This window comes from Phyllobates terribilis, unplaced genomic scaffold (assembly GCF_046119375.1).
Source record: "Phyllobates terribilis strain yellow unplaced genomic scaffold, ASM4611937v1 Scaffold_2__4_contigs__length_985480577, whole genome shotgun sequence".
Taxonomy (NCBI): Eukaryota; Metazoa; Chordata; class Amphibia; order Anura; family Dendrobatidae; genus Phyllobates; species Phyllobates terribilis.
This window is the reverse complement of record NW_027362762.1, coordinates 208988815-209060903: the sequence shown is the minus strand read 5'-3', so window position 1 is coordinate 209060903 and position 72089 is coordinate 208988815.

The following is a 72089-nucleotide window of genomic DNA, read 5'->3' as shown; positions in this document are numbered from 1 at the left end:
TTGTTTTTTTTTCCAAAAGTTAAAAAAAAAATGATGACGATAGGACAGCTAGTGTTGAGCGCAAGTACTTGCTGCTTGAGTTTGCATTGTGTGCTCGGGTATGCTTGCGAAACAAGCGTGGCCGAGATGCAAGCATATCACTTGAGCACCCGCAATACTTTGTGCTTACCCAAGCACCCGATGCAAGCTCGAACAGCGAGCACTTGTGTAAAGCCATCACCGGTAGCCAAGACAGCGCCTGGAGCCGGGTTGGCGGCATTAGCCTGCGGAACTGGGACATTAGCTGATGACGAGGATGATGCAGAGTTAGCAGACTCTGCCTGGTCATTAAGTAGAGGATCAGACATTTTGGTGATAATGCTGGAACTGTCTCTTTAAGAATAATGCCGGTGCCGTAGCTTTAAGAAATGTACAATTATGAGGTATCACAGTCTCTAAGATGGAAGGCTCCCCCTTTTGAATAAACTGCTGTGAATGAGAACTTGAACTTGTCTGTATAACTTGGCAGAAAAGCAGAGGAACTGGTGCAGAGGAATAGTCATAGTGTGTGCAAAACAGGCAGGCAGTCCAACAGTGGGAAAGACAGAGATCACAGTTCTTTGCTCCACACACAAAAATATGGGCAGCAGCAGCACAGTATTTACCAGGAGACAGTCTTTAGCAGTATTCACTGGCAAGCAGTGGCGTACCGCCAATGGCGGCAGGCCACGCGACTGCTATGGGGCCCGAGAGCCAGGGGGCTCTATAGCAGTCGCCTGCACCGTGTACCTGCATCGCAGTTCCCGCCACCCTTGCATCGGACCCCCCCCTGCTCCTGCCCCCCTGATCCGCCGGCACTTCCTCAGGCATAGCGGCGCACTATGCGGCTGTGTATGGTAGTAATGACACGCAGGGGTGACACTGCACCTTTAATTGTGCTTGTATGTCGCCCCTGCCGCGTCATTACTAGCAGACACAGCCACACACAGCGCGGCTATGTCTGGGGAAGTGCAGCGCCGGAGTGAGGTCCTGGCTGTACAGATGCTGGGGGAGCGGCCCAGACCCAGACGGTGAGGGGACCCACCTGATGGTCCAGGGCCTTGATGGTGAGGGGACCACCCTGATGGTCCAGGGTCTTGATGGTGAGGGGACCACCCTGATGGTCCAGGGCCCCAATGGTGAGGGGCCCCCCTGATGGTCCAGGGCCCCAACAGCGAGGGGGCCCACCTGATGGTTCAGGGCCTCGACGGTGAGGGGGCCCCCCTGATGGTCCAGGGGACCCAATGGTGAGGGGGCCCCCTGATGTTCCAGGGCCCCGACAGCGAACAAGCCCCCCCTGATGGTCCAGGGCCATGTCTGTGATGGCCATCAGACATGCCGGCGGCCCTGCACAGCTGAACGGGAGACAGGCCGGGGGCAGGTAAGTGAGGCTTGTCCCCAATCCCCATTTTAAATATATTTTTAATGTCTCTTGTGTGTGTGTGCATGACTTAGTATATACACTGTGTTCCAAATTATTATGCAAATAATATTTTCTCAGATTTTCCCAAATTATCTATATGAATTGCAGTCATTGTAATTTTCCAGTCAAATAACTATTAGAGTACAATTGAAAGGTTTTTGTACAAACTGCCTATGATAACAGTATATTTTTTAAAAAATAAAAAACTCAAACTGCACTCAAAATGTATGTTCCAAATTATTATGCACAGCAGAGTTTTCAGCCTTTTCATTTTAATAAAGAACAAAAAAATGGTCATTTTTGAAATTATAAGCATTAGCAGGTTATTACAAACTGAAATCAAACAGTTTTCAACTCAAAACTTTATTCTAGGTGATGTTACATTTGCACATAGGACCGCTTGTTCGAAAGGAGCTTCTGAACTCTCTCGTCCATTGAATTTGTCAGGTTTTGGATGGTTTCTGCTTCCAATTGTTTTGCATGAGGACAGAATACCCTCCCAGAGCTGTTGCTTAGATGTGAACTGCCTCCCGCCATCATAGACACTCCTTTTGATGATGCTCCAGAGGTTCTCAATTGGGTTGAGGTCAGGGGAGCATGGGTGCCACACCATAAGTTTGTCCCCTTTTATGCCATAGCAGCCAGAGATGCAGATGTGTTATGTGCAGCATGAGACGGGGCATTATCATGCATGAAAATGATCTTGCTGCGGAATGCACGGTTCTTCTTCTTGAACCATGGAAGGAAGTGCTGTTTGAGAAACTCAACATACATTATGGAGTTCATCTTTACCCCTTCAGGGATCCTAAAAGGGCCGACAATCTCTCTCCCCATGATTCCAGCCCAAAACATTACTCCACCTCCTCCTTCTTAGCGCCGTAGCCGTGTTTGCATGGGGTGTCCATCAACCAGCCATCCTCCACTCCATCCATCTGGACCATTGAGATAATTTCATGCATGATAATGCCCCGTCTCATGCTGCACATAACACATCTGCATCTCGGGCTGCTATGGGCATAAAAGGGGACAAACTTATGGTGTGGCACCCATGCTTCCCTGACCTCAACCCAATTGAGAACCTCTGGAGCATCATCAAAAGGAGTGTCTATGATGGCGGGAGGCAGTTCACATCTAAGCAACAGCTCTGGGAGGGTATTCTGTCCTCATGCAAAACAATTAAAGCAGAAACCATCCAAAACCTGACAAATTCAATGGACGAGAGAGTTCAGAAGCTCCTTTCGAAAAAGGGGTCCTATGTGCAAATGTAACATCACCTAGAATAAAGTTTTGAGTTGAAATCTGTTTGATTTCAGTTTGTAATAACCTGCTAATGCTTAGAATTTCAAAAATGACCATTTTTTTGTTCTTTATTAAAATGAAAAGGTTGAAAACTCTGCTGTGCATAATAATTTGGAACATACATTTTGAGTGCAGTTTGAGTTTTTTATTTTTTAAAAAATATACTGTTATCATAGGCAGTTTGTACAAAAACCTTTCAATTGCACTCTAGTAGTTATTTGACTGGAAAATTACAATGACTGCAATTCATATAGGTAATTTGGGAAAATCTGAGAAAATATTATTTGCATAATAATTTGGAACACAGTGTATATTTATGTCTGTTTTATGTGTTTTTAAGAATGTGCTCAAATATGTGTGTATGTCTGTATGTGTACATATCTGTGTGTTTGTGTGTGTGCATGTCTGCGTACTGTGTGTGTGATCGCATGTCTGTGTACTGTGTATGCGATCGCATGTCTGCATACCATGTGTGTGATGGCATGTCTGCATACCGTGTGTTGTGTGATCGCATGACTGCGTACCGTGTGTGATTGCATGTCTGCATACTGTGTGTGTGATCGCATGTCTGCATACTGTGTGTGTGATCGCATGTCTGCGTACTGTGTGTGATCACATGTTTGCGTACCGTGTGTGATCACATTTCTGCGTACCCTGTGTGTGTGCCTGTCTGCGTACTGTGTGTGTGATCGCATGTCTGCATACTGTGAGTGATTGCATGTCTGCGTACCGTGTGTGTGTGATCGCACATCTGCGTACCGTGTGCGCACATGTCTGCATACTGTGTGCGTGCGCGCATGTCTGCATACTGTGTGCGCGCGCATGTCTGCATACTGTGTGTGTGACGCACCCCCTGGGCAGTGGGGATACCCGGAGCCGGGCCTCGTAGATGCTGGGGGTTGTAGTCACCGTGGCGGTGACCCGGTCCGTGACCGAGGGCGGTCAAACCAGGGTAGTCTATGTGTACTAATATCAATGTCCGACTACGCCACCTGTGGATTGCGGTTATTGGTAACCGCCGCTGCGGAGCAGTCCACTGAAGCTGGTGATATGCGCAGCAAGGTAGTATAGCTCCCCACAGGAAAAGTGTAGCTTCAGGGCAGCATGAATGGATGATGGTGGTGATAGTGCCTGGATCAGTAATAATGACACGGAGTCTTTGCAGTGCAGTCCTGGGGTCTTTACTGGTGACAAGTATATAGGCCCTGACGGGAGTACTTGCTAGGGATGAGGGCCTGGTCAGTCTGGGAGCAATCCTAGACGTCCCTTGGCCAGGTGGAGTTTTTGGGCTGCCGTTCTGTCTGTACTCTTTTGGCTATCTCGTTTATAGTCATGTTGTAGCCCACGTCCCTGAGTGTAACGTGCTGCTCACCCATATGGCTGGCGACTCGGATCCCGTGTATTCCTCACTCCTCTGTGGCGGTACTGGTCCTTTCGTGTGGCTGAGCCTCCGGGCTTCTGTTGGGCCAGGAGACCTGAAATCCCCTGCCCTGCGGTATCTGCTGCTGGGCTTGAAGGGTCCCACAGCCTCGGACTCCGGTGTCCGGTTCTCGGTGTGTACTCTGGCTAGGACAAGCTCTGCACAGCTCCAGTCCTCAGCGCCTTGCTCCTCAGTGTCCTATCAGACTCCTGACACTGAACTACACTAGACTTCACTGGTGAACCCCGCTTCCAGATTCAGTTATATAGGGCAGGATCCTCCCCTTTCTGGTCTGGAGCTGGAGGTGTTGCATGTCATGTGTCCCTGACCAGGAAACTCCTGTTTTGCTCCCAGACATGGTATTACTACCACTGTGGCAACCAGACCCTCTGGGGTGCCACATTCCCCCCTAGTAAATTTCAGTACTCCGGGACTGAATATAATTTGCAAAAATATAACAGATAACAATACATTAACAATACAAGGTACATTAGAATATTACAAACTTTACAGTCTTTATAGGTCACGGTATAATCCGCAACCAGGTGTCCATTCCACTGAAGATGTAGTTTGAGGGACCCATCCCAAACCCTCCCCAGAGGCCCTGGGGTGGCTACAGGGCATTGATGATCTGGATGTTGGACCACGTCTTCAGCCACCTCCACGAGTTTTTGTTCTGTGGTCTGGCACATAGGGGCACTTTACAGGTGCAACTATTTACAGGCAAAGTTTTTGGTTATCCATTGTCCATAACCTAAAAAGTCTCTGAAACCTGTTGGGTAACTGGAAAAACAGGTTAAATGCACACATAAAACATTTCAACATTACAGTTACACATTACACTTAAATTCTCCAACGAGCAGGAATTTGACCTCTGGTGCTTCTGTTAGACCTGCGTAACACACTGTCTGTGTTCCGCTCTGGTCCCCTTTCCCTACCCCTGGTGTAGTGGGCACTGTGTGATCTGCACTACTGGTATTTTGAGGTGTCACTGGTAGGTTGGGCAGCTTCCTACAGATCCTTTGGCTTACCGTGGGTACGACAGGCTCGCTACTAGCAGAGGGTAGATTCTCCTGGTCTGCTGATGAGGAATCTTCTGTCTCCGGGGCCAATGGTTCTTCCAACTCTACTGGGACTTCTACAGCTTCTTGAGGGGCTGATTGGAGAAATGTAAGGACTGGCACAACTATTGCATTATTTACTTGTGTCCATGACCGGGGAAATTCTCCAAGTACTGTGCTGACCATTTCTTCCACTTCCTCTGCGGGTTGAGGGATATCTTGGCCTTCTTCAGCATTCTGTAACTGCTCAGGACATTTCTTCAGGTGGTCTCTGGAAACTGTTGCTGTTGTCTCACCTCCGTCCTTACTTATGAGGCACACCTTGGTGTTATCATGACTTGATGGTAGAATGGTGTACGGCTCTTTTTCCCACAGGTCATCCAACTTGTGGAGTCGCCTCTTCCTCTTTAGGACTTGCTCTCCAGGTGACAGGGGAACAGCAGGTGCATGTTGATTGTAAGTCCTCTCTTGCCTTTCTCTTGCTTGAGACAGACTTCTTTGAACACTTTCCTGTACCTTACGGTATTGCTGTTGCCGCTCACTGTCCCAATCTGCATCCGGTGAGGCGTCCTCTGGCGTCAGAACTCCCATATCCTGGCCGATGGGCAGCTTACCAGGTCTCGCTCGCATCAGGTAAGCTGGCGTGCAATTGGTGGAATTCACTTGGATATGATTGTAGAGATCCACCAGGTCTGGCAACTTTTCTGGCCACAGGCTGCGTTCCTCCAGGGGCAATGTCTTCAGTAGGTCTATCACCACCTGGTTCATCTTTTCACACATCCCGTTGGTCTGGTGGTGATAAGGCGTTGTCCTGATCTTTTTGCAGCCATACAGGTTGCAGAACTTCTGGAATACTTCTGCCTCGAAGGCCGGACCTTGGTCAGTTAGCACTAGTGTTGAGCGAACATGCTCGACACTGCTCGGTACTCGCCCGAGCATCACGCTACTCGGGATGTTCGGCGAGCACCGAGCATTTCCGGGTTACTCGGGCGGGAGCTCGGGTCTCCGCCCTGCATGTTTGGCGCTCTTTACAGAGCCAATGAACATGCAGGGATTGCCAGCCAGTCACTGTAATGCTGCAGCCATGTTGGTTGTGGGCATTACAGTGATTGGCTGGCCGCACAGCGTCACCTCGAGTATTTAAAACCGGGCGCCGCCATCTTGGACACAGTCTCTCCGGATTAGACAGTGTAGGGACAGCGCTGCTGATTTAGGGAGAGATATAAACTGCGAAATAGTTAGTGTAGGGTCTGTAAAGGCTGCCAGAACAAACAAACAGTCCTTTTCAGGACTAATATCCATCCCAGACACCAGGCAGGCAGGCTGTATAGGAGACACAGTGGTTATACCAGCAAACGCTGCATTACAGTCCTGTGTGCTCCTGTTGCTCAAATTGCTGGACTTAGCACCAGGTGTCGGGGGCCAGGAAAAATCCTTTTTTTTCCATCTAAATCCTCCTTTTTTTTTCCTCCTTCACACTGTACAAATACCCGTCTTATTAACCTTTTGGTGTGTCCCCCCTCCCCCCCCCCCAAAAAAAAGCGAGTCTCTGATTTTTCAGACACAAATATAACTGTTGAAAATAGTCTGTTGTAGGCTAGAGAAACAGAAGTGTTGTTTTGCACTTCCACGGGTCAAACCTCTGTATTATCCATTTTGGGCCATTTGTATCTAAAAAAAAAACTGTTTGACTGTGTCGCTCACTGTTCAGCCGCAAATATCTCTATTTAAAAAAGTGTGGTATACCTCAGTAAACAATAACTGTGGTTTTGCCATCCCACGGTAAAAAATCTCTATTATTCAGCTTTTGGTAGTTTTTTCCGTAAAGAAAAACAGTAGTGTCTCCTGACTGTTGTGACACAAAAATATATCTGTTGAAAATAGTCTTGTGTAGGCCCGACATCCCAGTGTGGTTTCGCAGTTCCACGGGTCAAATCGCTGTACTATCCAGTTTTGGGCCTTTGGTATCTAAAAAAAAAGCAGTTTGAGTGTGTCGCTCACTGTTCAGCCGCAAATATCTCTAATTAAAAAAGTGTGGTATACCCCAGTAAACAATAACTGTGGTTTTGCCATCCCACGGTAAAAAATCTCTATTATTCAGCTTTTGGTAGTTTTTTCCGTAAAGAAAAACAGTAGTGTCTCCTGACTGTTGTGACACAAAAATATATCTGTTGAAAGTAGTCCTGTGTAGGCCCGACATCCCAGTGTGGTTTCGCAGTTCCACGGGTCAAATCGCTGTACTATCCAGTTTTGGGCCTTTGGTATCTAAAAAAAAAGCAGTTTGAGTGTGTCGCTCACTGTTCAGCCGCAAATATCTCTATTTAAAAAAGTGTGGTATACCCCAGTAAACAATAACTGTGGTTTTCCTCTTCCACGGTTCTAATCTACTCTTTATTACTCTTTTTCCATTGATAGTGCAAGTGTAAGCTATTTTACTTCATTTACAATGGGCAAGGCGCGTGGCAAGGGACGTGGAAGTGGACGTTCTGGTGATGGTTCGTGCAGAGGACGGGGCCGTGGCCAAGGTGAAAATGTGCCACAACCAACAGCCACATCTTCTCACTCCCACTTCTTGACCGAATTACTAGGGAAGCACAGAACAACACCAGTACTGAGAACTGATCAGTGTGAACAGGTTATTAATTGGATAGCAGACAATACTTCCAGTTACCTGGGCACCACCACCTCCGGTCTGTCTTCCACACGGTCAACTCTTAGTAGCCGTGAGTCTCGACCGCATACTCCTCCTCACCCTGATGCTCCTTCCTCCCACCATGCCGAGTGTCGTCAGACAGCAAGTGATCCCACACTTGGACACTGTGAAGAGCTGTTCACTGGTCCATTTCCATATTTGGGCCCCTCGTCTGATATGCTTGAAGTGGTGGAAGAGGAGATCCCATGTTGCGATGCCCAAATATTTGAACAGCCACGGCCACAGGAAGTCGACGTTGGCAATCTGTCACAAGAGGTGGACGATGACGAGACACAATTGCCAGGAAGTGAGGAGGAGGATTGTGGTGCACAAGTGGAAGAGAAGGAGGTGGTGGATGATCTAGTAAGTGACCCAACGTGGAAGGAGGACATGCAGAGTGAGGCCAGCAGCACACAGGGGGAGGGAGGCAGAGAACCCCAACAGGCAGGAAGAAGCAGTGTGGTGGCCGCAGACAGAAGGCAGGCAACCGTTCCCCGTAACACCAACACGAGGGACGTTGCCAGTACAAGCGGTAGGTCTTCCAGAGTCTGGAATTTTTTTAAAGACTCTGCTGATAACCCCAAAAAGGCCATATGTTCCACCTGCCATGCCAGCATCAGCAGGGGTGACAAAACTACCAGCCTGACCACCACCAGCATGATCAGGCACATGGCAGCAAAGCACCCGACTTTGTGGGGCGAAACCCAGGGTCCACGACCAGTGTCAGCGGGTGTCACCACTGCTTCTTCCACTGTTGTGCGTGCAATAGAACCCCCTGTTGTGTGTGCAAGGCAATCCCCTGTCCATACTGCAAGTAAAGATGCCCCCTCCTCTCAGTCTTCACTTGTTATGGCAGTTTCTCAAGAAACAGCATCAACGTCCACGTCCACGTCCCACCGCAGCGTTCAATTGTCCATATCCCAGACCTTTGAACGAAAGCGCAAATTCGCAGCTAAAGCCCCACAGGCCACAGTCCTAAATTCGCACATTTCACGACTGCTTGCATTGGAAATGCTGCCTTTTAGGCTGGTGGAGACGGAATCCTTCCACAATCTTATGGCGGTGGCCGTCCCTCGGTACTCGGTCCCCAGCCGACACTATTTTGCCCGGTGTGCCATCCCCGCACTACACAAGCACGTGTCCCAAAGCATCTGCCGTGCCCTCAACAACGCAGTTACTGGGAGAGTCCACCTGACAACGGACACGTGGACAAGTGCTTGTGGCCAGGGATGGTACATCTCTCTGACGGCACACTGGGTAAACATAGTGGAAGCCGGGACCCAGTCGGACCTTGGGACGGAACACATCCTCCCCACACCGAGGATTGCGGGCCCTATGTCAGTCAGAGTTGCCCCCACAGTGTACAGCTCCTGCGCATCCTCCTCCTCCTCATGTTCAGCCTCCTTCTCAGATATCACCACATCAGTTACAAGCTGGAAGCATTGCAGTACTGCCTCCGCCAAGCGGCAACAGGCTGTGCTGAAACTCATAAGCTTAGGTGATAAACCTCACATTGCTTGTGAGTTGTGGACAGCTGTGAAAGAGCAGGCAGATCTGTGGCTGAGACCGCTGAACCTACATCCCGGCATGGTCGTGTGTGACAATGGCCGTAACCTGGTGGCGGCTCTGAGGCGAGGTGAGATCACACACGTACCATGCCTGGCTCATGTGCTTAACCTCGTGGTTCAGCGGTTTCTCAAATCGTACCTCGAGTTGCCAGATCTGCTCGTGAAAGTACGCCGCCTGTCAGCTCATTTTCGCAAGTCGGCTACAGCTTCCGCCGCCCTTGCTGTGCTGCAGCAGCGTTTGCAGCTTCCGGCACACTGACTGGTGTGTGATGTCCCCACACGTTGGAACTCTACCCTCCACATGTTGCAAAGGATTTGTGAGCAGAAGAGAGCAGTTGTGGAGTACCAGCTGCAACAAGGCCGTCGATATTCAGGTCAGACTCCACACATAAGACCTCAGGAGTGGACCTCGATGTCTGACATATGTACCATCCTGACAAACTTTGAGGAGGCCACCAAGATGGTGAGTGGCGATAACGCCATCATTAGTGTCAGCATCCCACTTGTCTGTCTTTTGCAACGCTCTCTGCAGAGAATTAAAGAGGAGGCTTTGCAGCCAGAGTATGATGAGATGGATCAAGAAGCCGTAGCGGGCGATTACACACAGCCCAGCCTCATCTCATCCCAACGTGCATTGGGGGACAATGAGGGAGAGGAGGAGGAGGAGGAAGAACAGGAGCTGCTATCATGCGTTGTAGACGGTAGTACCTGTACAAGTGTCATACCGTCGGTTCAGCGTGGGTGGCCTGAGGACAGGGGTGAGGAGGAAGAGGAGGAAGAGGAGGAGGAGGAGAGCATGGTCAGTCGTCATCTTGGTGAGGACACGGAAATCTTGCCCGTTACCAGTCTGGCACGCATGGCTGACTTTATGTTACGCTGCCTTAACCGTGAAACTCGCGTTGTCAAAATGTTGGGTGACAGTTATTACTGGTTGGTGACACTTGTAGACCCCCGCTACAAGGAGAACTTTCACTCTCTTATTCCTGAGGTGGAGAGGTCTACAAAAATGGGGCAATACCAGAAGGCCCTTGCTGCAGAACTCTTAAAAAAATTCCCATCTGAACACGCTAGCGGCAGAGGTCACAGTTCGTTGCCCAACCAAGGCGTACAGGCGAGAGAGATGCAACTCCAATCCAGCAGAGGTAGGGGAACACTGTCAATGTTCTGGGACAGTTTTCTGACACCCGCCCAGCTTACAGGCCCTGAGGCGCGGGGTACTCTCACAAGGAGTGGAAACCTTGCCGATCGTACCAGCATCCTCCGTGATTCCTCTGTGCCTTTTAATTATTGGGTATCCAAGCTGGACACTTGGAATGAACTCGCTCTGTACGCCTTGGAGGTCCTGGCCTGCCCTGCCTCTTGCGTGTTATCGGATCGTGTTTTTAGTGCCGCTGGGGGAATTATAACTGATAAGCGCACTCGCCTGTCAACTGACAATGCTGACAAGCTGACCCTTATCAAAATGAACAAGGGCTGGATTGGGCCAGACTTCTCATCACCACCAAATGACAGCAGAGTAACATAAAGTCAAATCCACTGTGTTATTTCGGGAGATGTATTCACATGCACCGCTTCACACCCACACATGGGTATACGCTTCCTCGTTTCAGCTGTTTAATCTTTTTCTCCTTATCCTCAGCCTCCACCACCACTATACCACCAGGGTGCCAGCTTTGCAAGGTCCTCCGTCCTAATTTTTGGCAGCTTTTGCTGGGAAAGCATAAGCAAATACCATGGGACACCCACTCCCCAATAATGGGACTTATGTTTGTAATATGCTGTACTGCATGGCTCTTGTAAGGGGCATTGCAAGTTGCTCCGTCCTAATTTTTGGCAGCTTTTGCTTGCAAGGCATAAGCAAATACTATGGGACACCCACTCCCCAATAATGGGACTTATGTTTGTAATATGCTGTACTGCATGGCTCTTGTAAGGGGCATTGCAAGTTGCTCCGTCCTAATTTTTGGCAGCTTTTGGTGGGAAAGCATAAGCAAATACCATGGGACACCCACTCCCCAATAATGGGACTTATGTTTGCAATATGCTGTGCTGCATGGCTCTTGTAAGGGGCATTGCAAGTTGCTCCGTCCTAATTTTTGGAAGCTTTTGCTTGCAAGGCATAAGCAAATACTATGGGACACCCACTCCCCAATAATGGGACTTATGTTTGTAATATGCTGTACTGCATGTGACGCGCCCCCTGGGCCGTGTGTACACGTGTGTGGGATACCCGGTGCCGGGTCTCTGGGGTCTGTAGTCTCCGTGGCGGTGACCCTGTCCCATGGCTCAGGCTGGTCAAACCAGTGGCAGTCTTTCTTAGGTTTTGAGGTTAATTGTCCGACTGCGCCACCCGTGGATTTTGGTCAGGGAGTACCACCGCTGCGAGGCAGACCGCTGAGGCTGGTGTTGTATGCGCAGCATAGAATGGGATAACTCCCCTCGGGAGGAGTATAGCCTCAGGGCAGTGAGTGTGGATGATGGGGGTGATGGTGCACGAGCGCAGCAGGAACGACTCAGAGTCTTTGCAGTGCAGTTCAGGGTCTTTACTGATGATTATAAGGTAGACCCTCCCGGGAGTACTGGCTAGCATAAGAGGCCTGGTCAGTCTGTGAGCAAGCAGGAGTTCCCCTGGCCAGGTGGAGTTGTAGGCCTCCCCGTCTGTCTGCACTCTTCCTGGCTACCTAGCTGTAAGCGGGTAGAAGTAGCCCACGTCCCTGAGTGTACCGTGTAGTGCTCACCCGTATGGCTGGTGACTTGGGGCCTTCTGTTAGCCTCCGCTCCACGACAGCGGTGCTGGTCCCTTGCTTGTGACTGAGCCTCCGGGCTTCTATGGCCAGAGGACCTGAAATCCCCTGCCAGCTGGTTTCTGCTGCTGGATATATAAGTCCTCACAGCTTCGGACTCCTGTGTCCGGTTCCTATTGTCTTCTGCCAGGGCGAGCTCTGCTCAGCTTCCAGCCCCTGGTCTTTAGCTCCTAGCTCCTACAGAGCTCCTTGCTGTTACTTTCCCTTGCTCTCACTCTGACTCTGACTGTTCTCTGACTCACTCAACCCCACCCCAGATCCAGTTTATAAGGGCAGAATTCTCCCCTCCCAGGACTGGGGCAGGAGGATGTTGCATGTTTAAGGGATCCTGACCATTAAACCTCCCACTTGCTCTCCGACGTAATATCTCTATTACTGTGGTGACCAGACCCCTGGGGTGCCACACATGGCTCTTGTAAGGGGCATTGCAGTTCCTCATAATTTTTGGAAAGCCTTCCATTCACTGCTTAGGCCAACAGTGCACGGGAGACCCAGTTGTTATAAATTGAAAAAAAGGTTTAGTTAACGCCCTCTGACCTCCATGTCATTTCCAAGGGGCATTGGAGTGGCTCAAAATTTTTGGTAGGCATTGCACTCACTGTATGCCCTATAACTGTGTAGCCGAACCGCTCCTTTTGTTACAGAAACATATCCTACAAGACATATCTGGTTGACTGGCCTGATATTGATGTGAATGGTCCCTGTTCCTCCTGCTCTTTCTCCTTTGCCACCACCTCATCCATCATTTATCACCTGAAGCTTTGTTTTAACGGGAGTCATAGAACTGGGATAGTAGCAGGAAAACATCCAGCAATCCTCGGAGGAGGTAGGATATGCGCCAAAACGCGGACCACCTCAGGCCTAGCCGCTACTACATACATGCGCTTGCATTCCAAGAAAACAAAGCAGATGCTAACTTCTATCATCATCATCATGCTCCTCACCTAGGCACTCTCAACTCCCCTGATGGAGAAGCCAGGGCCCACCGGAGGAGTCTGGTTCTCTGGTGGGCTCGTCCAATGCTGCCCTAAAGCAGGCCAGGCTAAGAAAAGTGTGGAGGAAGGTGACAGGAGAAATCAGGGCGGCTGGGGACCGAGTATGGACACCTGGCCGCCACCTGGCGGCTGGGGACCGAGCGTGGACACCCGGCCGCCGGGCGGCTGGGGACAGAGTATTGATACCTCGCTGCTGAAGCGGCCATGAGGTAGTGGCCAGCTTCGGCCTCCTCCAAACTAAAAGGCCCCATTTCAAGTGAAAGCTAGCAGTATGGTATTGCAGCCTGCGGGTGGGTGGGTGGTTGGCTGCATATTTTCGCTTGCATTGCAAGGAATGGGGGAGGTACAATTGAACACTGCCCTGGGACAAGGACTTGCACGGGGATAGTTGCAAGTCTGCATCTTCTGATGCGGCAAGGATCACTTCTGATGGGCACACTTTTAGACAGTGACCTGGGGGTCAGAGATGCTTCCAGGCGTCTTCCCCATGCTGATCCTTTGTCTTTTCAGCACTGTATGCATGTGTCGCACAGCACATGGCCAGATAAGGTTGTAAAATGTTAAAATGACATTTCCCGGTGAAAGCATTTGTCACGGTTGAAAGCAATACAAAAGTGCAAAAACGCATGAAAAATGCTACTTGTGAACATAGCCCAAGGCGTGGAGGAGTATTTTGTTTTTGGTTATTTATTTTACCTTATACACAAGTTTTTACCCTGGAAAGGAAATTCCTTAACATATTTCACAGGAAAACCGTTTCAGTTTCGTTTTTGAACGTTTTATTGTGAGCCAGCAAAAGTGGCTTAATACCTCTGACCACGTTGTTGACAGCAGTGACCTGGGGGTCAGAAATGCTTCCAGGGGCAATCCCCATGCTGCCCCCATGTCTTTTTAGCACTGTCACTATCGTTTTGGGCACTTTTTAGGCTTTCTACAGACTGCCGGGGGTGCTGCCGCAAAAATGCTCGGGTCTCTCATAGACTAACATTGGGCTCGTTGCTCGGGTCGAGCACCCGAGTATCACGGTAAGCTCGGCCCGAGCTTCGAGCACCCGAGCATTTTAGTGATTGCTCAACACTATCAGTCGTCATCTTGGTGAGGACACGGAAGTCTTGCCCGTTACCAGTCTGGCACCCATGGCTGACTTTATGTTACGCTGTCTTAACCGTGACCCTCGCATTGTCAAAATGTTGGGTGACAGTCATTACTGGTTGATGACACTTTTAGACCCCCTCTACAAGGAGAACTTTCACTCTCTTATTCCTGAGTTGGAGACGTCTACAAAAATGGGGCAGTACCAGAAGGCCCTTGCTGCAGAACTATTAAAAAAATTCCCATCTGAACACGGTAGCGGCAGAGGTCACAGTTCGCTGCCCAACTAAGGCATACAGGCGAGAGAGACGCAACTCCAATCCAGCAGAGGCAGGGGAACACTGTCAATGTTCTAGGACAGTTTTCTGAGACCTGCCCAGCTTACAGGCCCTGAGGCGCAGGGTACTCTCACAAGGAGTGGAAAGTTTCAAAAGATGGTGAGGGAGTACCAGCGTCCTCCGTGATTCCTCTGTGCCTTTTAATTATTGGGTATCCAAGCTGGACACTTGGAATGAACTCACTCTGTACGCCTTGGAGGTCCTGGCCTGCCCTGCCGCTAGCGTGTTATCGGAGCGTGTTTTTAGTGCCGCTGGGGGAATTATAACTGATAAGCACACTCGCCTGTCAACTGACAATGCTGACAAGCTGACCCTTATCAAAATGAACAAGGGCTGGATTGGGCCAGACTTCTCATCACCACCAAATGACAGCAGAGTAACATAAAGTCAAATCCACTGTGTTATTTCGGGAGGTGTATTCCCATGCATCGCTTCACACCCACACATGGGTATACGCTTCCTCATTTCGGCTGTTTTTTGCTCTTCTCCTTATCCTCAGCCTCCACGACCACTATACCACCAGGGTGACCGTGGTCCATGTTGCCAGCATTGCAAGTTCCTCTGTCCTAATTTTTGGCAGCTTTTGCTTGGAAGGCATAGGCAAAGACTATGGGAGACCCACTCCCCAATAATGGGAATAATGTTTTTAACCCCTTAAGCCCCGCGGGTGGTTTGCACGTTAATGACCGGGCCAATTTTTACAATTCTGACCACTGTCACTTTATGAGGTAATTACTCTGGAACGCTTCAAGGGATCCCCCTGATTCTGAGACTGTTTTTTCGTGACATATTGTACTTCATGATTGTGGAAAAATTTCTTCGATATCACTTGCGTTTATTTGTGAAAAAAATGGAAATTTGGCGAAAATTTTGAAAATTTTGCAATTTTCAAAATTTGAATTTTTAAGCCCTGAAATCAGAGCGATATGTCACACAAAAGAGTTAATAAATAACATTTCCCACATGTCTACTTTACATCAGCACAATTTTGGAACCAAAATTTTTTTTTGTTAGGGAGCTATAAGGGTTAAAAGTTGACCAGCGATTTCTCATTTTTCCAACAAAATTTACAAAACCATTTTTTTAGGGATCACATCACATTTGAAGTCACTTTGAGAGGTCTTTATGACAGAAAATACCCAAAAGTGACATCATTCTAAAAACTGCACCCCTCATGGTGCTCAAAACCACATTCAAGAACTTTATTAACCCTTCAGGTGCTTCACAGGAATTTTTTGAATGTGGAAGAAAAAAATGAATATTTAACTTTTTTCACAAAAATGTTACTTTAGACCCAATTTTTTTTATTTTCACAGGGGTAACAAGAAAAAATGGACCCCAAAATTTGTTGAGCAATTTTCCCTGGGCACGTAGATACCCAATATTTGGGGAAAAAATACTGTTTGGGCGCACGGCAGGGCTCGGAAGGGAAGGAGCGCCATTTGACTTTTTGATTGTAAAATTTGCTTGAATAATTAGCGGACGCCATGTTGTGTTTGGAGAGCCCATGTGTGCCCAAACTTTGGAGCTCCCCCACAAGTGACCCCATTTTGGAAACTAGACCCCCCAAGGCACCTTTCTAGATGCATAGTGAGCACTTGGAACCCCCAGGTGCTTCACAAATTGATTCGTAACAATGAAAAAGTGAAAAAAAAAACACTTTTTAATTTTTATGAATCAATTTGTGAAGCACCTGGGGGTTCCAACTGCTCACTATGCATCTAGATAGGTGCCTTGCGGGGTCTAGTTTCCAAAATGGGGTCACTTGTGGGGGAGCTCCAATGTTTGGGCACACAGGGACTCTCTAAATGCAACATGGTATCCGCTAACAAATTGAATGGAAAATCGGCTCAAATTGTTAGCGGACACCACATTGCGTTTGGAGAGCCCCTCTGTGCCCAAACTTTGGAGCTCCCCCACAAGTGACCCCATTTTGGAAACTAGACCCCGCAATGCACCTTTCTAGATGCATAGTGAGCACTTGGAACCCCCAGATGCTTCACAAATTGATTCGTAATAATGAAAAAGTGAAAAAAAAAACACTTTTTCATTTTTACGAATCAATTTGTGAAGCACCTAGGGGTTCCAAGTGCTCACTATGCATCTAGATAGGTGCCTTGGGGGGTCTAGTTTCCAAAATGGGGTCACTTGTGGGGGAGCTCCAATGTTTGGGCACACAGGGACTCTCTAAATGCAACATGGTATCCGCTAACAAATTGAATGGAAAATCGGCTCAAATTGTTAGCGGACGCCACATTGCGTTTGGAGAGCCCCTCTGTGCCCAAACTTTGGAGCTCCCCCACAAGTGACCCCATTTTGGAAACTAGACCCCTCAAGGCACCTTTCTAGATGCATAGTGAGCACTTGGAACCCCCAGGTGCTTCACAAATTGATTCGTAATAATGAAAAAGTGAAAAAAATAAACACTTTTTCATTTTTATGAATCAATTTGTGAAGCACCTGGGGTTCCAAGTGCTCACTATGCATCTAGATAGGTGCCTTGGGGGGTCTAGTTTCCAAAATGGGGTCACTTGTGGGGGAGCTCCAAAGTTTGGGCACACAGGGACTCTCCAAATGCAACATGATATCCGCTAACAATTTGAGCCGACAATTTGTTAGCGGATATCATGTTGCATTTGGAGAGTCCCTGTGTGCCCAAACATTGGAGCTCCCCCACAAGTGACCCCATTTTGGAAACTAGACCCCCCAAGGCACCTATCTAGATTCATAGTGAGCACTTGGAACCCCAGGTGCTTCACAAATTGATTCATAAAAATGAAAAAGTGTTTTTTTTTTCACTTTTTCATTTTTACGAATCAATTTGTGAAGCACCTGGGGGTTCCAAGTGCTCACTATGCATCTAGAAAGGTGCCTTGGGGGGTCTAGTTTCCAAAATGGGGTCACTTGTGGGGGAGCTCCAAAGTTTGGGCACAGAGGGGCTCTCCAAACGCAATGTGGTGTCCGCTAACAATTTGAGCCGATTTTCCATTCAATTTGTTAGCGGATACCATGTTGCATTTAGAGAGTCCCTGTGTGCCCAAACATTGGAGCTCCCCCACAAGTGACCCCATTTTGGAAACTAGACCCCCCAAGGCACCTATCTAGATTCATAGTGAGCACTTGGAACCCCAGGTGCTTCACAAATTGATTCATAAAAATGAAAAAGTGTTTTATTTTCACTTTTTCATTTTTACGAATCAATTTGTGAAGCACCTGGGGGTTCTAAGTGCTCACTATGCATCTAGATAGGTGCCTTGGGGGGTCTAGTTTCCAAAATGGGGTCACTTGTGGGGGAGCTCCAATGTTTGGGCACACAGGGGCTCTCCAAACGCAACATGGCGTCCGCTAACAATTTGAGCCGATTTTCCATTCAATTTGTTAGCGGACACCATGTCGCGTTTGGAGAGCCCGTGATGTGCATAAACAGTGGAGCTCCCCCACAAGTGTCCCCATTTTGGAAACTATACCCCTCAAGGATTTTATTAAGGTGTATAGTGAACATTTTGAACCCAGAGGTACGGCACATTATTTGTTTACATTAGGTCATCATATTGAATAAGTTGTCATTATTCTTGAGCGCAAGTGCTCGCTACTTGAGTTTGCATCGGGTACTCAGGTATGCACCATGTACAGCGTGTGCTCGAGTGACATGCTCGAGTCCCTGCTCCGCATGTTTCACGGTTATTAGACACCCAAAAAAAAACATGCGGGGATCGCTCGTGCATGGCAGGCAATCCCCGTAAAGTTTTTTGGCCGCGAAGCATATGGGGCAGAGACTCAAGCATGTCACTCAAATACCCACGATACTCAATGCATACCAGAGCACCCGATGCAAACTCAAGTAGCGAGCACTTGCTCTCAACACTAGTCGCCATATCGTCATCTTTTTTTCTTACTTTTGAAAAAAATCCCAACCCCAGCCCTAACCCTAGCACAACCCTAGCCCCAGCACAACCCTAGCCCCAGCACAACCCTAGCCCCAGCACAACCCTAGCCCTAGCACAACCCTAGCCCCAAACCCAGCCCTAACCCTAGCCCAATCCTAACCCAAGAGTTTATTTTTGACGCCGTTCCTTGTGCGGTATAAGTGATTAGACGACTTTATTCTTCGGGTCGGTGTGATTACAGCAATGCCAGAATCATATGGGGTTTTTATGACTGACAGCTGTCACACACTAATAGACGCATTTTTTGTAAAATCTAGTTTTTGCATCGCCATATTTTGAGAGCTATAATTTTTCCAGATTTTGGCAGACAGTCATGTGACAGCTCGTTTTTTTCGGGATGACTTGACGTTGTTATTGGTGCCATTTTCAGGCACGTGACATTTTTTGATCGCTTTCTATTCCGATTTTTGGGAGGCAGAATAAACAAAAACCAACAATTCAGGAATTGTTTTTTTTTTTTTTTTATTCTGTTCCGCGTGTGGTAAAATTGATGAGGCAGCTTTACTCTTCGGGTCAGTATGTTTACAGCGGTACCACATTTGTATCATTTTTCTATGTTTTGGCGCTTATACACAATAAAAGCTATTTTATAGAAAAAAATATTTTTTAGTATCGCTTTATTCTGAGAGCTATAACTTTTTTATTTTTCGGCTGATGGAGCTATATGGCAGCTTGTTTTTTGCGGGACGAGATGACATTTTCAGCGGTATCATTTTTATTTATATGCGTCTTTTTGATCGCGTGTTATTCCACTTTTTGTTTGGCGGTATGGTGATAAAGCATTGTTTTTTGCTTGTTTTTTTTTTTTTTTTTTTTTTACCGTGTTCACTGAAGGGGTTAACTAGTGGGACAGTTTTATAGGTCAGGTTGTTCCGGACGCGGCGATACCAAATATGTGTACTTTTATTGTTTTTTTTTAATTTTTTTTATAATAATATTTATTGATGGGTACATTATATTTTTATTTTTGGTGTATTATTTTTTTTATTTTTTTATAATATTTTTGCACATTTTTTTTTTTTTTTTTTTCACTTTCACACAGTTTATCCACTTTATTACTTTGTCCCACTCTGGGACTTTCACTTTTTTTTTCTGATCGCCTGCATGGCACAGGAATGGAGCACCATCCCTATGCCATGAAGGCTGTCAGAAGTGCACAGTGTGAAGATTGCTTGGAGATGCACTGCGCATGTCCAAGCAATCTTCCTGCTCTCTGGTGACCCGGATGTTGTCATGACGACATCGGGTCGTCATGGCAACACCCGAGAAGCCTTTGCAGACTGCGCTGGAAGCCGGAAGAGGAGGTGAGCATCGCCGATCACCTCCCCTTGCCCCCGCAATGCCGCGATCGACTTCGATCGACTTCGATCGCAGCATCGCGGGGGTTAATGTGCTGGGAGCAGTGCGTGACCGCTCCCTGCACATAGTACCGGGTGTCAGCTGTGACAATCAGCTGACACCCGGCGGCGATCGCGCCCGCACAGCCTGTGTGCACGCGCGATCGCGATGACGTACTAATACGGGTCTGGCTCTTAAGTCCCAGGGCACAGACGCGTATTAGTACGTCAGATGTTATTAAGGGGTTAATATGCTGTACTGCATGGCTCTTGTAAGGGGCATTAAAATCGTCTTGTTAAGCTACTGTGACCTCCACGTCTCTTCCAAGGGTCGTTAATATTGTCTTTTTATTCCACTGCAACCTCCACCACTCTTCCAAGGGGCATTAAAAGCGTCTTGTTAAGCTACTGTGACCTCCACGTCTCTTCCACAGGGCGTTGATATTGTCTTTTTATTCCACTGTAACCTCCACCACTCTTCCAAGGGGCATTTATATTGTCTTTTTATTCCACTGCGACCTCCACCACTCTTCCAAGGAGCATTAAAACCGTCTTGTTAAGCTACTGTGACCTCCACGTCTCTTCCACGGGGCATTGATATTGTCTTTTTATTCCACTGTAACCTCCACCACTCTTCCAAGGGGCATTAAAACTGTCTTGTTAAACCACTCTGAACTCCACGTCTCTTCCAAGGGGCATTAAAACCATCTTGTTAAGCTACTGTGACCTCCACATCTCTTCCAAGGGGCATTAAAATTGTCTTGTTAAACCACTCTGAACTCCACGTCTCTTCTAAGGGGCATTAAAACCGTCTTGTTAAATCACTCTGAACTCCACAGCTCTTCCAAGGGGCATTGACATGTTGTTTTTAATTACCTCTAACCTCCACGACTCTTGCAACGGGCATTGCATTTCCTCCTAATTTTTGTCAGCTTTTGCTTTTCAATGCATAGGCGAACACTAAGGGAGACCCACTCCCCAATAATGGGTAGAAGGTTTTTAATACGCTGTAATCCACGTCTGTTTCAAGGGGCATTGCAGTGCCTAATAATTTTTGGAAAGCCTTCCATTCCCTGCTTAGGCCAACAGTGTACAGGAGATCCAGTTGCTATAAATGGAAAAAACGGTTTAATTAAGGCCCTCTGACCTCCATGTCACTTCCAAGGGGCATTGGAGTGCCTCGAAATTTTTGGTAGGCATTGCATTCACTGTATGCCTTATAACTGTGTAGCTGAACCGCTCCTTTTGGTACAGAAACATATCTTACAAGACATGTGTGGTTGGCTGGCCTGATATTGATGTGAATGGTCCCTGTTCCTCCTGCTCTTTCTCCTTTGCCACCACCTCATCCATCATTCATCACCTGAAGCTTTGTTTTAACGGGAGTCATAGAACTGGGATAGTAGCAGGAAAACATCCAGCAATCCTCGAAGGAGGTAGAATATGCGCCAAAACGCTGACCACCTCAGGCCTAGCTGCTACTACATACATGCGCTTGCATTCCAAGGAACAGAAAGCTAAGGAGGTGGATGGCCTCATGATCATGAATAATTTACTCGTTGTGTAGGAGGCCGACCACTGCTGCTGTCTACCTTCTGAACTTTGTGTTGAAGCCTGATTGACCCAGGACCCGCAATCCTCTATGTCTGGAGGACGTGTTGCATCCCAGTGTCCAACTGTGTCCCGGCTTCCATAATATTAACCCAGTGTGAAGGCGTCAGTGAGATGGACCATTCCTGGCCACATTCACTTGTCCACGTGTTTGTGGTTAGGCTGTCCTTCTCACTAAATGCACTGGGGAGGGCACAGGTAATGTTTTGGTATGCGCGCTTGTGTATAAGGCACACCGGGACAAATAGGGGCGGCTGGGGACCGTTTATGGACACCCGGCCACCCCCACGCGGCTGGGGACTGTGTGTGGGCACCCGGCCGCGGGGCGGCTGGGGACTGAGTATGGACACCCGGCCGCCCCCTGGTGGCTGGGGACCAAGAGTGGACACCCAGCCGCCGGGTGGCTGGGGACTGAGTATGAATACCAGGCTACCGACGCAGCCATGACGTGGTGGCCAGATTCCACCTCCACATGCCTAAAAGGCCCAATTTCAAGTGCAAGCAAGCTAGCAGTATGGTATTGCAGCCTGCGGGTGGGTGGGTGGCAGGCTGCATACTTGCGCTTGTATTGCAAGTTATGGGGGAGGTACAATTGAACACTGCCCTGGGACAAGGACTTGCACGGGGATAGTTGCAAGTCTGCATCTTCTGATGCGGCAAGGATCACTTCTGATGGGCACACTTTTAGGCAGTGACCTGGGTGTCAGAAATGCTTCCAGGGGTCTTCCCCATGCTGTTCCCATGTCTTTTTAGCACTGTATGCATGTGTCACACAGCACATGGCCAGATAAGGTTGTAAAATGTTAAAATGACATTTCCCGGTGAATGCATTTGTCACGGTTGAAAGCAATACAAACGTGCAAAAACGCATAAAAAATGCTACTTGTGAACATAGCCCAAGGTGTGGAGGAGTATTTTTGTTTTTGGTTATTTATTTTACCTTATACACAAGTCTTTACCCTGGAAAGGATGTTCCTTAACCCCTTTCCGACCTGGTCAGTAATAGTACGCAACAGGTCGGGAAGGCCGGTTCAGCGGGGGCTCCGGCGGTGAGCCCGCACTGAAGCGAGCACATGTCAGCTGATTATTGGAATCGCAATCCACCCGCGGCTGTTAACATGTTAAATCTCTGACAGTGGCATTTAACTCGCGCTTCCGGGAGTCCTAAGCCCCGCCCATCAGTGACCCCGTCACGTGATCGCGGGTCACCAATGGGTGGGCATGACAACTCAGGGTCTGCAGCAGATGCCTGTGGTTGTCATGTCTCAATTGCTATGAGTGCCACCTAGTGGTCAGCGCTCATAGCAAGTGAGCATTTCTCCTGCATACAAGCGATCTGCTCATCGCTTGTATGCAGTAGAAGCAATCAGACAACTGCTGCTTCTAGTCTCCTCTGGAGACTATAGAAGCAAGCAGAAAGTGTAAAAAAAAGTTTTTAAAAAAATAAAAAAGATAAAAAATATATAAAAGTTTAAGTCACCCCCCTTTCGCCCCATTCAAAATAAAATATATATATATAAAAAAAAAAACACATACACATATTTGGTATCGCCTCGTTCAGAATCGCCCGATCTATCAATATAAAAGAAGAATTAATACAATCAGTAAACGGCGTAACGAGAAAAAAGAATTAAACGCCAGAATTAAGTTTTTTTGGTCGCTACAACTTTGCAATAAAATGCAATAACGGGCGATCAAAACATCGGATCTACCCCAAAATGGTATCAATAAAAACGTCAGCCCGGCACGCAAAAAATAAGCCCTCGCCTGGCCCCAGATCCCGAAAAATAGAGAAGCTAAGGGTCTCTGAAAATGGCGTCATTTTTTTTTTTTTTTTTAGCAAGCTTTGGATTTTTTTTTCACCACTTAAATAAAAAAGAACCTATACATGTTTGGTGTCTATGAACTCGTAATGACCTGGAAAATAATGATGGCAGGTCAGTTTTAGCAATCTGTGAACGTGGTAAAAAAAGGACCCAAAAAACAACTGTGGAATTGCATTTTTTTTGCAGTTTCACTGCACTTGGAATTTTTTTACCATTTTCCAGCACACGATATGGTAAAACCAGTGATGGTGTTTAAAAGTACAACTCGTCCCGCAAAAAATAAGCCCTCACATGGCCATATTGAACGAAAATTAAAAAAGTTCTGGCTCTGGGAAGAAGGGGAGCAAAAAAGGAAAACACAAAAACACAAAGACCCATGGTCGTTAAGGGGTTAACATATTTCACAGGAAAGCACTTTCACTTTCGTTTTTGAACGTTTTATTGTGAGCCTGTAAAAGTGGCTTAATACCTCTGACCACGTTGTTGACAGCAGTGACCTGGGGGTCAGAAATGCTTCCAGGGGCGATCCCCATGCTGTCCCCATGTCATTTGAGCACTGTCACTATTGTTTTGGGCACTTTTTAGTCTTTCTACAGACTGCCGGGGGAGCCGCCGCAAAAATGTTCGGGTCTCCCATAGACTAACATTGGGCTCGTTGCTCGGGTCGAGCACCCGAGTATCACAGTGAGCTCAGCCCGAGCGTCGAGCACCCGAGCATTTTAGTGCTCGCTCAACACTAGTTAGCACGCATTCTGGGTAACCATGCGGGCGGCAGAAGTGCTGCTGGAGAGCTCTGGCTGCTGTCTGAGCCGTTTGGTCCTTGAGTGGCACTACTACCAGGAACTGGGAGTAGTGGTCTACGATGGTGAGAGCGTAGACATAGCCTGACCTGCTCCGGGACAGCTTCACATGGTCTGGGGCTACCAGTTCGAGCGGCAGCTTGGTGATGATGGGCTGCAGGGGAGCACTCTGGCTGGCACGGTCTTTCCTTCTCAGATTGCACGGTCCGCATTCTCTACACCACCTCTCGATTGTTCCTCTCATGCCAACCCAATAGAACCGTTCACGCAGCAGGACTTCCAGCTTTTTCCATCCGAAGTGTCCTGCTCCATCGTGGTATGCTTCCAAGACTATAGACGCGTCCCGCCTCGGGACTACCACCTGCCAGACCAGCTCGTGCGTCCGGGAGTTGACAGTTCTTCGACACAGCTTCCCTTCATAGATGAACAGCTTACTCTTCTCTTTCCACAGCTGTTTGGCCTCCTCTGGAGCATCTGGGTCAGGGTATGAGTCGGTTCGTGTCAGCAACACTTTGACTAGGTGGATGGCCAGGTCACTGTCTTCTGCCCAGCCGTGGTGGGGCAAGGGATTGAACGTGGCCTCTTTGGTGGCAGAGTACCTGTCTTTCACACAGTGGGAGCACTGAGTTATCCCATGACGGTGGAAAGCGGGGATTTCTATCTCTTCCAGTTCTTCCGGGTCTTCTCCCCCATCTGGCAAGTTAGGCATCCGGGACAGTGCATCTGTGTTGGAATTCTTGCGCCCAGCCCGGTACTTGATGGTGAACTCATAATTGGAGAGTCGGGCCATCCATCTCTGCTCCAGGGCACCAAGTTTCGCAGTGTCCAGGTGTGTCAGCGGGTTGTTGTCTGTGAATACGGTGAACTTGGAAGAGGCGAGGTAATGTTTAAAGTGTTCTGTCACTGCCCATACCACTGCAAGGAACTCTAGCTTGAAGGAGCTGTAATTTTCAGGGTTCCTTTCTGTGGGCCAGAGCTTCCTGCTGGCATAAGCGATTACCCGTTCTCTGCCCTGCTGGATCTGGGACAGCACCACTCCCAGTCCCACGTTGCTTGCGTCCGTGTGGAGGATGAAGGGCTGACCATAATCAGGGTAAGCCAGGATCTCGTCCCCCGTGAAGGCCATTTTCAGCTGGTGGAAGGACTCATCTTCCAGCTTGTCCCATTTGAATGGCGGCTTCTGTTTTTTGGCCTTCCTGGACTGGCCTATCAGGAGGTCCTGCATGGGTGCTGCCATCTTGGTGAAGCCTGGAATAAATCTTCGGTAGTAGCCTACCAACCCGAGGAACTGCCGCACTTCCTTTACGGTGGAGTGTCTCGGCCAGTCCTTGATTACTGTGATTTTATCGGGGTCTGGAACTACACCGTCAGCGCTCACCACGTGCCCCAGGTACTGTACCTTGGGCTTCAGCAGATGACATTTTGAGGGCTTCACCTTTAGACCAAAGCCAGCCAAGGCGTCAAACACTTCCGCCAGGTGCTTCAGATGGTCCTCATACGTCTGGGAGTATACAATGACGTCATCCAGGTACAGCAGGACTGTCTCGAAATTGTTATGTCCCAGACAGCACTCCATCAACCGTTGGAAGGTTCCTGGGGCGTTGCAGAGCCCGAATGGCATGCAGTTGAACTCGCTGAGGCCCATCGGGGTGGTGAATGCGGTTTTTTCCTTATCCACCTCTGCTACAGGAACCTGCCAGTACCCACTAATAAGATCCAAAGTAGAGAAATAGTTAGCAGACTTTAATGCAGCCAGTGATTCCTCTATCCTGGGTAGCGGGTATACATCTTTGTGTGTTATGTGGTTGATTTTCCTCTAGTCTACACACATTCTCATAGTGCCATCCTTTTTCTTTACAAGAATTAATGGAGCTGCCCAGGGGCTACAACTGTCTCTTATTACCCCAGCCTCCTTCATTTCTCGCAACATCCCTTTGGCATTTTGGTAGTGTGCAGGGGATAATGGGTGGATGGTCTCCCGTGGGGATATGGTGTTGAACCCCTTTTACCTGCCCGAAGTCAAGTGGATGTTTACTGAAGACCCTTTCGTATTCCTGTACCACCCGGTACACTCCTTGTTTTTGGTGTGGAGGGGTGGAGTCAGTGCCCACATGCAGCTTCTGACACCAGTCCTCCATTTGTCCCTTGGAGCCGTTATCCTCCGCCTGTTGGGATGGAGGCAAGGGTTCCACTGCCTTTATAGAATTCTGGTTGACAGTGAACAGTTTGGCTAGGGTGGCATACCAGGGCAAATGGACTTCTCTCTCCCCAATGTTTAGAATGTGGACTGGTACCCTCCCATGGTGGACATCAACCACCCCACGGGCTGTCAAAATGGTGGGCCTACTGTCAGAGTAGACGGGCTCTACCACAGCCTGGTAGTCTCTACCCCTTAGACCAATAGCTGCCCGGCACCATATCATCATTTCACTTTTGGGGGGCATGGCGATTGGGAATGGGTCGCTCATCCTAACACTACCAATTTCACCACCAGACAGTTCTACCTGCTGCCTTTTCATCAGGGCTCTGATCTCTCTTTGTAGAACCTGCTGCTGGCTGGAACTGGCGGTCTCCGCAACCTGCTGTAACAAGACAATTATTTCTGCAAGACAATTTTCAATGACATTAGTGCCTAAAGTTATCATAGGATGACTTTCTCGGCGATCAATGTTGACAATAATCAGTCCTTGTGCTGGCAGTTCAACTTTGCCAACCTTTATGGTCACTTCTTTGAACCCCACCTGAGGTACAGGTTGACCATTGCTGGCATAAATGCTCAAATGTTCATCTGGATGGCCGGTGATGTCAGAGTCAGTCCAGTACCGTTTGAAAAGAATGTAGGGGATGGTGGTCACCTGGGATCCAGTGTCCAGCAACGCACTCATTGGAAAGCCGTCCAGCACGACAGGTAGGACCGGTCGTCCCCCACATATTTGTCTCGCCAGCTTGATGGGCCTGGTGGACTTATGCCTGGGGGTTGGGCCTCTGCCCCAGGTTTTGCTCGTTTAAATGACAGTACCTTGCATAATGTCCTGGCTGGTTGCAGCGGCGGCAGATAAGTTGTCTGTCCTGGTCGTAGCAGTCGCTGTTCCTCCCTCTGGATGGTGGAGTCCTCTTCTGTTGACGCCACGGGACGTCCTCCGGACTGGAAGCCAGCTAGATCTTTCCTTTGGGAGACACCTGCAAGGACTGTACAGTTTTGGTTAGCGCCGCTACACTTTTAGTTAGCTCTTGGACCTGATGGTGCAGGTCTGTTGACGGGGCACTGTCCAGAGTTTGTGCATCAGCTCCTACAGGCTCCGGGGAAAAGAGTGCCACCTCCTGGTGGTAGGTGATAGCTGGGCGGCGGTGAGCTGTAGCGCCACCTGGTGCCGGTTCTCGTAACACCCGGATGGCCCTGTCCTTAACCTGAGCAAAGTCTAAGTCAGGGTTTTGCAGAGCCATTATGCGCAGCTGGGTTCGGTGGGCGCTGGACAGTAAACCCTCAATAAATTGCTTAGTTAACAGTCTGTTTTCATCACGCACATTGTCAGGGTCTACCTGTTTGATGGCCCTCAGCGCCTCCTGCAGGTTTAAAGCATAGTCCCATACACTGTCCTGTGCCCGTTGTTTGCACCCATAAAACTTCATTTTTATCTCTGCGGTGGTGCGGGTGTCAAAAGTGTCCTTTAGGCAGGCCAGTATCTCCTTTACAGTCCCTTTTTCTCTGGCTGACCAGGATTTTACCTCTCTCTGGGCTGCACCAATCAACTGGCCTATAAGGATGCTCACTTTCTGCTCCTCGGATAGGGGATATACCTTAAACAGGCTGCTCAGTCTCTCTTTGAAGTCACTCAGGGTGTGCGACTCTCCTAAGTACAGGGCAGCCACGCCGCTCCCGGGATATAGGGCATTGTGAATGGCATCACTGCGGCAGCGGCCGCACTGGCGGTGGAAGTTCCCTCCATATCCGGCGTCTTCCTCACCCCTAGTGAACCGTGGCCTACCTCCCTTCCGTAGGCCGCAGTTCCGCAGGCGATGGTCTCCGTCGAGGACCTCGCGTCGCACGCGTCTGACGTCAGCGTGCGCTGTGGCTCCTTCCAGGACCTGGCGCTGCGTCAGTGCGTGGGGCGAGGCTTTGGACTTTGCGCGTTTTCAGCGATCACGCCCCTCTCCTTCCCGCCCGGCGACCCAAAAATGGCGGACAATCGTGGGAAAACGGCGACAGATGGCGGGAAATCTTCACCACGGTATGCAACACAGTCTGTAAAGGCGCGCAGTACCCAGTGGTAGCGGCCACGTAATCCTGCCGACTACACCAAAGTTGACGCGCCCCCTGGGCAGTGGGGATACCTGGAGCCGGGCCTCGTAGATGCTGGGGGTTGTAGTCACCGTGGCGGTGACCCGGTCCGTGACCGAGGGCGGTCAAACCAGGGTAGTCTATGTGTACTAATATCAATGTCCGACTATGCCACCTGTGGATTGCGGTTATTGGTAACCGCCGCTGCGGAGCAGTCCACTGAAGCTGGTGATATGCGCAGCAAGGTAGTATAACTCCCCACAGGAAGAGTGTAGCTTCAGGGCAGCATGAGTGGATGATGGTGGTGATAGTGCCTGGATCAGTAATAATGACACGGAGTCTTTGCAGTGCAGTCCTGTGGTCTTTACTGGTGACAAGTATATAGGCCCCGACGGGAGTACGTGCTAGGGATGAGGGCTTGGTCAGTCTGGGAGCAATCCTAGACGTCCCTTGGCCAGGTGGAGTTGTAGGCCTGCCATTCTGACTGTACTCTTTTGGCTATCTCGCTTATAGTCGTGTTGTAGCCCACGTCCCTGAGTGTAACGTGCTGCTCACCCGTATGGCTGGCGACTCGGATCCCGTGTATTCCTCGCTCCTCTGTGGCGGTACTGGTCCTCTCGTGTGGCTGAGCCCCCGGGCTTCTGTTGGGCCAGAAGACCTGAAATCCCCTGCCCTGCGGTATCTGCTGCTGGGCTTGAAGGGTCCCACAGCCTCGGACTCCGGTGTCCGGTTCTCGGTGTGTACTCTGGCTAGGACGAGCTCTGCACAGCTCCAGTCCTCAGCTCCTTGCTCCTCAGTGTCCTATCAGACTCCTGACACTGAACTAAACTAGACTTCACTGGCTAACCCCGCCTCCAGATTCAGTTATATAGGGCAGGATCCTCCCCTTTCTGGTCTGGAGCAGGAAGTGTTGCATGTCATGTGTCCCTGACCAGGAAACTCCTGTTTTGCTCCCAGACATGGTATTACTACCACTGTGGCAACCAGACCCTCTGGGGTGCCACAAGTGCGTGCATGTCTGCATACTGTGTGTGTGCGTGCAAGTCTGCATACTTTGTGGGTGCGTGCATATCTTCATACTGTGTGTGTGCTCGTGCATGTCTGCGTTCTATGTGTGTGCATGTCTGCGTACTGTGTGTGTGCACGCGCGTGTCTGCGTACTGTGTGTGTGCATGCATGTCTGCGTATTGTGGGTATGTGTGCATGTCTGCGTACTGTGTGTGCATGTTTGCATATGTGAAGGATGAGGGGACAGCCTGGGCCCTGTGTACTATACCGATATTTCTCTGCCGTATCTGTGTATCATGAATGGTGGTATGTGCTAACGGGGCCCACTGAGACTCTTTCGCCCGGGGCCCACGAAAACCTGCAGCCGGCCCTGGTTGAAATCACGCAATGTCCGGCGGACGATGGAAGGACCACAGACTTCAGTCTTGGAGATAATAGCCACTTTAATTCAGCAGAACGGGGCAATATAACATGGAGGGAATACTTCACAGTTCATGGGGATAGTCCACAACGGATACAGTCCAGAGTTAGATTCTGACATGGAATTGAGATTCCGGAGCTTTAAGAACCAGATTCTTTAGACATAGGGCTTTTAAATTGTGATGAAGCAGTTCAGTCTTTTTGTAGTTGTATGCAGGAGATTATATATAGCAAGAGAGGTTTACAGACCTGAGAGTCCTAGGTTAATTTCCCAGCTTGTCCCAGTGACGCGCCCCCTGGGCCTGTGTTGTGCTGCTGCTGTGCAGGGGGACCCGGAACCGGGCCTGTTGTAGAATGCTGGGGGTTGTAGTCTCCGTGTGGCGGTGACCCGGTCCGTGCCCAGGGTGGTCAAACCAGTGGCAGTCTATTTGTATTGTAATAAGTGTCCGACTACGCCACCCGTGGATTGCGGTCAGTGGGGACCGCCGCTGCGCTGCAGACCGCTGAGGCTGATGTTGTTTGCGCAGCCGAGTATGGGATGACTCCCCAAGGGAGAAGTATTGCCTCAGGGCAGCTAATGTGGAAGATGATGGGAGTGATGGTCTGAGGGTCCCAGTGCTAATGGTGCAGGAGCGGCAAGGAATCACAGAGACGGGAGGTGCAGTTTAGGGTCTTTACTGATGGTACAAGGCAGACCCTCCCGGGAGTACTGGCTAGTATAAGGGGCCTGGTCAGTCTGCGAGCAAGCAGGAGTTCCCCTGGCCAGGTGGAGTTGTAGGCCTCCCCGTTTATCTGCACTCTTCCTGGCTACCTTGCTGTCAGCGGTTACAAGTAACCCACGTCCCTGAGTATACCGTGTGGTGCTCACCCGTATGGCTGGTGACTTGGGGCCTTCTGTTAGCCTCCGCTCCTGGATGGCGGTGCTGGTCCCTTCTTTGTGACTGAGCCTCCGGGCTTCTATGGCCAGAGGACCTGGAATCCCCTGCCGGCTGGTTTCTGCTGCTGGGTGTATATCAGTCCCCACAGCCTCGGACTCCTGTGTCCGGTTTTAGTGTCTTCGTCCAGGGCGAGCTCTGCTCAGCTCCAGCCCCTGGACTTCAGCTACTGCTCCTCCAGAGCTCCTGATCTCACTTTCCCTCTCCAGACTCTGACTCTGTCTGCAGCTTCACTCACTAATCCCGCCCCAGACCCAGTTTATAAGGGCAGATTCCTCCCCTCCCAGGTCTGGGCGGACCGTGTTGCATGTTTAGGGATCCTGACCAGAGAAACCTCCCACTTGCTCTCAGACATAATATCTCTATTACTGTGGCAACCAGACCCCTGGGGTGTCACATTAGCACATGCAGAATTACCTCTGGGGAAAGCACATGTAGGTCCGTACAATGAGGATCCAGGATAGAAAATCCTTGGCATACTGTCTGTGGAAGATAGGGAAGGGTGCTGAGCCTTAAGGCCTGGCAGGAAATCCTGTGGTAAGGGAGTCTCCACATGTGCTCTGCTCCCTGTGGCATATTGTGCCCGACTGGGACTTTCCCAGCTCTGTCTGTCTAGACAAGAGACTGGAGGTACCTCTCCCTACTGAATCTTCAATTCTCTTGTCAGATCTTCACATTGCAAAGGGGATATAAATCATACACTTTTACCAACAGATATGCTGGAGCACAGCAAATGAAAAGTGCATTTATATAACAAATGAAACATATCTGGAACAATGCCTGAAAAGTACACTGCGTATAAATGGATTTACTTGAACTGCATATCTAACACTCAGTAATACTGGTAGGGAGGTAGCTAAGGAGTGAGCTGCAGTGTACAGAGGCTACTCACAGTCCAGGGGTACTTAAAGCGACATACACAGTCTGGACCGGATCACTACACTTGCACTCAACACTAATGACGACATATTCAATATGACAACCTACCATTATCATATGTGTTGTACCTTTAGGTTCAAAATCCTCATTATACCCCTGGATAAAATCCTCGAGGGGTGTAGTTTTCAAAATGGGGTCAGTTGTGGGAGGTTTCTGCTGTTTAGGCACCATAGGGGCCCTGCAAATGAGACATGATGCCCGTCATCCCTTTCAGCCAAATTTGTGTTCCAAAATTCAAATATTGCACCTTCTGTCCTGAGCCCTGGCATTTGTCCAAACAGAACCTTTTGACTACATGTGGGGTATCGCTGCTCTTGTAATAAAGTGGGTATCAAACTGTGGGGTTCACTTTTTGGTGTTACCTCTTGTAAAAGTGAGAAATTTGGGGCTAAAGCAAGATTTTTGTGAAAATAATGAACTTCAATATGATGACCTAATGTTATCAAATTCTTTGTTGTACCTGTGGGTTCAAAATGCTCATTATACCCCTGGATAAAATCCTTGAGGGGGGCGTTGTTTCCAAAATCGGGTCACTTGTGTGGGGTTTCCACTGTTTAGTCACATCAGGGGCTCTCCAAATGCTACATGGCATCCACTCATGATTCCAGTCAATTTTGCGTTCAAACACTCAAACGGTGCTTCTTCCCTTCCGAGCCCTGCCATGTGCCCAAGCAGTGGTTTTCCCCTACATATGGGATATCGGCATGCTCAGGAGAAATTGCAAAACAAATTTTGAAGTCCATTTTATCCTGTTAACCTTGGGAAAATAAAAATGTTGGGTCTAAAGTAAACTTTTTGTGAAAAAAGTAAAATGTCCATTTTTTTCTTCAGTACCTGTGAAGCACCTGAAGGGTTAGCAAACTTCTTGAATGTGGTTTTGAGCACCTTGAGGGGTGCAGTTTTTACAACGGCGTCACTTTGGGGTATTTTCTGTCATATAGGCCCCTCAAAGTCACTTCAAATGTGATGTCATCCCTAAAAAAATGGTTTTGTAAATTTTGTTGGAAAAATGAGAAATCGCTGGTCAACTTTTAACCCTTACAACTTCCTAACAAAAAAAAATATGTTCCAAAAATTGTGCTGATATAAAGTAGACATTTGGGAAATATTATTTATTAACTATTTCATTTAACATAAGTCTCTGATTTAAGGACATAAAAATTAAAAGTTTGAAAACTGCAAAATTTTCTAAATGTTTGCCAAATTTCAGTTTTTTTCACAAATAAATGGCAGTCGTATTGAATAAATTTTACCACTATCATGAAGAATATGTCACGAAAAAACTATCTCAGAATCAGTGGGATCCTTTGAAGAGTTCCAGAGTTATTATCTCATGAAGTGACACTGGTCAGAATTGTAAAATTTGGCTTGGTCATTAAGGTAAAAATTGGCTCCGTCACTAAGGGGTTAAAGCATACTACTGTTGGTATTGTGATATTTTCGCAATGTGCAGTGTTTAATTTGCGCCAAACATACCTTTTGGTATTTTGGCCAAAAAGTTTAAATTTGTTTTCATCAGACCATACCACATTTTCCCACAGGTTTTTGGCAGACATGATGTAGGTTTTGGCAAAGCATAGCCGGGCCTTGATGTTTTTCTTTGTAAGAAAAGGCTTGCCACCTTACCCCACACGCCAGACATTTGAAGAAATACTGGAGGTTTTTGTTACATGCAGTACACAACCAGTTGTCAGAAATTTCTGCAGCTACTTTGACGTTGCTGTAGGCCTCTCAGCAGCCTCTCAAAACAATTTTCATCTTGTTTTACATCAATTTTTGAGGGACGTCCAGTTCTAGGTACTGTCACCATTACGACAAATTTAAGCCACTTTTTGATGACCATCTTCACATTGTTCCATGATATATCTAATACCCTGGAAAAAAAATTGTACCCTTCTACTTACAATTTTCCACAATGAGATCCCTTTGCTGTGTTGTAAGCAGTTTATAGACCATGTCTTTTGATGTAAAATGCAACTAAGAAAATGTCAGGAAAATCCTATCAGAACAGCTAAATGTTATATAGGGCTAATCAGAATAACTTTAAATCAAGGGCGGACATATCATTGGTGCAACCTTTGCAGCCGCACAGGGACCCAAGAGGTAAGTGGGCAACATCCATCTCCAAAGCAGGTGGAATTGTGCATTATGATGCGCTATTGGGCTGCAAAGGGCCCATTTACTGTTCTTACATGGGGGCCCTCTTCTGTCTGTGTCCGCCACTGCTTTAAATGATGGCAGCTGTGTACTGACTACTATTTAACATGAGATTGTGTAATTGTCAACGCAAGCACATTTCCAATTATAAAAGGGTGTTCACACTTATGCCACCACTAAATTTTAGACTTGTTTTTATTTTATTTTCCCTCTCAAATTTATTTTAGTTTGTTTTTCAATGGAAAATTTCTGAAATTATCTTTGTAGATACTTTCCTACATGACAAAAACCTGGCATTTTAACAGGGGTGTGTAAACTTTTTATATCAATTTTATATCCAGTGTGTGTGTATATATAGATATTTACTATAATATATATATATATATATATATATATATATATATACACCGCGTGCAGAATTATTAGGCAAATGCGTATTTTGATCACTTTGATACTTTTTATACATATTGTCCTATTCCAAGCTGCATAGGCTTGAGAGCCAACTACCAATTAATAAATCTGGTGATGTGCATCTCTGTAATGAGGAGGGGTGTTGACTAATGACATCAACACCCTATATAAGGTGAGCTTAATTATTAGGCAACTTCCTTTCCTTTGGCAAAATGGGTCAGAAGAGAGATTTGACGGGCTCTGAAAAGTCCAAAATTGTGAGATGTCTTGCAGATGGATGCAGCAGTCTTGAAATTTCCAAACTTTTGAAGCGTGATCACCAAACAATCAAGCGTTTCATGGCAAATAGCCAACAGGGTCGCAAGAAGCGTGTTGGCCAAAAAAGGCGTAAAATAACTGCCCATGAATTGAGGAAAATCAAGCATGAAGCTGCCAAGATGCCATTCATCACCAGTTTTGCCATATTTCAGCGCTGCAACGTTACTGGAGTATCAAAAAGCACAGGGTGGACGATACTCAGCGACATGGCCAAGGTAAGAAAGGCTGAAAAACGACCACCTTTGTACAAGAAACATAAGATGAAATGTCAAGAATGGGTCAAGAAATATCTTAAGACTGATTTTTCAAAGGATTTATGGGCTGATGAAATGAGCGTGACTCTTGATGGGCCAGATGGATGGGCCAGAGGCTGGATCAGTAAAGGGCAGAGAGCTCCACTCCGACTCAGACGCCAGCAAGGTGGAGGTGGGGTACTGGTATGGACTGGTATCATCAAAGATGAACTTGTGGGACCTTTTCGGGTTGAGGATGGAGTGAAGCTCAACTCCCAGACCTACTGCCAGTTTCTGGAAGACAACTTCTTCAAGCAGTGGTACAGGAAGAAGTCCGTATCGTTCAAGAAAAACATGATTTTCATGCAGGACAATGCTCCATCACATGGATCCAACTACTCCACAGTGTGGCTGGTCAGTAAAGGTCTAAAAGAAGAAAAAATAATGACATGGCGCCCTTGTCCACCTGATCTGAACCCCATAGAGAACCTGAGGTCCATCATAAAATGTGAGATCTACAGGGAGGGAAAACAGTACATCTCTCAGAACAGTGTCTGGGAGGCTGTGGTGGCTGCTGCACGCAATGTTAATCGAAAACAGATCAAGCGACTGACAGAATCTATGGATGGAAGGCTGTTGAGTGTCATCGTAAAGAAAGGTGGCTATATTCATCATTAATTTTTTTGTTTTTTGTTTTTGCATGTCAGAAATGTTTATTTCTAAATTTTGTGCACTGATATTGGTTTACCTGGTGAAAATAAACAAGTGAGATGAATTTCTATTTGGTTTTTATTAAGTTGCCTAATAATTCTGCACAGTAATAGTTACCTGCACAAACAGATATCCTCCTAAGATAGCCAAATCTAAAAAAAAAAAACACTCCAACTTCCAAAAATATTAAGCTTGGATATTTATGAGTCTTTTCGGTTGATTGAGAACATAGTTGTTGATCAATAATAAAAATAATCCTCTAAAATACAACTTGCCTAATAATTCTGCACACAGTGTATATATATATATATATATATATATATATATATATATATATATACATATACACAGTACAGACCAAAAGTTTGGACACACCTTCTCATTTAAAGATTTTTCTGTATTTTCATGACTTTGAAAATTGTACATTCACACTGAAGGCATCAAAACTATGAATTAACATATGTGGAATTATGTACTTAACAAAAAAGTGTGAAACAACTGAAAATATGTCTTATATTCTAGGTTCTTCAAAGTAACCACCTTTTGCTTTGATGACTGCTTTGCACACTCTTGGCATTCTCTTGATGAGCTTCAAGAGGTAGTCACCGGAAATGGTTTTCACTTCACAGGTGTGCCCTGTCAGGTTTAATAAATGGGATTTCTTGCCTTATAAATGGGGTTGGGACCATCAGTTGTGTTGTGCAGAAGTCAGGTGGATACATAGCTGACAGTCCTACTGAATAGACTGTTAAAATTTGTATTCTGGCAAGAAAAAAGCAGCTAAGTAAAGAAAAACGAGTGGCCATCATTACTTTAAGAAATTAAGGTCAGTCAGTCCGAAAAATTGGGCAAACTTTGAAAGTGTCCCCAAGTGCAGTTGCAAAAACCATCAAGCACTACAAAGAAACTGGCTCACATGAGGACCGCCCCAGGAAAGGAAGACCAAGAGTCACCTCTGATTCTGAGGATAAGTTTATCCGAGTCACCAGCCTCAGAAATCGCAGGTTAACAGCAGCTCAGATTAGAGACCAGGTCAATGCCACACAGAGTTCTAGCAGCAGACACATCTCTACAACAACTGTTAAGAGGAGACTTTGTGCAGCAGGCCTTCATGGTAAAATAGCTTCTAGGAAACCACTGCTAAGGACAGGCAACAAGCAGAAGAGACTTGTTTGGGCTAAAGAACACAAGGAATGGACATTAGACCAGTGGAAATCTGTGCTTTGGTCTGATGAGTCCAAATTTGAGATCTTTGGTTCCAACCACCATGTCTTTGTGTGACGCAGAAAAGGTGAATGGATGGACTCTACTTGCCTGGTTCCCACCGCGAAGCATGGAGGAGGAGGTGTGATGGTGTGGGGGTGCTTTGCTGGTGACACTGTTGGGGATTTATTCAAAATTGAAGGATACTGAACTAGCATGGCTACCACAGCATCTTGCAGTGGCATGCTATTCCATCGGGTTGGCGTTTAATTGGACCATCATTTATTTTTCAACAGGACAATGACCCCAAACACACCTCCAGGCTGTGTAAGGGCTATTTGACCAAGAAGGAGATTGATGGGGTGCTACGCCAGATGACCTGGCCTCCACAGTCACCAGACCTGAACCCAATTGAGATGGTTTGGGGTGAGCTGGACCGAAGATTGAAGGCAAAAGGGCCAACAAGTGCTAAGCATCTCTGGGAACTCCTTCAAGATTGTTGGGAGACAATTGGTGGGTGACTACCTCTTGAAGCTCATCAAGAGAATGCCAAGAGTGTGCAAAGCAGTCATCAAAGCAAAAGGTGGCTACTTTGAAGAACCTAGAATATAAGACATATTTTTAGTTGTTTCACACTTTTTTGTTAAGTATATAATTCCACATGTGTTAATTCATAGTTTTGATGCCTTCAGTGTGAATGTATAATTTTCATAGTCATGAAAATACAGAAAAATCTTTAAATGAGAAGGTGTGTCCAAACTTTTGGTCTGTACTGTATACTTATATACAGTATATGCATATTGTGGTAAGACGACTCACTCAGCTGCTTTCAGAAGTAGACCCAAGAAAACGGTTTCCTGTGCAGGTTGATTTTAACGGCATAAAGCACTGCAGGTTCAGCAAAGTAAACACCAGCCTTTCTGGCATAACGGCAAAACAAAAGATAAATGATAGCACAGTCCATATGTGTGTGGGGTTCATCCGCACAAGTTATAGCACATGCTTCAGCTCCTGAGCTGAAGCTTTACAGTCTGGAGTTTTGAATCTCCAGACACACAACCACCAAAAAAAAAATAGTGACTGAGCATTTAACCTTGCTCAGCCACACCCTGAGATGGAGGTAGGGTGAATGACTTCCCTCCCATCTCCATGTCATTCACACAAACCACTCTCATTAGGTGATTTAACCCCCCAACCTATAACATGCTGAAGGAGAATTGTAGTTTCAGTTCGCAAAAGCTAGCAGCCGTGGCGAAACATACCTCCCCTCACATATAACACCAGTGACTCTATCATATATTCCCCCCCTCTGCCCAAAGCCGGGGGTTTAGGCACCTTCAGACATCAAACATGGAATTCTAGAGAGGGCATCAGTGTTTCCGTGTAACTTCCCGGGCCTATGCTCCACGTGAAATCTAAAGTTCTGGAGACCCAAGAACCACCTAGTTACCTGGGCATTCTTACCCTTCTTTTCCCTCAACCATCTCAAAGGGGCATGGTCTGACACCAGTTTAAACTTCTGGCCTAGTAGGTAATATCTTAGTGTATTTATGGCCCATTTTATGGCTAAGCACTTTTTTCTACTATAGCGTAGTTCTTCTCGCAGGAAGAGAGCTTCCGTCTCAGATAGAGAATGGGATGTTCTTCCCCATTTATCTCTTGAGAGAGCACGGCTCCTAGGCCAACTTTTGAAGCATCTGTCTGGACTACGAATTCCTTCTCAAAGTCTGGTGCGACCAGATCCGGCTGCTTGCACAGTGCCAGCTTCAGCTGTTGGAACGCCGTCTCCGTTTCATCCGTCCATTTCACCATTGTTGATCTGGTGCCTTTGAGGAGATCTGTAATTGTTGCGGCCATCATGGCAAAGTTTTTAATAAACTGCCAGTAATACCCCACAATTCCCAGAAATGCTCTCACTTGCTTCTTGGAGAGTGATTGCGGCCTGTTCTGGATTGCCTCGACTTTATTGACTTGTAGCTTAATTTCACCTCTCCCGACGACATAGCCCAAGTACTTGGCCTCCTCCTTTCCAACGGCACATTTTTTTTGGATTTATAGTAAAACCCGCCTCCCTCAGAGCATCCAGAATCGCCTGTACCTTAGTCAGATGACTAGCCCAGTTTGGGCTAAAGACAACAATGTCATCAAGGTAGGCTGCGGCATACTTCTTATGTGGGGCTAGGATCCGATCCATGGCCCTCCGGAAGGTGGCTGGGGCCCCCTGCAGTCCGAAAGGCATTAGGGTGTATTGGAAACACCCATCAAGTGTTGAGAACGCTGTCTTCTCCTTGGCCCTCTGGGCCATGGGGATCTGCCAGTGGCCCTTCGTCAAGTCAAGGGTGGTAATATATCTCACAGGTCCAAGCCTCTCGATGAGTGTAACGGTTATGCATCACACTTGGATACCTCATTCAGCCGGCAGTAGCTATTGCAGAACCTCTACTCCCCATTGGGTTTTGGCACAAGAACGATAGTACTCAACCACCCACTCTTTGACTCCTCTATCACGCCGAGGTCTAACATCCTTTTCATTTCGGATGAGATCACCTCCCGACGTGCTTCAGGAATCCTATAGGGCTTTAGGTTCACTCTGACATGCGGCTCTGTTAACACGTCATGCTCTACCACCTGCTTATGCCCCGGCAACTCTGAGAACAGGTCCTGATTCGGCTGGAGCAGTTCTCGACACTGTTGCTTCTGGGCTGGTGATAGAGTCTCTGCTATCGTGATATCTTCCACCTTGCCTTCGGGAGCGGCTCCGAGGCAAGGAGCTCCCACGGGCTCCCAATCTCGCCGCAGTTTACATAGTGCACTTGGTGCAGCTTTCTTCGGCCAGGCTGGTGGACTTTGTAGTTCACTTCGCTGAGTTTCTCCACCACCTCATACAGGCCTTGCCACTTGGCCAGGAACTTGCTTTTCACGGTGGGAATAAGAACCAGAACGCAATCTCCAGGCTGGAACTGTCTCAGCCTCGCCGACCGGTTATACACCATCGCCTGGGCTTCCTGCGCATGGAGGAGATGTTCCTTCACGATGGGCATCACTTTCGCCAATCTCTCCTGCAACTGGGAGAAATGTTTGATGATACTTTGGGGGGGCGTGATCTCGGCCTCCCAGGTTTCATTGGTGATGTCTAGGAGACCTCTTGGATGCCGACCATTCAGGAGCTCGAACAGAGAGAAGTCAGTGGAGGCTTGAGGAACTTCTCTGATGGAGAAGAAATGGAAGCAGGTAGTCCCAGTCTCGCCCATCCTTTTCAATGACCTTCCTGAGCATCGTCTTTAAGGTCTTGTTAAAGCGTTCCACTAGGTCGTCCGTCTGTGGATGGTAAATTGAGGTCCGTATCTGGGCAATCTGAAGGACTTTACATAGCTCTTTCATCACTTGCTCATGAAGGGGGTTCCCTGATCTGTCAAAATCTCTTTTGGCAGACCTGTCCGAGCAAAAATATGGACCAGCTTCCGGGCTGTGCTCTTACTTGACGAGTTCCTTAGGGATACTGTTTCGGGGTACTGGGTCGCATAGTCCATGGCCAACAGGATGTATTGGTGACCCCGGGCCAATTTAACTAAGAGACCCACGAGGTCCATGGCAATCCTCTCAAAGGGAACCTCTATCACAGGTAGCGGAACTAAGGGACTATGGAAGTGGGAGGAGGGCGTGGTTATCTGGCAAGTGGGGCAGGACCTACAATAGTTTAGGATCTCTAGGTAACATCCTGGCCAATAGAACCTCCTCATTATTCTCTCCTGAGTTTTTCCAACCTCCAGGTGTCCCCCCAGAACATGTGAGTGGGCCATATCTAATACCCTCCGTCGGTATGGCCCTGGAACTAATAGCTGTTCCATTATCTCTTCACCTCTTAGTTTAGTCACCTGGTAGAATAACTCCCCCTGAACTGCAAAGTGTGGGAACCTGGTGTCTTCCCCGGTTCTTGAACAACCCCATTACAAACAGTAACATTATCCCTTTCCCCATTCAAGGTCAAGTCCCAAACTTGAGCAGACCCAAAGTTCTCCCCGGGCACCTCTAACTCAGGAAAGGCAGCCTCCTCGGTCACAGTCTCGTCCTCATCGCCGACAAGGACACACAATGGGAACTCATCCACTTCAGATTTTGATGGGGGTATTTCCCTAGGGACCTGGCTTTTGTCCACGCAACTCAGTCCTGTTCCCTTCCCCCACAGGTCCCAGAACAAAGAAAAATTGCGCCGCAATATGACGGGATGTATCAGGTCCTTGACCACCCCGAACTTGTGGGATTGGGCACCACAGTCTGTTTCCACTGTCACTCTGGCCACCGGGTAATTCTTGGTGTCCCCATGTATGCAGTGGATGCCTACAGTTTTGGCAGGGATCAGCTGGTGGGGAAGGGTGGCGCTGATTAAGGTTACCAGACTCCCCAGAGTCCAACAGTCCAAGCACCATCACCCCATTAATGGACATGGCAAATGCCTGTGGCCCCTCACCAGGTTGACCATCCACGCTACAGGCCGGATAGGCATAATAGGAGCAACGCCAGCCTAGGCTGCAGTCCATTGGTTCAGGGGACATATGGCACTGGGCGGCTATGTGTCCAGAACTATGACACCGCCAACATACCACATCCCTCACAGCAGTCTTTGCCGGGCCCTCAGTAAGATTTGGACTACCCCTGTTTGGGACTCTAGACCCCTTACATGGTGAGCCGGCCCCATGTTGGTGTTCTAGTAAGGGAATTGACAATGTATGGTTTCCCGAGGGATTTTTCGACCACTTGGTACCTCTCTACCAGGCCCACGAGGTCGTCCGCGTTCCGAGGGCTGCACTGAGCAACCCAGGTCTGCACCAGCCTGGGTAGGGAATGGATGAACTTGTCCATCACTACGTGCTCAACCATCTGGACAGGAGAGGAAGACTCTGGCTGCAGCCACTTCTGGACTAGATGCAGCAAGTCAAACATCTGTAAGCGGGGAGGTTTGTCACCAGTATACGTCCAGTGGTGGACCCTTTGCGCTCTGACCGACATTGTCACTCCTGAGTGTGCCAATCTCTCTGTTTTTAATTTGGCATACTCCTGTGCATCCTGTAGGGCCAGGTTATAGTAGGCCTTTTGGGGTTCACCCTTTAAATAGGGGGCTAGCACCTCCATCTACTGCTCCGGCATCTTTTCCCGCTCTGCTACCATTTCAAAAACAGAGAGAAAAGCCTCAACATCATTCCCTGGGGTCATCTTTTGCATCACTCGCTTTACCACCTTCCGGACGCAGGAGACATCACCTGGAGTTGGGGGAGGGGCGGTTTCTCTTGTGCGAATCTTCACTGCCAGGAGATCCATCTGCCGTTGTTGTTGTTGGAGCTGTAGTATCAGGAGTTTATTCGTCTCCTGCTGCATTTGCTGTTGCTCCCAGTGCTGCTGGCTGTGCAAGTGTTGCTGGTGCTGCTGTTGCTGACTTTGAAGCAGGTGCTTAAGGAGTTCCTCCATGCTGCCGGACATCTCTGGCTGGCTGGCGGCCTTTACCCAGGACATCCACCGATCTTTGTGGCAAGTACACGTGTTCCCGGAATCTTGCTCACACTCTCACACCAACTGTGGTAAGACAACTCACAAGGCTGATTTCAGAAGTAGACTCAGGAAAATGGTTTCCTCTGCAGGTTGACTGTAACGGCATAAAACACTGCAGGTTCAGCAAAATAAACACGGCCTTCCTGGCATAACGGCAAAACAAAAAATAAACGATAGCACAGTCCACATGTGTGTGGGGCTCGCCCGCACAAGTTATAGCAAACACTTCAGCTCCTCCTGAGCTGAAGCTTTCCAGTCTGGAGTTTTGCTTCTCCAGACACACAACCACTGAAAAAAAATAGTGGCTGAGCATTTAACCTTGCTCAGTCACACCCTGAGGTGGAGGTAGGGTGAATGACTTTCCTCCCATCTCTATGTCATTCACACAAAACCACTCCCATTAGGTGATTTAACCCCCAACATATAACATGCTGGAGGAAAGTTGTAGGTTCAGTTCGCCAACGCTAGCAGCCGTAGCAAAACATACCTCACCTCACATATAACACCAGTGACTCGGTCACAATATATATACACTGTGTGCAGAATTATTAGGCAAATGAGTATTTTGATCACATGATACTTTTTATACATGCTGTCCTACTCCAAGCTGCATAGGCTTGAGAGCCAACTACAAATTAAGTAAATCTGGTGATGTGCATCTCTGTAATGAGGAGGGGTGCTGACTAATGACATCAACACCCTATATAAGGTGTGCTTAATTATTAGCCAACTTCCTTTCCTTTGGCAAAATGGGTCAGAAGAGAGATTTGACGGGCTCTGAAAAGTCCAAAATTGTGAGATGTCTTGCAGATGGATGCAGCAGTCTTGAAATTTCCAAACTTTTGAAGCGTGATCACCGAACAATCAAGCGTTTCATGGCAAATAGCCAACAGGGTCGCAAGAAGTGTGTTGGCCAAAAAAGGCGCAAAATAACTGCCCATGAATTGAGGAAAATCAAGCGTGAAGCTGCTAAGATGCCATTCGCCACCAGTTTTGCCATATTTCAGCGCTGCAACATTACTGGAGTATCAAAAAGCACAAGGAGTGCGATACTCAGGGACATGGCCAAGGTAAGGAAGGCAAAAAATTACCACCTTTGAACAAGAAGCATAAGATGAAACGTCTAGAATGGGCAAAGAAGTATCTTAAGACTGATTTTTCAATGGTTTTATGGACTGATGAAATGAGAGTGACTCTTGATGGGCCAGATGGATGGGCCAGAGGCTGGATCAGTAAAGGGCAGAGAGCTCAACTCCGACTCAGACGCCAGCAAGGTGGAGGTGGGGTACTGGTATGGGCTGGTATCATCAAAGATGAACTTGTGGGACCAATTCGGGTTGAGGATGGAGTGAAGCTCAACTCCCAGACCTACTGCCAGTTTCTGGAAGACAACTTCTTCAAGCAGTGGTACAGGAAGAAGTTCAAGAAAAACATGATTTTCATGCAGGACAATGCTACATCACATGGATCCAACTACTCCACAGCGTGGCTGGTCAGTAAAGGTCTAAAAGAAGAAAAAATAATCTCATGGCCCCCTTGTTCACCTGATCTGAACCCCATAGAGAACCTGTGGTCCATCATAAAATGTGAGATCTACAGGGAGGGAAAACAGTACACCTCTCGGAACAGTGTCTGGGAGGCTTTGGTGGCTGCTGCACGCAATGTTGATCGAAAACAGATCAAGCAACTGACAGAATCTATGGATGGAAGGCTGTTGAGTGTCATCATAAAGAAAGGTGGCTATATTGATCACTACATTTTTTGGTTTTTGTTTTTGCATGTCAGAAATGTTTATTTCTAAATTTTGTGCACTAATATTGGTTTACCAGGTGAAAATAAACAAGTGAGATGGGATTATATTTGGTTTTTATTAAGTTGCGTAATAATTCTGCACAGTAATAGTTACCTGCACAAACAGATATCCTCCTAAGATAGCCAAATCTAAAAAAAAACCACTCCAACTTCCAAAAATATTAAGCTTGGATATTTATGAGTCTTTTGGGTGGATTGAGAACATAATTGTTGATCAATAATAAAAATAATCCTCTAAAATACAACTTGCCTAATAATTCTGCACACAGTGTGTGCGGTTGCAAGCAACTTTATTAAAATGGAACGCAACCGACCCCGGGGTCCGCGATGCAGCCTGGGAGACTGCTGCCGAACACTTTCCAGGTGAAAAGGAAAGCAACCAACTTAACTGATAAACCCTTCCGTGTTTCTGCACACTGGAATGGGTATAGCAATTCACACTATCTCCGTTAGCAGCACGAGAGATAGGCGGTGAGAAACTATCTGTAGTCCTGTTACCGCACAGGGACTACACTGGCGGCGCTAGGATGCGTGTGTGACTACGCCGACGGGTACACGTGCCTCCAACCGGTGTGCTACCGGACTGAAGGGTACTACTCCACGTGGCAGACAGGTGATAGCTGTGGATAGGACGTCTGCAGGCTGCTCGGGGTGTTAGGCGACCCCTTTGGCAGAGCCAGACTGCTAGACGAAGCTACCTGCCTATTTCCACTAGCCTGCCTATTTCCCTACACCTGCCTATGGAAACTACGTGGAACACAGTCGTCCACAGAACAGCAACACTTGCTCAATGATCAGAGCGCGCCGCCATGTTTGTGGGTGGGCTTTTTAAAGACTAAGCCCTGCCCACCGATGCGCCATTGGTGACGCCACCAGTGGACCAATCAGGCGGTGCCAGGTCACCGGGTCAGGTGGGTGCCAAACCACCAATCACAATCCGACTTAGACTCCAAAAGTCCTGTCTCCCTCCGCAACCTATGCTTAACATTGCTAGGCACAAATACCCAAGAGACAATCTGTACATCTCGTGGACTAGCTAGGTGTTGGGGCTGATGATGATGCTTAGCAGCATCAGCCCTGGCTGGACTGAAATGGGAGACCACAGAAGGTTCTGAAACCATTTCAAATCCAGCAACAGACCAACACCTAACAGTGTGCATGTATATATATAGTGCTTAGCATAAATGAGTACATCTCATCTGGAAAAGTAAGATTTTAATCAACATTTTTAAACCAATAAAATGAAAATAAGGTTAATAATATAACTTTCATAACAAAATCTTCAGTTGTGTAGGGATGTGGACTGTCTTACCCTGTTCTTGCCCCTGAAGATGACAAAACGCGACATGTGAATACTGTCATGCGGTTTTATGTGTAAAAATGATGTGCCTTCTATGTTATGTATTATGTTAATGTATAGCATGTGAAGTGTTAATGCATAATGTGAGCAGAGTATAGTAAAGGATAAGCTTAGGATAGCATAAGTTCGGTTTATACAGTAAGTGGTTTAGCAACAACATAAGACATAGGATAAGGATAATAAGTTTAGCATCTGAGATAGGAAATAGTTAATGATAGATCTAGCCCAGTGGGTGGGCACTAGTGTTAATAAAAAGGGGGGCACTTACTGTTGTAAAGGCAGTTAGGAAGAGATAGTGAAGTGCATAGTGAAGGTCAAGTTCAGGTGCGGTGGGTTTCTAGGGGCATCATATGTCGCCTTTTCCAGGCAGTGGGAGGCAGTACTGGGATCCCGAGCAGTTGCTACTGTCACATCTGGAGCCTAAGGTCTGGCATAGGGGCTGCTGGACACATCGTGTCCTCTGGCGTCCAGTGGAAGATGCATAGGGACCTGAAAGTGATGGCCAGTCTTGGGTGCATTGGCAAGGTGGACAGGAAATCCTTCAGACTGACAGAATCAGTGGACTTGGAGGTAGTCCAAGACAAACTAGCGACAGGACTGAAGAGGAGTTGCACTAAGGAGTAAAATAACGTGAATGGCTGAGCCCTATCCCACTTGTGCCCACCTGATGAACTTGGTCTGACTAGTAAACTTTTGCCTGTTGTAAAGAACTTAGTGTCCCTTGAGTTTTTTGTGGCGGCTCCTGAGGATGGAAGCCTGGAAGCAGCGGAGGCCTGCGGCCTACAAGTGAGTGCGATGTACCCCACACACTACAGCACACTGGGACTGGGACACCCGTTTGTCTGTAAAGTACCAGAGCGAAACTGGACAGCAACTTGGTCATGCCTACCGTTCTGCAGCACTTTACAGTTGTACTCAAATTAGTCACATACACCCCACATCAAAAACAACTATATCTAGTATTTTGTATGACCGCCATGATTTTTAAAGACAGCACCACATCTTCTAAGAATGGAATGAACAAGTTGCTAACATATTGCATCATCTATCTTTTTAATTTCTCAAGAGCAACCTCTTAAATCAGTACATCTCTGAATTCATGACACCAACAATAAAATTTAGATCTCTGACACGCAGAGTACTTCAAAACTGTAACTCATTCTGTAAAAAACAAGTCCTCATAAGGGTATGTCGACAAAAAAATAAAAAAGGTATGTCTCTTGGAAAAAGGGGAGGAAATAAACAAAAGCACAAAAGTGAAAAAATCCTTGGTCGTTAAGAGGTTAAATCTGATATGTCCTAGAAGGAAGAACTCCAACATTCCCAACAAATAGATACAGCTTCATGAAGATTATCCTGAGACTAATGTTATAATTGCTGTAATCAGGTTTATAATACAATATTAATTACAGTGTTATTATCATTATTAGTATTATTATGCAATTCTACAAACCAGTAATGTGTTTATTATTATGATGCTTCAGACATTGTGACAGCATTAAGATAATGTCAACAATTTTGGCTAATTGTAGCCTTGATTAAATTTTATAATCTAGCGATGAAGTAACCATTGCCAAGAATTAAACATTTATAAATAACTCAAACCTCATTGGAGATGAAGTCAGTATATGTTATCATTTCCACATTATATCATAATATGTACAAAATATCTAACTTGATCTCCCAGTGGCAAACATACTGTCTAAAGACAAGCATTTTTCATCAAGTAGCAATGTGAGCATATTACCTTACTCAGGAAATTACACAAACAAGTTGCATTTCAAATGCAAATATGAGAAAATATTTCTTTGGTAGCAGAGAACCGGGGAGAGAAGAACTTACACAGTGTAAGAAGACTGGTGGATATACTTAGTTTACTCATATTACCATTTTGTAAATCACATTTGCTTTCTTAGTACTGTGAAAAAAGACAGCATAGGTTCACTTTACCCTTCCTCGTGATGTTGTGCCACCTTCCTATTTTCAAATTTTGGAGGCATGAGTATAAAACTAGAAGAAGCATAGATTGCATCAATACCTGGACTTTAGTGGCGCAAAAGAGGAAAATGGACATTCTTTGTGAACAGAGACTACACACTGGAAGATTATGACATTGCTAAGGGAGTTTGCTAAAAATATTTATATGTCAGGGAATATACATATGTATGAATATACAAAACTGTTAAAAAAAGTTTTAGGCAGTTGCGGAAAAAAATGCAGCAAAGTAAGAATGCTTTAAAAAATAGAAAGTGTTAATAGTCTTTTTAATCAATTATCAAAATACAAAGTGAATAAAGGAAACATTAAAATCAATTTGGTGTGGCAAACCTTTGCCTTCACAGCATCAATTCTAGGTACACTTGGACACAGTTTTTGATGGAACTCAGCAGGGAGGTTGTGGCATCAGCTCAGAACTGTTATAGGACCCAGTGCCATCAGTAACCAGTGGGACACAGCTACACTCATCTACAGTTCGGGAAGTCTGGCCAAAAATGGTCTGAATAGAAGAATTGTAGGCAGAAACCATACCTTCGAGATTGAAACAAGGCAAAGTGAACTGGGTACAGAAAATTGGCAGCTGGTACTTTGGAATGATAAGTCAAAATTTGAAATATTTGGTGCTAACACATGGAAACTTGTTTTTGAAGAGCTAAAAAGTAGTACAATAATGAGTGTTTTCAGGCAACAGTAATGCATGGTGAGGGTTCCTTGCAAGCTTTGGGCTCCATTTCAGAAAATGAAGTAGGTGGTTGAGTTAAGATTAATGGAGTCCTCACTGCTGAGGAAGATACTTATCAATCATGCAACAGAATTAGGGAGGTTCCAAATTTATTCTGCAGCAGGACCCCGAACTTATAGCCAATACCATTAAGAACTATGCTCAGTATAAAGACAAACAAGATCTGGAAGTGATGATATGGCCCCCCCAGAACGATTATCTCAACATCAGGTCTACTTGGGATTGGCGCATCCACAGAGTTTGGAGCAACATGGGGGACTTTCTTGTAATTCTTAAGCAATGTTTCCCAAATTCCAGTCCTCACGGTCCCCAACAGATCATGATTTCAGGATTTCCTTAGTATTGCACAGATGATGGAATTATTATCAAGGCACCAGAAACTGACATAGGTTCTCTCACCTGTGCAATACTAGGGAAATTCTGAAAACATGATCTGTTGGTAGCCGTGAGGACTGGAGTTTGGGACTCACTGTTGTGGAGGATCCGATAAATGGTTGATCTTATAAGCAGCAATATTCTTGACTGCACGTATTTCCTTGCAGGTAACCATGGTTATCAAAAGAAGTCAATGATTTCAAGCACCAGCACGCTTTTAAAGCAATCAGTCTGCTCTTATTATTTAATCAATATGATAGAGTGATATCAGTTGCCTTGTCCCCATTACCACTTTCTCCTGAGTTAACAATAAGATCACTGAAATGATGTAAGATGGTAATTTTGTCATAGGGCGAAAATTTATTGGAAATGGGGTTTTTGTGATTATGTCTATTTTCATGGCAAGGAATGATTTAGCAACTTTTTTAAATTAATCTGATCACTCTTCACAATAATCTATAGTTAATGCAAGCTGACAATTTAAAAGCTGAAGCAGCACACTTTGTGAAAACATAAGTTTGTGTCAGTCTTAAAACCTTTGACCTTCACTATAAGAGGTAATAGTTCAACACAACATGTACATTTTTCTCTGGACAGTGTTTATTATCCCTGAGCTGTGACATCAATGTGGTCCTTTCCCTTTCGTTGTGACATCACTAGATTTCTTATAACAGCTCTGTGACATCGTTTGTGGCTTTCTTCCCATAATGTGACAAAACTGTGTGCATCATCCCTACATTGTGACATCATGGTCATTATTAATGCTCAGCTGTAAATATTTTTTAAATATCTTTAAATATCAGAAAGGCTTAGAGCCCTGTGTACAGACCTAGCATCACACCTGAAAAAGTGACTGCCCACTTCATGACCATGAAGGCAAAATAGAAGTAAAATACAATTTCAGACTTCATGAAATCCAACATACATCTATAACTGCCTAAGAAATTATTGTAATTTTTTTAAAGATAGGAACTGTTCAGGAGCAGGTAATGGGATCTGTCAGGCATATGCAACTTGAATTCTACAAATCATATTTTTCTGACATATTTGACATACATGTCTTTGAATGCAAAACTTATCAAGCTGTATTTTTAAGAAATGAAGCAAGAATGATAATTGTCTAACCAGCTGCTTTTTCATGCGCTATCATGCAAAAAGGACCATTATATTCTCATGCTTTTAATTTGTTGCTTTTACAAAAAGTAAATTAGTTCCCTAGCAATTTCCCATCAAAATCTCATATTAATGGATATATTTTAATCAAGTAAGCAGTGTGTTCCTGTGCAATGGAGTGACAGATCTAATTCTCGAGTGCGCTATTTATCCACTTTGGAATCTAAGTAAAATATGCAATCATTAGGAATGTGTGGAAACTAACAGTAATTGAGACATTAATGTTGCATATTCTGAAAAATAAAACCTACAAATTGCTCAACTTTTAAGATCTTTTGTGTAGATTACGATCAATAAATTACTATTATGGTTCCATGTCCATGTCATTGAATTTTTAAATGCATATCTCAATAATTAAAGAATCTGTTAACATTTTGAATTTTAGATGTATGTATTGTAATATATAATAGAATTGCCTTATCACATAGAAGTCTAAGAATGTTGTTTACTTAACAAGCATTGCTCTCCATATAAAAAAAGTAGGGGTTTACATTTTTTTCCAAAAACCCTAGAACGCATACCTGGGGCCTCGCAGGCCCGCCCTGTTAATTATTTTCTATTTTCTGCAAGATTACTTTAGAATTTTGAAACTCTAGGTATTCCTCAGGTATATAGTTGTTTGTCATTTTTGTTTGAGTTATTCCATGTTATTTGCACACGGGCCTAAAAGGCCCCAGGTATGTGAAAGTGTAGATTTTTATGGTCATGCGTTCTAGGGTTAAAGAAGAAGTTACAGGTCTGTGAGAGACAGAAATCTTGCTTGTTAGTAGGTGACCAAATACTTATTTTCCACCTAAATTTGAAAAAAAAATTCTTTCCAAATCAGACAATGTGATTTTCAGGATTTGTTTTCTCATTTTGTCTCTCATAGTTGAGGTCTACCTGTGATGTCAATTACAGGCCTCTCTCATCTTTTTAAGTGGGAGAACTTGCACAATTGGTGGCTGACTAAATACTTTTTTTCCCCACTGTATATTGCGCCATTAATTCCACAGTGCTTTACAGACATTATGGGCATTGTCCCCATTGGGGCTCACAATCTAAATTCCCTATCAGTATGTCTTTGGAGTGTGGGAGGAAACTGAACAATACAGAGGAAACCCACACAAATGTAAAGCAGGTGCCGGGATGCAATGCACAGAGACACAAGGCGGGAACAGTTAGGGATTGCTAAAACCACATTATAAGTATAACAAGTATTATGCAAGGGGGTTAGTAACAGGGATAATAAACAACAACTTGGAATAACAATGAGAAACAGTTTCAGTGAATAAGGGTCAAGTTCTCTGCATAAATGTGATGAACCCAGTCGTGGGAGTCACCATGTGATTTCTCTTCGTATGGCTCTAGCGGGGGTCACCGGTTATTCCCGCTAGGCCACAAGTCTCTTCTGGATAAAGTCTGTCTTTCCGTTTAGCCTCCCATGCACCAAATGGCCCCCTCCACTGAAATCCTAATCCCAACTGTCCCAGGTACCATGAGTTGAAATTGGAAGTGACGGCCAGTTCACTTGTGCGATTCGTCCGCTGTTGGTGCCGCGTCTCTCCTGTCACAGTCCTCTCTCAGCTCTTCTCGGCTTGACCATCAATGGTTGTCTCTCACGCTTGGGGTGCGGGGATCCAGACATCGGCTCTTGACAGGCGGCGTCGGATCCTAGGAACTTACTCTGTGTGTGGCGCAGGTCCTGACTCTGGACCACACTTGCAGGGCTCAGGGCACTTCTCAGGTGGCGCCTGACTCTGATGCAGCACAGGCCTCTGGCTGGGGCCTGCGGCCCTCTGGAACATGTCTGCTCCACTCTGCAGCCTGGTGCCAAATCTCCTTGCATCTTGGCGTGCTAGGCTTTTATATCCAGGAAATCCTTCCTGGAGGTCACCTGATCAGGTGTAGCATCTGAATCTCTTCCCCCTCCAACTCTTCTGGCATAACTTGGGTCCACTGCATTTCTTGTGGCCAGCAGATGGCAACCTTTCCTCATCTCTGACACATCCTTTAAGAACCCTCCTTTATTGCACTTTACTACACAAACACAGAAAGAGCATACAAACTCCTTGCAGATGTTGTCCTTGGTGGGATTTGAACCCAGGACCCCAGCGCTGCAAGGCTGCAGTTTTAACCACTGAGCCACTGTGCTGCTACTATTTAATACATAGTTGTTGAACTCACTTCTATCGTCAGCCATTCTGAAGGTGCAATATTATCAATCACCGTCCATTTTTAATCACTGAGCCACTTGTTACCCTGTTTGATGTAATTTGGGACATGGTTAATATTCAATACTCAATCCTGATACAGCCAATCTTAACCTTAATCTAAAGGGGCACAAATCCTGGTGGTTTCAGTCAATGTTACACAGCTTGGTGATTACAGGAGATTGTACACACCTCTTAAACATAACCTTTTTGAACCTGAACAAATCGAGAAAATCAGAACACTATGAAGGCTCAGGCTCTCTCTGTTGTAGCCTGTGTTGCAGGTATCTGGATTCCACTGACAGTCTGCCACACTGGTGGACATAGCGCAAGAACAATATATGGGTGCTTTGCAGTCCAAGAGCTCCTAAAAATGCAAAATTGCACATGTTTTGGAGGTAGGAATGGGCCCCCTTACCTCTTGTGCCCCTGTGCGACTGCACAGGTTGCACCAATGATATATCCACCCCTGGTCAGCCAGAGATGTGCCAAATCGCCATTCAGTCACAATTTATAGAATCTTTGGTGATAATTTATAAAGGATAGTTTGCAGTCTCACTTACACTATGGCTTTCATGCTCTATGGCAATCCACCGGTTCTACTCCTACACAAAGGTCCAGCAATTTCATAGAGCGGACTGCTCTCTAGGCTTTTGTCATGCCCGCTGTGATAAAACTCTCCACCTGGCACACTGTTTCACAATAATTATTTTTAAAAGTGTTAAAAATCATTTACATAGACTAGGCTACTACCTACAGAAAGAGCCATGCAGCACCACACCACAGAACCCACAGGTCACATTTAGCCACATGTCTTCACAGTAGCTTGTACATAACATACTTCACATCACTATGAACTTTAAATATTCTGTTTCTTGCATTGTTTATGGGCATAACTGGTCTCTACTAGAGATGAGCAGATGGATCCAAAAGAGATCGAGTTTGAGACAAATTTACTGAAATCTGTGGTTTCAGGCAAATTCGAACAATCTGCGATAAGGTACACAGTTTGCAATTAAAAAAAATATCCAGTGCCATTTCACACATGCTGCATACTCAGTGAGTGGGCTAATGGTATCTGGCGTGGAATAGCGAGCTTCCCCATAAGACTCTGCAGCAATCCGATCACATAGTGTAGCACAGACAATCAAGGCAGCTATCACAGGCAATATAAAACATAGCAGATGGACAAAGAATATAATTGTATGCATGAACTGTGTAGGGATAGAAGCTCAGAGCACACAGAATAGGGATAGATAAAGATCTAATGCAATTGTGGTGTAGTGCTGATGTACCATATTGAAAATGGTAGTGATAGTCTTAGTCTGTGAATAGAAATCCAAGATTCAAGTGATATACAGTGAAGTGTTCTAGCAGTCTCATCATCACTAGTGTTGAGCCACCCCCGTAGTGTTCGAGTTCGGTTCGGTTCGTCGAACACCCGTATGTTCGCCGAACTGTTCGTCGAACTGTTCGTCGAACACCTTCGAACACCGTTAAAACCAATGGCAGGCAAACAAAAACACATAGAAACACATAGAAAACACCTTCAAAGGTGTCCAAAAGCTGACAAACTGCTCAGAAGACATAACTAACACATGGAAAAGTGACAAGTACATATAGTCATGCGAAAAGAAAAGAGGTGGAGGAGTAAAAGGAGGGGGAGACACAGATATAGGCATGTCATGCCCTTCTAAAACCAAAAAAGTGCAAAGCCGAAACGGCCAGTCCGTTCCTGCCCGTGCGACCTCCGTGTCGCCGGGTTTGTGCCAGGGCCGCGGTGGACCCTGACAGCCAGCCCCCCTCTCCCAATACTGGTGCCTGTCCGCTGGTGGGTCGAGCGAGCCCCCCTGCGGTGGAGGCAGGTCTAATCTTTTTAATTTAAATTGTCTCTCTAATTTGAATGAGTACACTTTAAATCCTTTTACAAGGATCTATTGAAGGGCAAGTCTCATGCCAGCAGCCGCAGTAATTCCAGCTCCAGTAGCGTCCACTAAAGCTGCTGCAGTTAAAAAGCTTTTATAAGGATCGAGCTTTGCGGTCCACCGCAAGGCGTTCTACCGCCAGTCCCAGCCCCTGTGCCTTGGGGTGCCTCAAGGCACAGGTGTCCTCAAAGTGTCCAAACTACAGGTGGTGTAGCTAGCTTAACAGCTGGGATAATCCACTGACTAGCAGACACTGCTACTAGGCACAAAGTATTTCCTGGGCTAGATGCAGTTAAAAATTTGTAATTAGATACTCTCGTTGGATGCTGATAAAGCATTCCATAGAGTCTCCTGGCACGCCATCTATTATTCTCTTAAAAAGCTTGGGGTAGGGGTCTAGGGGACCCTTTTATAGGCAAAATCACGGCCCTGTATCGCAATACGTCACCTAGGCTGAAGATAAATGGAACATTTTCATCACCTTTCATAATCACCAATGGGACAAGGCAGGGATATCCTCTGTCCCCTCTCTTAAACATCCTAGTGACGGAGCACCTGCTCTCATCAATTCACCATAACCCCAATATTAGGTGGATTGAGGTGGAAGGAACCGAGTACAAGTGCTCTGCATTTGCTGATGATGTCCTAGTATATATCAGTCAATCACATATATCCATCCCTGCTGTTATGGCTGAAATAAATCACTTTGTTACATGGTCAAATTTTAAAATCAATGCAGCGAGGTCTGAGGCCCTCGATGTCTCCCTCTCCAAATCCATACAGGATTCCATCCAGTCTAACTTTCCCTTTGCCTGGCCCTCACAGGGTATCGAATTCATATTCATAGAGACCTCTCCTGTCTATGTTATCTTAATTTTTGGCCCTTTATTGAACAACTCCATACAGACCACGGTTGGCTAGTTAGAACTGTAAGATTCACTACGTGAACCACTGGTGTTTTGTGGAAAAGCACATGTACACTGTGTTCCAAATTATTATGCAAAAAGTGTTTAGGAGTGATAAGGTAAGAATTTTTTTGTTTGTCACTTAAACTCATTGATGGTGATGTGTGTCAGGGCTCTTTATATCACTGTAAGCAATTGCAGATACCTGTGCTAATTAGTTTGGCAGGTGTGTCCAATGAAAGGCAAGACTACTTAAGAAGGCTGTCCCACATTATTAAGCAGCATACATTTTCTGCCAAAATGGGAAAGAAAAAGGATGTGTCGGCTGCTGAGAAGCAACAAATTGTGGAGTGTTTAGGTCAAGGCATGACTACAATCAACATTGCCAAGACACTTCATCCTGATCATCGCACAATCAAGAAGTATGTAGCTGATTCACAGTACACACGTGTGCGTGCTGATAAGGGAAAATTGAGGACTCTTTCCTACAGGCAATTACATCAGGTTAAAAGAGCAGCGGCAAAAAAGCTTTGTCATAGCAGCAGACAAGTTTTTGCAGCTGCTGGTGCCTCCAACGTCCCCCGAACAACAAGATGCAGGGTCCTTCAGAGGTTTGCAGCTGTGCGTAAGCCATCCTGTCGACCTCTTGTATCCACTGTACACAAGCAGAAACGGCTCCAGTGGGCCAACAATACATGAAGACTGACTTCAAAACTGTTTTGTTCACCGATGAGTGCCGTCCAACGCTCTATGGTCCAGATGTATGAAGTGGAGGATGGCTGGTTGATGGACACCCCATGCAAACACGGCTACGGCGCCAACAAGGAGGTGGAGTAATGTTTTGGGCTGGAATCATGGGGAGAGAGATTGTCGGCCCCTTTAGGATCCCTGAAGGGGTAAAGATGAACTCCATAATGTATGTGGAGTTTCTCAAACAGCACTTCCTGCCATGGTTCAAGAAGAAGGACCGTGTATTCCGCAGCAAGATCATTTTCATGCATGATAATGCACCATCTCATGCTGCACATAACACATCTGCATCTCTGGCTGATATGGGCATAAAAGGGGACAAACTTATGGTGTGACCCCCATGCTCCCCTGACCTCAACCCCATTGAGAACCTCTGGAGCATCATCAAAAGGAGTGTCTATCATGGCAGGAGGCAGTTCACATCTAAGCAACAGCTCTGGGAGGGTATTCTGTCCTCATGCAAAACAATTGAAGCAGAAACCATCCAAAACCTGACAAATTCAATGGACGAGAGAGTTCAGAAGCTCCTTTCGAACAAGGGGTCCTATGTGCAAATGTAACATCACCTAGAATAAAGTTTTGAGTTGAAAACTGTTTGATTTCAGTTTCTAATAACCTGCTAATGCTTATAATTTCAAAAATGACCATTTTTTGGTTCTTTATTAAAATGAAAAGGTTAATCGAAGAGTGTGGGGGATCTAAGAGTGTGGCAACCCAGTAGTCAGGATTATTTCGTATTCTGACAATCTGAGGGTCATGTTGCAGGTACTGCAGCAAGAAGGCACTCATGTGTCTTGCGCATCTAGGAGCCCCAAAATTATTTTCCGGGCTAGATACAGCTAAAAATTATTATTAATTTGAAAACTGGTGGAGCTTAGTATAGATGGCCAAATAGAATCAGTACTGCAAACTGCTACAAGGCCCAAATTATTTTCCAGCCAAGATACAGATAAACATGATTAGTAATTTGAAAGCTTAAAATGGTTGGTGAGGTGATTTTAACAAATCATCAAGCTTTTACTCTCTCCAGGATGACACAGGGGTAGAAAAGTCGTTTCGGATCCATGATTTGTTCATCTTTATGAACGTGAGTCTGTCTACATTATGAGTGGAAAGCCGCGTGCGCTTATCTGTCAGCACACCACCAGCAGCGCTGAACACACGTTCAGAGAGAACGTTGGCTGCGGGGCATGACAAGATCTCCAAGGCGTGAGTGGTGAGCTCAGGCCATTTTTCCAGATTGGAAGCCCAAAATGAGCAAGGGTCCAGTGACACAGTCATGGCTTCGATGTTTACTTGGAGATACTCCTGTACCATACTCTCTAGGCATTGACTATGTGTCAGTCTTCTTGTCTCCTGTGGCACTGCAAAGGATGGGCTAAAAAAGTGGTGAAATGATTCCGCAAAATTGATGTTACCAGCAGATACTGTGTTTCTGTTACGTTTTGAGTGCTGAACACTTGACGGTCCCACGGTTGGCAAGTTGGAACTGTGAGATTCACTACGTGCACCACTAGTGTTTTGTGGAAAAGCACATGTAAGATTCTGCAACAGTCTCTGCTGATACTCCTGCATGCGTGCATCTCTTTCTATGGCAGGAATAATTTCTGCAAATTTACTTTTGTACCGGGGATCTAACAGTGTGGCAACCCAGTAGTCAGGATTATTTCTAATTCTCACAATTCGAGGGTCATGTTGCAGGTAGTGCAGCAAGAAGGCACTCATGTGTCTTGCGCATCCAAGAGCACCAAGTCCCTGTTGTGTTGGTGGCAAGGTAACAATCATGCTTCCTTCCTCTGCCCTCTCCAGCCAACCTCGCACAACAGAAATGTGATCAAGGTCTCCCTCATCTGATGAGTCTTCCATCAGTTCGTCCTCCACTTCTTCCTGGGCTCCTGCACCTTCCTCACTAGTTTGGCTGCTACCATGCGCCCTGGTAAAACCATTTCCCCCACCCTCACATGCCTGCCGCCTTGGTGCTGCCGACCGTCTGGACCTTGCAGATGTTAGCCCTTCCGCATACAACTCCTCCTCGTCTACTTCCTCCACGTCCTCTTGTGCCACCACCTGACTCCGAATTCTGTTTAACATGTGCTCCAGCATGTAAATCACCGGAATAGTCTTGCTGATAATGGCATCGTCAGCACTAAACATCTTCGTCGCCATTTCAAAACTGTGCAGAAGAGTGCATAGGTCCCTGATCTGAGACCACTCCTCCAGCGTGATTTGCCCCACCTCTGGATCTCGTTGGCCCAGGCTATACGTCAGAACGTATTGCACCAGGGCTTGTCGGTGCTGCCACAGTCGCTGCAACATGTGCAGAGTTGAATTCCACCGGGTGGGCACATTGCATTTTAGCCGGTGAAGTGGCAGGCCCAACGACTTCTGTAGAGATGTAAGTCGCAGAGCTGCGGGATGCGAACGGCGGAAGTGAGCACACAGTGACCATGCCCTCTGCAGAAGGCCATCTAGTCCGGGATAGAGGGCTAAGAATTGCTGGACAACCAGGTTCCACACGTGAGCCATACAAGGCACGTGTGTGACATTGCCCCGGCGAAGGGCCGCACCCAGGTTTGCAGCATTGTCGCACACGGCCTTCCCTGGTTTCAGGTCCAGTGGAGACAACTATTCATGAAATTGGTTCTCCAGAGTTGACCACAACTCCTCAGCTGTGTGACTCACATTTCCCAGACATTTCAAAGTAAAAATTGCCTGATGACGATGAGCCCTGCTGCCAGCATAGTAAGGAGGTGTGCAGGATCCCTTCTGCGCAGTTAGAAAGTTTGTGGCATGACCAGACAGGCTTTGGGTACAGGTGGAGGACCGAGAGGAGGTTGAGGAGGAAGAAGCAGTGGAGGAACTTCGAGATACAGAGGATTGACGCACAACTCGTGGGGACGGCAAGACTTGGACAGCAGCCCCTTGTTCTGCTGTCACCATAGTTACCCAGTGCCCAGTCAGCGACATGTAACGCCCCTGTCCATGCCTACTTGTCCAAGTGTCTGTGGTGAAATGCACCCTGTCACACACAGAGTTTCTCAAAGAAGCGGTGATGTTGTGTGCGACATGCTGGTGGAGCGCAGGCACCTTTCTTTGAGAAGTTGTGCCGACTGGGCATCTGGTACTGGGGCACTGCGACGGACATAAGGTCTCGAAAATCCTCTGTGTCCACCCGGCGGAAAGGCCGCATTTCTATAGCCAATAGCTTGCAGATGGTGAAATTCAACCTCTTAGCTTTCTCTTGGCTAGGAGGAAATGGTCTTTTACTTGTCCACATCTGAGGGACCGAGGGCTGGCTGTTGTGCTTAGAAGGGGTTGAGAAAGGTGTCCCCGGCAAACTGACGGTCTGTGAGGAAGATGCAGGCGGACATGTTAGGTTGCCTTGATCCAAAGGTGGTGCTATCGATGTCGGACAGCGCTGAACACCAGCTGGTGTTTCCACCTCCAAAGAAAATGATGACCTGCCAATCACGCTGGCTGTTGCGGGTAAAGAGGTGGCAGGTCTGCGTCCCAAAACAGGTGTGAGAGCTGTCCCCCCCAGTCACAGAGGATGAAGAGGCCGCGGATGCACAAGATGTGGCAGACGGTAGTTGGTCCGGCCGGCTAGGCCGCATTGTAGCACAGTGAGCTTCCCACTGCAACTTATGCTTCATATCCATGTGCCGGTTCATGCATGAAGTACTCAAACTATGTATTTTTTGGCCTCTACTTAGCTTTTGCTGACAAATGTTTCAGATAACACGAGTTGGGTCATCTTTATCGATCTGAAAAAATGCCCAGGCTATGCAAGGCTTAGCACCCATGCGACCTGAAGAGCCACCACGACTTGTGGTCAGAGGCAGAGTTGTGTTTGAGGATGCAGTTGTTGACGTGCTTCCAGTACTACGTCTCTGTCCAGGAAGGCGCAACCTGACCTCGCCGTCACTAGTATCCTCCTCCACCTCCTCTGCTGACCTCATCGACTGGCTGACTGTGGGTTTACAGTAAGTGGGATCTCCAACCTCGTCATCATCACCCTGTGTGTTATCACACCCATCGTCCTCAGAGCCAACCTCTTCCTGCCCTGACAAAAAACTCAAGTTGTCGCTCCAATCAGGTATTTGAGTCTCATCATCGTCTTCCTCATTGTCTCCACCAACAGAAGTTACAGTTTGGGAACGAGGGTCTACATTATGGTCAGAACCTTCTGCGTCTGGTCCTGGATCCGACTCATAAAGATTCTGGGCATCAGTGTAGATCATTTCCTCGTCTGGATTCACAGAAGCTCTGGAGACGACTACTGATTCCCAGGCTATAGTATGAGTAAACAGCTCTGCAGACTCAACCATCTGTTCTACCCCATACTCAGACAGGCAGCTGAAGACTTGGGAGCTTTGAAGAAGCAAGTGCGATTGGGGTGACACCTCTGAGGACTGGAGTATTTGTGATGTTGAAGTTGAGGTGGAGGAGAGCCCACTTAAAGGAGCACTTGATATCCGTTGAAGCACCTGATGTTTTTGTGCCTCATCTGAAATTTGTAGCGATTGGCGTGGCCGTAAGAAAGGGATTTTATCACATTGTCCGCTAAAAGAAGTAGACATCTTAGTTTGGCTGGAAGATGGTCTTTATTCTGCAGATGTTACTTGTGCTTTAACACCTACCCCACCGACACAACCTTTTTTTCCCTTCCCAACGCGCCTATTCCCCTTTCCACCAGCAGCAGGCCTTTTTCCACTCATTGTGGTGGTTAACTAATTCACAACTCTGGAGTTGTTTGCACAAAAAACAATGGATGGGAACCGAGCAGAGCTGAGTGGCCAAACTGTAGTATTAGCCCAAAAGTATTGGCTGGGTTAGATGCAGATAAAAATTATTTTTAATTTGCAGCCTGGTGGAGGTTAGTATAGATGGACTAATAGAACAAGCCCCACACACTGCTACAAGCCGAAATATTTTTTCAGGGCTAGATGCAGAAAAAAATTATATTGAATTTGCAACCTGGTGGAGGTTAGTATAGATGGACTAATAGAACAAGTCCCACACACTGCTACAAGCAGCACACACTGCTACAAGCCGAAATATTTTTTCAGAGCTAGATGCAGATAAAAATTATTTTGAATTTGCAACCTGGTGGAGGTTAGTATAGATGGACTAATAGAACAAGTCCCACACACTGCTACAAGCAGAAATATTTTTTCAGGGCTAGATGCAGATAAAAATTATTTTGAATTTGCAACCTGGTTGAGGTTAGTATAGATGGACTAATAGAACCAGTCCCACACACTGCTACAAGCCAAAATATTTTTTCAGAGCTAGATGCAGAAAAAAATTATATTGAATTTGCAACCTGGTGGAGGTTAGTATAGATGGACTAATAGAACAAGTCCCACACACTGCTACAAGTCGAAATATTTTTTCAGAGCTAGATGCAGAAAAAAATTATTTTGAATTTGCAACCTGGTGGAGGTTAGTATAGATGGACTAATAGAACAAGTCCCACACACTGCTACAAGCCGAAATATTTTTTCAGAGCTAGATGCAGATAAAAATTATTTTGAATTTGCAACCTGGTAGAGGTTAGTATAGATGGACTAATAGAACAAGTCCCACACACTGCTACAAGCCGAAATATTTTGTCAGAGCTAGATGCAGATAAAAATTATTTTGAATTTGCAACCTGGTGGAGGTTAGTATAGATGGACTAAGAGAACAAGTCCCACACACTGCTACAAGCCGAAATATTTTTTCAGAGCTAGATGCAGATAAAAATTATTTTGAATTTGCAACCTGGTGGAGGTTAGTATAGATGGACTAATAGAACAAGTCCCACGCACTGCTATAAGCCAAAATATTTTTTCAGAGCTAGATGCAGAAAAAAATTATATTGAATTTGCAACCTGGTGGAGGTTAGTATAGATGGACTAATAGAACAAGTCCCACACACTGCTACAAGCCGAAATATTTTTTCAGAGCTAGATGCATATAAAAATTATTTTGAATTTGCAACCTGGTGGAGGTTAGTATAGATGGACTAATAGAACAAGTCCCACACACTGCTACAAGCCTAAATATTTTCTCAGAGCTAGATGCAGAAAAAAATTATATTGAATTTGCAACCTGGTGGAGGTTAGTGTAGATGGACTAATAGAACAAGTCCCACACACTGCTAAAAGCCCAAGCCCAAATATTTTTTCTGATCTAGATGCAGATAAAAATTATTTTGAATTTGCAACCTTGTGGAGGTTAGTATAGATGTACTAATAGAACAAGTCCCACACACTGCTACAAGCCCAAGCCCAAATATTTTTTCAGAGCTAGATGCAGATAAAAATTATTTTGAATTTGCAACCTGGTGGAGGTTAGTATAGATGGACTAATAGAACAAGTCCCACACACTGCTACAAGCCGAAATATTTTTTCAGAGCTAGATGCAGAAAAAAATTATATTGAATTTGCAACCTGGTGGAGGTTAGTGTAGATGGACTAATAGAACAAGTCCCACACACTGCTACAAGCCCAAGCCCAAATATTTTTTCTGAGCTAGATGCAGATAAAAATTATTTTGAATTTGCAACCTTGTGGAGGTTAGTATAGATGGACTAATAGAACAAGTCCCACACACTGCTACAAGCCCAAGCCCAAATATTTTTTCAGAGCTAGATGCAGATAAAAATTATTTTGAATTTGCAACCTGGTGGAGGTTAGTATGGATGGACTAATAGAACAAGTCCCACACACCGCTACAAGCCCAAGCCCAAATATTTTTTCAGAGCTAGATGCAGATAAAAATTATTTTGAATTTGCAACCTGGTGGAGGTTAGTATAGATGGACTAATAGAACAAGTCCCACACACTGCTACAAGCCCAAGCCCAAATATTTTTTCAGAGCTAGATGCAGATAAAAATTATTTTGAATTTGCAACCTAGTGGAGGTTAGTATAGATGGACTAATAGAATGATGCTATGCCCAAAAGGTTTTACTTCACTAGGTGCAGTAAAAAAATTGTATTCTATACACAGGTGGTGTAGCTTGCAACACAGATAGGCTACTCCACTGACTAACACACACTGCAAGAGGCCAAAAAGGATTTGCTTTGCTAGATTTAGCCAAATGCTGTGGAAGAAACTTCCACAGCACTGTCACAGACCTGCCTGGCAAAAAGTGATAGGAACTGATGTAATCTAGCCCTCAAAGGACTGCAATTACAATTAGTCTTTACTCCCAACCTATCTATTTAAGAGCACAGACCTGCCTGATAAAAGTCGTAGGAAATGATGTAACCTAGTCCTCAAAAGGACTGCAATTACAATTAGTCTTTACTCCCAACCTATCTATTTAAGAGCACAGACCTGCCTGATAAAAGTGATAGGAACTGATGTAACCTAGCCCTGAAAAGGACTGCAATTACAATTAGTCTTTACTCCCAACCTATCTATTTAAGAGCACAGACCTGCCTGATAAAAGTCGTAGGAAATGATGTAACCTAGTCCTTAAAAGGACTGCAATCACAACTATTCCCTACTCCCAAGCTATCTGTAGATTTGTGCGAAAATTGGCTTGAAATTAACACTGAAAGTATAGCACACACAGCAACAGTTGTGCCGTATAACACGCAGCTGCAGCAGTGAGAAAATTGTGGCGACTGAGAAAATGGCTGGGTCTTATAGGGCAAGGACATGTGACATACACTGCCAATGACACATGCCCTTGCTTGTGCTAAAAAAAGCACTTCGCTCTGTGTGTGCGCTGCTGATAGGCTGACAGATTGCACCTCCCCACTGTAAATGTGGGAAAGAGAAAAAAAATGGAGATCTTCATTATTTCTGCAGAGATCCATCCCCTGCCCCTCCCCCCGCCCCGCTGTACACTCAAACTGCATATTAACATTAATTTTCAGCATTACTGTGAAAAAATCCAGTTATGATTTTGGTGCACGAACAGTTATCGAACATAACCTCGAACTGCCATATTCTTTTCAAATTGTTCGTGTTCGCCGAACGGCTCGAACACCGACCAAAACAGCTCGAATTTGAGATTGGCGAACAGTTCGAGTCGAACACCGCTCATCTCTAATCATCACCACTCAGTGTATAACTGGGAATTAATACATCTGTGATATACAGCAGCAACAGCACCTTAATAGCTGTTTTTTTGGAATGGGTTGGGGACTCAACCAGTGACAGCAAGCAAAGGTAGTATTAAACCACTCATTGCAGATTTTGCAACTAAATGTAAATTCAAGAGTTGTTTCTGTTTGTAAATGAGGGTGCGATCCCTGTGTTTTCAGAATCACCATTTTTTTAAAGAGAAATCGCTCACATTCTGACACTTAAACACAAGTATTTACACACCAAAGTATGCGCATTGTTTAAAATAAATGTTGTAGCGATGTACACATGCCACCTGAGTACACTGGCCAGTTATTTGTGTTTGCTATTGGAATGTGATCCCACTTAAAAAAAATTGTCCTATCCTGTTTGCTAAAGGGACATGGACTTTATTTTTTTTTTCATTTTGTTTGTTTTTTTAAAGAGAAAAAAACTACATAATACTGAAACTTAAACAAAGTGGTCACCTATTAATATGTGTGCGTTGTTTGAAATAATTTGTTGAGCCATCTTCATTGCTCCAATTACTCTAATATTAGACATGCAAAACCAAAAAGGGAATGTGCAAGGGCTGAATAGATAAAAAGTTTTCAAGAGATCATATCTAATTTGCTAAAAAAGCAAAATTAATATCCATCATAAAAAACATAGACAAGAATGGTGGGTGAGCCAAATGGAAAAAAAATTACCCCAAGAATCAAAGCAATAGAAGAGGACCCCTAAGCAGAAGAATACATAACCCTTAATGTTTGTCACAAAATAAGTAAACACTGAATAGTGGCTTGTTCCAATAAATATGAGTGATATAAATACCAGAAGCTGCAGTCAAAGGATAAATTAATAATTAACCCAATAAAAGAGGGTAGAAAATATAATAAATAGAGCAACAATGTAAAAGTTACAATAAATAATATCAAGGGCAGACAGTGCATACAATAATGAGGACAAGTTAAGGATTACCCATCAAACACCTGACACATGTTTCAACAGTGCTGCATCACATGGTGACAATATTAGACATGTGCAGATGCCACTTCAGTACAGCAGTCAGTTGCATTTGGTTGCTTATGGCAAGTGAATTTTGTTGGTATATTCAACAGTTGTGGATTTCTTTGTTTGTGTGAAGGATGACTTTATGCTGATCTGACAGTAGATGGTGATGTTGCGTAAAGTTTCCTTGCTTACTGTATTGTAAAAGAAAAAAGTCTCTCTTGTATTTTCTGTTTTGCTCTTACTTCCTGGTGCAGTACTGTGTGACTGTGCGTTTTTTCCTTTACCTCATGTTCTGAGAAGTAAAAGCTTGTTATCCCATGTATTCTGCTCTGTGAAGTTTCTGCTGCAACTGTGGGTATTCAGAAGCTGTGCAACAGGTTATGGGCCCAGGTACCAAGGACCCCAGACACCCAGGACACCGGGACTCTCAGCAAGACCCTGGTGAATGCAGAAGAATTCTTCAGTACAATTCTCTCCAAACAAGTAAGACAAGTTAAAGATGACAAGTAGCACAGAGCTAAAACTCACAGTAGCTAAGCTGAATAATGAGAATTATCAGTTATGGAAGTTCAAAGTAGAAATGTTATTGTCTAAAGATGATTTATGGGAAGTAATCACTACAGATAGACCTGATGAGGATAATCAGACATGGGATAAGAAAAATAGACAAGCAAGAGCTACCATCAGCCTATTAGTGGATGATGCTCAATTAATCCACATAAGGAATGAGGATACAGCAAAGGGAATGTGGGAAGCACTAAGAAAGCTACATGAAAGACCCATGTTAAATCACAAGTTATTTCTGCTAAGAAAGCTTTACAGTATGAGACTAAGTGCAGACAATGACATTCAGAAGCATATATTCTCTATTATGGAAGTGATATCACAGCTGAGATCAATTGGTGAAGATATTAAGTAAAGCCATGTAGCAGCAATATTATTGTGCAGTTTACCGGATTCATATACTGCTTTGATAAATGCACTAGAGACAAGACCTGAAACAGACATTACATTAGAGTTTGTGAAGTCCAGACTCATAGATGAATATCAAAGAAGGAAAGAACAAACAAATGATTCTTCTACTGAAAAAAGATAATGGAAATGCTCTTAAAGCTACAGAATCAGAAAGACCCTATAATAAAGAGACAAGAGAATGTTTCAGATGTAAGAAAAAAGGACATTTAAAGAAAGACTGTACTATATGGAAAGCAGAACAACAGAAATTACATCATAAAGAGAATACACAGAAGGTGAAAAACACAATTTCTGATTCATGTGAAAATAATTGTAATGGCACATTTAAAGTGACTGATAAGAAATCATTGTTGGGTTGGTTTATTGACTCAGGAGCAACAAGTCACATGACAAGTAATAAAAATTTCTTTACTAAACTTAATTTAAACAAGAACGAAGCCATTTATCTTGCAGGTGGAAGCCAAATAACTGCAGAAGGTGTTGGACAAGGAACGCTAAACTGTTTTAACAAGTTTGGGCATGATTCAAAAACACTTGTACAGGATGTCTTATATGTTCCAGGATTAGAAGGACAATTGTTATCTGTAAAACATCTAACAACTAAAGGACTTACTGTAAAATTCAAAGATGATGAGTGTACAATCCTAGCAGGAAACAAGGTATTAACCAATGTCAAGGCAGGTGAACAATTATATCATCTAGACACATTAAAGGAACAGATGAAGTTGTGTACACATGATCACAAGAATTGTATTCACATGTGGCATAGATGTCTAGGACACAGACATCCTGAAAGTATAATGGAGCTACAAAGGAAAGAATTGACAAAGGATCTATTGACATCTGATTGCTCAATTACAGTAACATGTGAATGTTGTATAAAATCCAAAGCCACAAGGATATCTATTCCTAAAGAAAGTGAAACGAAAAGCACAAGACCACTTGATTTGGTGCATACTGATGTATGTGGACCCATGAAAGTGACTACATCAGGAGGCAATAGATATATGGTGACATTTATAGATGACTACTCAAGATACACAATCACATACTTGATCAAGAACAAAAGCAAAGTTTTCAATAAACTAGTAGTGTTATGTTCTGCTACCAAAGCTAAGGAAAGAGAGGAGATCTGTCCCTACTATAAGACTCAACTGAATCCCTACGATGTAACAGGGAACCTGATCCTGCGATCAGACCTGCTAAAGTCCTAATCTAGTCTGTACGGAGACCTATAGATTTGGGGAGGGAATCCCTACAAGTACTAAGGACTGGGAGGAATATGGGACACCTCCTAACAGAAATAGTAGCAGACAGACGAACAAACAAAATAGATAGAACATAGAGGTCCGTAGACCAAGCAAACTAACAGAGTTAGATACAGAGCACAGGCTAGCTAGAAAAAAGATATACAATGAAGTCCAGCAAAGCCAGAAGGGCGGAGCAGGATTAAATAGGCCAACAAGGTCATGTGACCAGCAAAGGAAAAAAAACCTAACAGCAAGGTTCTAACAGTACCCCCCCTTCTAAGAGGATCCTCCGGATCCCCTAGGACCAGGCTTATCAGGAAATCTCCTGTGAAACGCTCTGATAAGTCTGGACGCGGAAACATCATCTGACCTCACCCAAGAGTTATCCTCGGGTCCGAAACCTTTCCAGGCCACAAGATACTGCAAACTACCTCTATACCGTCTAGAGTCAAGGATGCGAGAAATTTCATATTCCCCGTCCTCCACCACCGGAGGAACAGAGGCAGAGGCGTCACCATCCGACACAACAGCTTTTTTTAACAGAGAGACATGAAAGACCGGATTAATTCTCCAGGAGGTAGGAACCTCCAACCTAACAGCAGATTGGTTGACAACCTGAAGCACCTTAAAGGGCCCTACAAACTTGGGACCCAATTTCTTAGAAGGAATCCTCAACCGCAGATTCCTAGAGGACAACCAAACCATGTCACCAACAGCGAACAAAACCTCCTGTCGTTTCCTATCAAAGTAGTCTTTAGATTTTCTGTTGGCCTCCTGAAGATTACCACGCACATCCGTCCAAACTCTTTCCAAATCACCGGAAAAATTCTCCTCCTCAGGCACGGCAGATCCCAACTTGGAGAACGACCCAAACGACGGATGTCTCCCAGAACAACAAAAAAAAAGGCGAACAACCAGCAGAAGAAGATGTATGATTGTTCAGAGCAAATTCGGCAAGTGGCAGAAACTCAGACCACCCCTCTTGATTGTCTGCCACAAAACAACGCAAGAACTGCTCAGCATCCTGGTTTTTCCTTTCTGTCTGGCCATTAGATTCAGGATGATATCCGGACGAAAACGACAAATGAATTCCCAACCTGTCACAAAAGGCACGCCAAAAACGAGCCACGAACTGAGGACCCCTATCAGAAACAATGTCAGTAGGAACGCCATGAAGTCTGACAATTTCCTTGACAAAGGCCTTAGCGAGAGTTTTAGCGCAGGGCAGTTTGACGAAGGGAACCAAGTGACACATTTTGCTAAAACGGTCCACGACCACCCAGATGACAGTAAAACCCTCAGAGGAGGGAAGGTCAGTTATAAAGTCCATAGCCAAATGTGTCCAAGGAGCACTGGGGACCTCCAAAGGACAAAGCAACCCCGCAGCAAGAGTATGTGAGGACTTAGATCTAGCACATATAGTACATTGGCGCACCCACTTAATGACTTCCTTCTGCCATCCAGGCCACCAAAAACTGCGACCCACCAGTCTCTTGGTCTCAGAGATTCCGGGATGACCTGCCAACCGAGATTCGTGACACTCAACAAACAAATCTCTCCTAAAGGTCCCAGGCACAAACAACCTCCCATGAGGAGTGTTAGATGGGGCATTCTCCTGAGCTTTAAGAATCTCATCTTCCAAAACGGAGTCTAAAGCAGCTATCACAACACCTTCTTGTAAAATGTTTTCCTCTTTCTCAGCACCGACTATGGGAGAAAAACTGCGAGACAAGGCATCCGCCTTAACATTCTTAGTACCAGGGATGTAAGTAACGGAGAAATTAAACCGCGAGAAAAACAGTGCCCACCTAGCCTGACGGGCATTCAGGCGCTTGGCAGCGTCAAGATATATCAGATTTTTATGATCCGTAAGAACCTGAACGGGAAATTCCGCACCTTCCAAGAAGTGGCGCCAGTGTTCAAATGCGAGTTTAATAGCCAATAATTCCCTATTACCAATATCGTAATTCAATTCAGTCTCCGAAAATTTTTTTGAAAAAAATGCACAGGGATGTAATCCATCCCCGTTATCCTGAGACAATACTGCGCCAACCCCCACAGAGGAAGCATCAACCTCAACCAAAAACGGCCTAGTAACATCAGGCTGCATAAGGATGGGAGCAGAGGTGAACCTCTCCTTGAGATACACAAAAGCTTCAATGGCCTCAGAAGACCACTGAACCGCATCAGCACCTTTCCTAGTGAGATCAGTCAGAGGTTTGACAATACTAGAAAAATTTTTTATGAATTTTCTATAGTAATTGGCGAAACCCAAAAACCTCTGTATCGATTTCAAACCAATAGGCCTAGGCCATTCCTGCACAGCCTGAACCTTAACCGGATCCATCTCAAAACCTTTGCTGGAGATAATGTAGCCCAAAAAACTAATTCTCTGTACAGCGAATTCACATTTCTCCAGCTTAGCAAAAAGCGAATTGTCCATTAATAACTGTAATACCTCACGTACGCTCCGCCAATGAGACTCCAGATCTGGCGAATAAATCAAAATGTCATCCAAATACACAACCACATTTTTACCGATCAAAGGTCTAAGGATGTCATTAATCAGATTCTGAAAAAATGCAGGAGCATTAGTAAGACCAAAAGGCATAACCAGATTCTCAAAATGACCCACAGGAGTGTTAAAAGCAGTCTTCCATTCATCACCCTCCTTCATGCGCAACAGATTGTATGCCCCCTTAAGGTCAATTTTAGAGAACCACTTGGCCCCCAATAACTGGTTAAACAGATCAGGAATCAATGGCAGTGGGTAAGGATTGCGTACCGTAATTTTGTTAATCTCACGAAAATCCAGACAAGGACGTAAACCGCCGTCCTTTTTTTTTACAAAAAAAAAATCCAACCGCCACAGGAGACTTAGAGGGCCTAATGTGACCGGCGGCCAAACTTGTCTGTATGTATTCCTCCAAAGCCTTCCTCTCAGGAATAGTAAGGTTAAATAAACGACTTTTAGGAAGAGTCGCTCCAGGGACAAATTCAATAGAACAATCATAGTCTCTATGGGGAGGCAAAACCTGCGATTCTTTCTCAGAAAAAACTCTCCAAAAATCCTGAATAGGAACAGGTAATTCTCCCCTATCCAAAGCTGCAATACGCCCGTTACAACACTTGTCATAACATTTATGGCTCCAGGATTTAATTTCACTGGTAGACCAATCCAGTACAGGATTGTGAAATTTTAACCAGGGCAATCCCAATATTACTGGAGAAGGCAAGTTATTCAACACTACCAAATCCAATTTCTCATGGTGAACACCATTAATAGTGAGAGGAAATTCACTGACCTTGAGAGTAATATTCTTCAAAGGGGAGCCATCCACAGAAACCACAGCAATGGGGGATGATAAAGGTTCAGGTTTTAAATTGAGTTTTTCCACGAATCCCCCATCAATAACATTCAGTGTAGACCCGCAATCAACAAACACCCGAAATTCCATTAATTTTTCCTGAGCAATCGTGGAAGCAGCTAAAAATATACCCTTGGAATTTAAACAGGCAATACGGGCGTGACTGACCATTTTTTTTTCTTTCTTCATACGAAGCTCACAGCCTTTAATCAAATGACCAGATTTCCCGCAATAGAAACACAAGCCTTCTGAAAAACGACGGTGTTTTTCTTGAGAGCGAGGTGCCACCGATCCAATCTCCATCGGTTCACCACTGTTAGTACACACATTATCATAACCAGAAACTGACATAGCAGAGGATTTGCTCTCATTAACCCTTGCACGCAGTCTCCTATCCACCCGTATAGCTAATTGCATAGCCTGTTGCAAATCCTCAGGTGTAGGATAAGCAATTAGCAGGTCTTTAACCTTTTCACTGAGCCCAGCAAGAAATAGACTTTTCAGAGCAGAATCGTTCCACCCTGTTTGAGTGGACCAACGACGAAAATGTGTACAATATTTTTCCATATTACCTGATCCTTGTTTTAAACGTCTCAACTCAGTCTCAGCTGATGCGACACGGTCAGGATCATCATATAATAGTCCTAAAGCAGAAAAAAAAACTATCCACTGATCTGAAGCATGTATCACTAGGTTGCAAAGAAAAGGCCCACTCCTGAGGCTCTTTGCGCAAAAGTGACATTATGAACCCTACGCGCTGGGATTCATCCCCAGAGGACTTGGGTCTCAAACGAAAATACAATAAGCAAGCATTTTTAAATGAAAAAAATTCTCGATGTTCACCAAAAAATAAATCCGGCAAACATACCTTAGGCTCCAAGAAATGTGCTCCAGGACAGTTACTCACGTGCTGACGGAGCTCGGCCACTTCCAGAGAGAGTCCCTGCAGGTGTTTAGCCAAATCCTGAACCGACACCATGATGGAACAAAAAAAAAATCTTTCCTTAGAGAATTTACTGGCTGGACTTACTGTTATGTTCTGCTACCAAAGCTAAGGAAAGAGAGGAGATCTGTCCCTACTATAAGACTCAACTGAATCCCTACGATGTAACAGGGAACCTGATCCTGCGATCAGACCTGCTAAAGTCCTAATCTAGTCTGTACGGAGACCTATAGATTTGGGGAGGGAATCCCTACAAGTACTAAGGACTGGGAGGAATATGGGACACCTCCTAACAGAAATAGTAGCAGACAGACGAACAAACAAAATAGATAGAACATAGAGGTCCGTAGACCAAGCAAACTAACAGAGTTAGATACAGAGCACAGGCTAGCTAGAAAAAAGATATACAATGAAGTCCAGCAAAGCCAGAAGGGCGGAGCAGGATTAAATAGGCCAACAAGGTCATGTGACCAGCAAAGGAAAAAAAACCTAACAGCAAGGTTCTAACAAGTAGACTACGTGACAAAGTCAAAAAACAAGTTTCAGAGGAAGCCAATTGTCATTAGAAGTGATAATGGAGGTGAATTGACAGGACACCAAATAGAAAACTACTTAAGAAAAAATGGTATAGAGCATCAAAAGACTGTTCCATACACACCTGAACAAAATGGAGTAGCAGAAAGGAAAAACAGAACTCTGACTGAAATGATAAGTATGTATGCTGACAGATTCCAAACTATCAGAGAAATATTGGGGTGAAGCAGCAATGACAGCTACATATCTACAGAACCGACTTTTTTCTAGAAAACTGAAAAAAAAAACATATGAACTGTGGCAAGGTGCGAAACCAA